The following is a 72,089-nucleotide window of genomic DNA, read 5'->3' as shown; positions in this document are numbered from 1 at the left end:
AAGAAGTCAATTTTCAGAAAGAAATAAAGCAACAAAGACAATGCTCAGAAATTACTATAATCTCTGCCCATTGATTCATCTGACCCAGCTGCATCCTGTTCTCAAAACCCACAAGTCACCACTGCAGTCACAGTGATAAATGACCTCTCCCCGCAACAACCACTTCTGCTTCCCTAAATGAGTTCTGCCACTTGCTACAAATGAACTGTGATTCAACTAATGATATTGGCATTGTGGGGCATGCATTCTCTTTACAATGTAGAAGAAGTACAGGCTAATCAAGGAAGGGAGCAGACGCAAAGGAGGTAAATCAGGAGCTCATTGGAAGGATCCAGGAAGCTGGAAATTGGGTGTTGCCTGGTTGTAGGAGTTAAGAGTGACAGGGACTGAGAGAGGCTTGAAGGCTGGGTAAGTGCCCAAAGAGTAAGAAAGAGGATATTGGAAAACATGGGAACAATAGTGAGCTTAGTGATGTGTGAGTAACTTGTATGTAAGTGCATCACACAATACTTGGGTCATAGGAAGTACCCCATAGATGCCAGTGTCCCAGATCTACTCCCACCCACCCCCTATTTTGTCTCCCCTATTTAGCGGTAAGTGCCTACGAGGGAGAATTACACATTGTTCTTCTTTGCCCTCACAGTGCCTACTCTGGTGCTAGAATACTGCAATATTCAGTGTTTGCTGAGTTTATGCAAGGTAGCTTGTTTTGTTTTGATTGCTTGCAAGAACACATCTTGTCAAACTGAACAATCAAGATACCATTGTATAGAGCCACATTTTTAGACAAAGAATTAGAAGGATGCTTCCTTGGCTGTAATCTTGTTTTATTTTTGAGTAGCCTTTAAAGGCTTGATGGGGAGAAATTAGTAACATCTAGGCCCCAAAAGAATAAATATTCTTTTCATTTATAAATACGTGTAAGTCTGAAACTGCTCTGCAACATCAATGCACACTACTCAAAGGATAAACACACATGCAAATACTGATTCCGACTCAAGAAAAGCACAAACTCATCAAAGCCAAGAATGGAGAGTTGGAAACTGCTTCTACTGTTGCATGTAAATATGTATTTTGAATATAACTATGAAGGTTAGAAGAAATTAATTCGTTCTGTACATTAATTATTTTCATTGACCATATGATATTATTATATTCAATACTCAGAACCTATAATTATATGTAATGTGTATCATATAATTATTATAAAATGCACTAGAAAATCTAATATATTTATGTGTAAAATCACATATATTAGAAAGTGCAGATGTGGTCATCACATGGGAGTTAAATATTTTTAAATTTGCCTTAACAAATTCTGTTGCTGTTAGAGGCATAATCATCAGCAACAAAATGGCCAAGCAGGTTTTATTAGTCTTAACTGAAGAAAAAATAAACCATACTTCACATATAACATCTGTGTGTATTTATTCACAGACCTTTGGCCATTAATGAAAGAGGACAAACCTAAGGAGAAACTCTGTGTGAAAACTGTAAGCCACAAGTCGTAAAAATGTGACCTCAGAGACAATAAAGTGCCTGCCAACCCCAGTGGCCCAAATCCATCCTGGGTGCATTTTTTTGGAGTTAAAGACACTGTGGTCTAGGAGAGATCTATTAAAATGCAGGCATACTGACTAGGTACTGTGGAACTGCTCAAGAGGTGAGGCCAGATCGTGGCTTTGAGGCTGGTCTAGACTACACAGCAAGGTATTTCCCCTCAAGTAAAGATGTATACATCAAGGCCAGGCATGGTGGCATGCATCTTTAATCTCAACACTTGGGAGGCAGAAACAGGAGGATCTCTGTAAGTTCTAAAGCAACCTGGTTTACTTAGTGGGTTTCAGAAAAGCCTAAATAGAGATACCAGATATCTCAAAAAAAAAAAATATATATATATATATATATACACACACACACACACACACATCACTAAAACGTGGTGAAATGTTGCTCTGCTGATATTTAGAAACAACACAGGGTATGATTGGTTGGTTTTAGTAGCTTCCAGTCAACTAGTAGAGGTCTTTTCAACCTCATTTCTTGCCATTCTCCTGCACCCTAGAGACCAGCGCTCTCCCTGCATGGCTAGTGCCGCCTTAGTATTTCAGGTTGCAGATGAATGAGCTCTTACAGAAAATCCTTCCCTCAGTCTTACCAGCCCAGGCTACCAGAGCTTTCCTCGGAACACCAGAACAAGGTCTCGTCCTCTGCTCTGTCTCATCGTCTTGTTCGTCCATGTCCTTCAGAAGAGCCCAAGTTCCTTGGTGGCAGAGCCCTGCATTTGCAGCTTCTATTATAACGTTAACTCCTACACAGTGCCAAGCACGATGCAATAATAAATGCCTGTCAGATGGGTGGATGGATGTTTAACACATCTGGTTGTTAGTTGGGCAATCTATGTCAATATATCTTGAAATAGTCACCCAGAGGGAGCAAATAACTTTAGGGATTTATCTTAAGAACATAACTAGAAATATACAGATTCATGAACATTTTTTCTACGGGGCTGTTTATAAAAAGAGTAACCAGAAATTACCTGATTGTCCAGAAATATGTAAAGTATCTAGTAAATAACATTAAAATGCTTCAAGTCATAATAAAATGGCTATGATTTAAAAATAATTAGAGTTTACCTTCCCCAACTGCTGGAGACTGAACTCGGGGTTCTGAATTTACTGAGCAAATATTCCACCACTGCACTAAACTCCCAACCTTATATTTAATGATAAGTAGAAAGGAAGGATAGTGAAAGAACTCTACAGAAAGTAATCTCAATTTTACAAAAACAAAAATGTCATAGGCCCCTGTCCTAAAATTCCCACTAACTACAAACAGGGCTAGAAACTAGGGGCCAACCTTGCCAAGCATGGACTTGGGGGGAAACATTTAAAGTTCAAACCATTAAACAACTCTTCAGAGGTTTGTAACTTACGGCAACAATAAACTTATCTCCAAACTCAGATGAACGGTAGCAGTAGAAGCCATTGGCGAGCAAGGGAGAAGTTGACAAAAGTACACAAATGAGACAAGGCAGAGTGTGGCACTGCAGAGGAAACGGGGGAAGTAAAGAGGCAAGAAGACCCTGGCATAGACTCGAGTTCCTTATCTATGCAACAAATACTCACTGAGGCCCAGTAGGACTGGTATCTTGTTATGCTCTAGAGTATCGAAGATAAATGAATCAGGTTGCAAATCATGTTGAAACCACAGTGAGGCAGGCAAACAGGAAAACCATCTCAGGGCTTCACAGTGCAATTATGTACACAATGTTCAAGGAATATAGACAAGGAATATCTAGGCCAGGATGAAGTGAGAGTGCCCAGGAAATGCTTCTAAGAGAACACAAATTTGTGTTAAATCCCAAAGGACAAAATCCGGAATTCTGGAAAGGTGAACACAACATAAGCAAGGTATAGAACCCCCAAATCACAATATCACTGGGAGGTTTTCAGCAGCATATGGTCGTTACTGAGACCGCAGGGATCATCCGGAAGGGGAAATACCACTTTCTCTAGGCTCTATTTAAACGTAGCTGACTAATAGCAAGCTTGCAAACTCTCATAAATTTTTATTACGTAAATCCAGATGCAATTAATATTTATCAGCTGAGGCACATGTCTCATAGCAACAAGTAAACTTTCTCAGTGAGTAGGAGCTCACCAGGGTTCATGCCTGCAGCTGGCAGCTGAACTGGAGCACGATAGATGGATGATCTGCAGTTTTTCATCAGCCAGTTCCGTGGTAGAATGAGGGGACTCAAAGCTGATTTAATATCTATCTTGGTGCATGGTATCTTCACTATATTATTAATTTTAGGTCTTGGTCTTCCCACTGCTGTCAATTCTTGAGGCTACACTGGGTTCTTTCCTTGTCAGAATCAACTGAGCCGTGAAGATCTTTGTTCTTATTGAGGAACAGAAATGGGCGGTAGACTTGCAAATGACCCCGACCACCTGTGGGCAATGGGAGGGAGGTTACAGATACAGGGTAAAAGGAAGTGAGGTGAAGAAGCAAGGGAAGAGGAGGAAAGATCACATGTTTCCTGGGACTAGACAGAAACCAGCTGCTCCCTCCTTCTACATGTTTCCAGGTCTTGTATTTCAAGACACAATGGCTCCCTAGGACTTCAGTGCAAAAGGAAGGAGGCAGAGTCATCCAAGTTAAGTGATCTCTCAATGACAGCATGTCTACCTGCAGAGTCGAGTAGCATCCGACCCCAAGGTTGAAGCAGCAAAGGAGTCAGAGGGATAAAATACAGAGAGATCACCACACCTCTCTCACCCTGTTCTAGTCACCCACCAGGCATCTGCAGCCAATGAAGAGCCAGCGCTTGCAACAAGGGCAGCGCCTTAAAGTCCCTGAAAAGTATCTAGGCAGCTGTTACCACCATAGCCCAGGATTTTCCCGTGTAGTTCATTTTAAAAAGATATTTAAATTCATTTTGGGGAAAGAAGTATGATATCACACCCTTGTATAATAAATACATCATGCAGACTATGTGAGGGGCTGATGCATGGGGATCAAAAGCTCAGTCCCTCCTAGGCAAAGCAATGAGACTCTGCTTCCTAAATAAATGAATGGTTCAAGCAGATAGGGCATTGTGGGCCAAGCTGTGCTGTAATGACAGCGTCTCACCCTGGTGTCCCCACACAGTAGCCCAGAGCCACCTTCACACAGAGACTACGCAGCTACTGCCTGTGCTCGTCAAAACTCCAAGGTCCCATGTAGACTGTTACAACTTATAAAATGATGGCTATAAACATGAACTGAATTAATATTTAGTAAATAAAAAAGTAATAAAATATTTATGTTGTTTGCCAAAAGAGCCTCCAGGCTTTTTTCTTTTTTGTTAACTTTACTTCCATGTCTAAGCCTTAATCTAAAATCTAAATCCTGAATGTGCTTTTAAACCTTATTTTGAATAATTCAGAAGCTTTGGAACAACTCATAATACCAGTATGCTAGTGTAATAGCTAAAGAAGCTTTCTGATAGACTAGCATATTAAAATCAATTCAATTAGATTCCAGAAGGGGTAAGCTGTCTTGCTACTTCATAATGAAGTTGTGGTTGAGGCGGACCTACTGACTACACTTCTGCCTGGCATTATTGCCCGTTCTCACTACGTTTAACGTAAAAGTAACTTTTATTCTCCTGTAGTTTGTTTTCTCCGAAGCTCACCACCTCTATCTGCTAACCTGGTCCTAGTCCCAGAAGCTTCCAGCCTCCGTACATCTTATCTAAACCTAGAAGGTTTCCAGTATCTGAGACTTAGCTGCTGACTGGTTTAGACTCAGCTTTTCTGGCTCAAACTCCTCTCCAAACTGCCTGATCCAACCAGACCCCAACTCTCTCACCCTTTCCTGAATTGTTCTGCTGTGCCTTATACTAACTTTGGAAATATGTTTTAATCTTCTGGATCCTTCTCATTCTCTGGCATTTGAAGGCTCCAGGGAACCTTGCCGTAAGGGGATCAGAAAGAACGCAAAAACTAGAGAACAGGAACAAGAGCCATGAAATGTTACCTTCTGAACAAGACACAGCCGTTGTGGTCATGAACTCATAGCGACTGTAGATGCCTGCCTTGGGCCAGTCAATAGCTAGGTAGGATTAGAAGGGAGGCTGAGAAGATGAACCCTATCCTCCACTGCTGAACTATTTGCTAAACATATATTCAGGGAGAGGAGAAGTCATGACTGTGTTCCTACTTGTGGCTTCACCAGGCTCCAATGACAGTGGTGACTTAGACAGCCTTGGTTAAAATAAGTGGGTCAAAAAATAAAAAGTGAGTCTTGGAAAGGGACTGATGGAGGCTGGGAATATGACTCAGTGGTAGAGCACTGTCTTATCATGCTGAGGATCCTGGGTTGCAATACACTTTGGGCTCTCGCACTTCCCTGAACTAATAATGTTTAGGTGATCACATCCTATGACCTTAGACTTATGGATATCTTCAAGCACTGTAAACTGGCCTATCTGCTTTCTAATTCTAAACAATCTGACGTTCAACTCCTGCTAAAGCTATATTACACATCTCTGAATCCAGAAGCAAGTACAGATACCATTCCTCACCCAGCAGAAAACCACTGAAGTATCACGGTAAAATGTACACTAAAGTGGAAACTTAAGGGTTTTTTGGAAAGTCAGTTGGATGGGGTTTAGCTAGGGCAAACATGTGAAGGAATATTTCATTAAAGTGGACACAAGTGTGAAAGGCTAAGGCAGACTCATGAAGGATCGTTTAGCTGAAGCACAGACACAGGAGAGAGGATGTTCTGCTAAAGCAAACACATGACAGGACACATGATGAAGGATTCTTTGCTAAAGACAAGCATGTATTGGTCTGCCTTACATTGCGTAGTTGAGCTCCATTTGTCAGGACTCCAAAGAAAGAAATGCACCAAAAACTTTTGGTGGTATGTTGCAGTTTCTTGCCGCTTCTGCAGACTCCAGCTGATTGGTAGAGTGAGGTCACCTGAGACAGACGCACATGCGGAAACAAGACCCATGGAGGGCTATAAATAGAACCCAACGGAGAGTGATGGAGGCTGAGCTTAGCTTGCTTGCATAGCTAAGTGCGAGTTGGTCTTCTGTCTTTGCTGATCTTCACTTCGATGAGAGAGGCACAGCTGAGAACTTCTGGCATCACTCCAGGTCCCTCCTGCTGACTTGTGCCAAGGCTGAGGCCTGGCTGTTCCTACGAGGTCATGCCAAGACTGCTGCTATTCAGACTACCAAACTGGACTGCTGGTGTATGCATCTGTGAAGTGTTTGTGAGGGGATCGAGCTTCCACTGCTGACTCCTGTGAACTCAACTGCTGATTTCCTGACAATGGAAGTTGCTCCAAAGAACCATTTCTAAACAGGTCTGCTTCCCCATCGTCTGGTGGGTGGTGGGATGAAAGGGAGGTTAAAGTGTTCATCATTAAAAGTAGACTTAGAAAAAATTAAAGTTACATACCACAAGCCAAGACAAAGGATTGTATGCCGGAAAAAAAAATTACTTCTTCTTGATCTTAACATAGAAATGCTACCAAGAGTTCCAGCTTCCTCTCATCTACCTGACACCTTCCCACATGTAACACGTGCAGTGGATAAAAACAAACAAAAAAATCTCCTATGTAGATTTATTCAAAGAGGATTATTCTATGTTTAGATACAACTTAAATGCCCAAAGATAGATATAAATATAATTACAAGTACATAAGTAAATAGATAAATTAAGGAAGGAAAAGGGGGAGGGAGGGAGGGAGGCAGACGGAGGTGGTGTTGCCACTCTAGTTGGTTTCATGAACCCGGGAAAGTGAGGTCTACAACGGAGGCAGACTCCAGATTCATGCAATAGCCAACTCTATTCAGAGCATCAGACAATGTATACTCTGGGGGTTAAGAAGAATCATGTAAGTAAAATGTTCAGTCACAAGGACAAGCCACACATACCACAAATGTGTTTTTCTGTAAAGGCATATGAATAACAACAGCTAAAGAAAAAAAAAAAAAACTCACTCCTTTCCACTATGCCCAGGAGGAACATGAAAACACATTCCAAGAACAATTGTGTTTTGAAGAAACTGAGGTCACAAGACTCTTGTTGTATTTTTTGGAGTGTTCTCACAAGCACACAGAATTCCCCTCACATTTTTGAACAGGAGGGGAGGGAAAAGAAGGGAATGAGAAGGAAGGGATCAGGAGGAGAGGGGGAGGGAATAGAGGAGGGGAGGAGGCCAGGGAAGGGAAGAGGAGGGGGGAGGGAAGGACAGACAACCAGCAAAAATTGGTCCAGCAAGGAAGCTCAGTAATAGAGCATTTTTGCATGGCATGTGCAGGGTCCTGGCTTCACTCTCCAGCGTCACCAAAAATGTGACACAATTTTATATATACTGTATTTAAATGCACATCAAATGCTGCAAAGAAAAAGCAGGATGGTAGCCTATGACTCTAATCTCAGCAACCAAATGGAAGCAAGAAGATCAAGTATTCTGGGCCAGCATCAGTTACAGAGTACACTGAAGGTCAGCCTGGTTGTTTGAGACTCTATCTCAAACAACAACAACAACAACAGCAGCAGCAGCAGCAACAACAACAGAAACAAAAACATAGAAATAATTTACTTTATAAAATTACAAAGAAAAAATAATATACTAGTAGGCATGGTGGTGTATGCCTATAATCCCAGTATTTGAGAATTAGAGGTAAGGAGGATCAAGAGTTCAAGGTTGTCCTATCTACATACAAAATTCAAGACCAAACTGCGCTACTTGACATCCTGTCTCAAAAAAAAACAAAAAAAACAAAAAAAACCAAAAACAAACAATGTGGCCTCCCTTCCCCCAGCCTGGAACCTGCTTGCTCAAGGGTGGAGCTACCGGCTCATTCGTCCTGTCACGCCTACCTACTGCTGGAACCTGCCTTTGCTGCCTGGAGGCACACACGTGTTTGTCCTGCTACTGGACCCTGAGTTACTTGGCGGGAAGTTGGGTTCCCTCCCCCTTCCTTTATAACTGGGTGTCTGAAAATAGTAAAATTGAGCCTTGATCAGAACTTGTTGTCTTGGCTCCATTGTTTCTTCCGCCCCGTCTAGATTCCTCTCTTTTCAGCCTGAACTGCCATTCTCAGTTGAACCGTTCGTGTTGTGGACTGTGGGCAGGCCGCAACAAAACAAAAACAAACAAACAAACAAAAACCCACCAAAATGCTACCAATGTATTTGGCTACTGAAATTATAATTTATTTTCCTTCTTTTCTCCAAGTTACAATTCTAATTGTTTCCTTCACCTTAATAAATTATGTAAGTCATGTTAAAGCATTAGTGTTAGTATATACCTTTCTTTAAAATAGCACTCAGATTTATTCACTTCTCTATAAAATTGTATCATCCAAATAGATTTCTCATTGTTTTGCACAGCACTAGGATCAGAATGGTACCTAGTAAATGTGTGCTGGTAGATTATTTTATTTAGTATTAAATTAGTATCACCAGTATCAAGGTTCCCCAGAAAAACAGAATTGATATGATATATAAATGGATGAATAGGTACATAGACAGGAGGGAACTGGTTTCCAGGGTTAGAGAGGCAGAGAGAATCTGCAGAGCTGGTTGCACAGTTCAAGTTTAAGGCCAACAGGCTGGGGTAGAACCATGAGAAGGTGATGTTGGTTCAAAGGCACACACTCTCTCAACCTGGGAGGGAGGGGGATGCATTCCATATGCACCTGTGAAGGTCAGAGGACACATTGGTGGAATCTGTTCTCTCCATTCACCTTTATGTGAGTTCCAGGGTTTAAACTTTCAATCAGAAGCTTTACCATCTGAGCCATCTTGCTAACCCAGTCAACTCTGTCTCAAGAAAACACTCATGTCCAGTCCACCTAGAACCTCCTGAGTTCCTGGCAGTAAGTAGATTTTCAACATTTTTCTGTTGAGAAGTATATTTTATGTTTTCCTTACAACTAAAGAATAAAAAGTGATTCAGGGACCTTTTGAACGTTGGGCTGCTGAAGACTTTGAGAGTCCCAGAGATGTTCTACGTGTATTTTTGAAAATGAGACTTTAGGAGGCATCCGTTGGATGTTATCATTCAGAGGGATGGTCTGAGTGTCAACTTGACAAGAGTGGTTAACTGTGTTGTTGTGATGGTTAATCTTGACTGTCAGCTCCATGGGATGGGAAGTTGCCATGGAAACAGACCTCTTGGCAGGACGTTGAGGGAGCTGTAGATTGAACTTGTGGAGAGAGGAAGAGTCGCCCTGAATGTGGATGGCATCATTCTGTCAAGTGGGGTCCTGAACTGAGAGAAAAAGAAAAGCAGGAGCCGGGCGTCAGTATTGCTCTCTGCGTCCTGACTATGGGTGTATTGTGACCAAATGCTTCCTGCTCCCACCACTATGACTCCCCTGTAGTGATGGTCAAACCTTTGAATTGTAAACCACAATAAACCTGTTTTGAAAAAGTTCCAAAGACATTTTCTAACTAAAAGAAGATAAAAATATAAGTAAGTTAGGCCTTGGAATAGTGGCACATGCTTTCAATTCCAGGTGATCAGATCTCTGTAAGTTCAATGCCAGCCTGGTCTACAAAGCAAGTTCCAGAACAGTCAAAACTGTTACATAGAGAAACTCTGTCTCTAAAAACATAAACAAGTAAACAAACAAACAAAAACAAAAAAAACAAGATTTCAAGTAATTATATCTTCATAAATTCATATATTGATATGGATTGTTCATACGAATTATTTAAGATTAAAGAAACTTGCAAATAGTTAGATTCCCATCACCTTTTAACATTGGTATATTTATGATATTAAGTATTAATCATCAAGTGGATATTAGCCCAGAAACTTAGAATAACCAAGATACAATTTGCAAAACACAAGAAAATCAAGAAGAAGGAAAACCAACCCGTGGATACTTCATTCCTCCTTCGAATAGGGAACAAAATACCCATGGAAGGAGTTACAGAAACAAAGTTTGGAGCTGAGACAAAATGATGGACCATCCAGAGACTGCCCCACCTGGGGATCCATCCCAGAATTAGCCACCAAACACAGACACTATGGCATATGCCAGCATGATTTTGCTGAAAGGACCCTGATATAGCTGTCTCTTGTGAGGCTAGGCCACTGCCTGGCAAATACAGAAGTGGATGCTCACAGTCATCTATAGGATGGAACACAGGGCCCCCAATGGAGAAGCTAGAGAAAGTACCCAAGGAGCTGAAGGGATCTGCAACCCTATAGGTGGAACAACAATATAAACTAACCAGTACCCAGAGCTCGTGTCTCTAACTGCATATGTAGCAGGAGATGGCCTAGCCTGCCATCATTGGGAAAAGAGGCCCCTTGGTCTTGCAAACTTTATATGCCCCAGTACAGGGGAAAGCCAGGGCCAAGAAGTGGGAGTGGATGGGTAGGGGAACAGGGTTGTCGGGGAGAGTATAGGGGACTTTCAGGATAGCATTCTAAATGTAAATGAAGAAAATATCTAATAAACAAATTGAAAAAAAAGTATTAATCATCAAATACACTTACTGTGAAGTGCAGGGAAATTGTTTTGATTGTATTCATATTAAACTACCTGCCACTGTCCCCACCTCTGAAATCTGAAGCATTTAATTCTCTCTTCACTCACCCAATTCCACAGGTTAAGTTTTTGTACTTGTTCCTTAGTCAAAGGCACAGATTAAACCAAACTATAATCAAGCCAATCAGCCATGCACCACTCTGCTACATTATTTCCACAGGATTTCACAGATGCAAGCCCTCTCCTACCAGTTTCGTGTTCAAGGCTAATGGCCAGCCTTGAATCTATACTCCACAGTCTGCACGTTTCATTGCTTGCATTTAAATCACCTGTTGTATGTATGAAATTTTTGCAAAGCTTTTCTTGTTTCTCCCTCTAGTGGTCAGTGACTTTCATTAAAATGGGAAAAGTGTGTACAGTGGTAGTAATGTGCGTGGCATGTAAGGAGAAACATTCAATTTCATTGTGAAGTGTGAACCACAGCTGAAGTTACGTCTAACAGTATGGAAAGTGATTTATTTGGGAAAATTTTTTAGATGCCATATGTACTCTCTCGATGAATCCTCTCTGTTGTTATATTAGTAATTGTTTAAGGATATGCTACATCATTAATTCCTTGCTCAGAAATGCACTGCTTTAGGGGCTGGAGAGATCGCTCAGCAGGTTTTACTCTTGCAGAGGGCCCAGGTTTCATTCCCAGCAGCCACATGTTGACTCGCAACCATCCATAACTTTAGTTCCATGAGATCTGATGTCTTCTTTTGACCTCCAAGGGCACTAAGAAAACATGTGGTACACACACTCACATTGAAGGCAAAGCATTCATACACATAAAGTAAGATACATACATGTAAAAAGGGTAACGTTGCTTTAATGCCTACATGAGACTCTAGCAAAAAGAAAATGAAAACTTTTCCTTAATTAGGTAATTCTTAATTCTCCCTCCACCTTCCACTTAATTTAATCAGTGTTGACTCTTGGCTCTTATATTATATTCCCCTTTCAACTTCTGATTTTATTGCTTGCTCAGAGTTATGAAAAATTGTTTAAATTTTTAGAAGCAACATTTAAAACTCTGTGATAGTTCATCAAATAGTGAGATGGTCAAATATGAAAAGCTACAGAGGGAGTTCTGTGTATATGAAAAATTCTGGCTGCTTATGTGGAATGGTGACCAAGTACTTCTGAACAGAAGATGGTTTTAATTTTTGTTAAACATGGTAACTAGAGGCTCATCTCAAAAGAGCACACCATGAAACTCAGGGAATAAGGAAACCTGTCATGCTTTGCCAAGATCAAAAAACAGTACTTTTGTTTAAGAAGTAGAAAGGCCATCTTGTTAGAGACAGAGTGAGTGTCCTAGCTTACTGTCTATTGCAATGATAAAACACCATGACCAAAACAACTTGGGAAGGAAAAGGTTTCTTTCATCTTACAACTCCCAAGTCACAGCCAAGGAACCTGGAGACAGGAACTGAAGCAGAAACCATATGCTCTTACTGGCTTGTTCTCCATAACTTGCTCAGCCTGCTTTCTTATATCATCAGGTTCCATGGACCCAGAGATGGCACACCCCCACACCCTGCTGAGAACTGGACCCACCCACATAAATCATTAATCAAGAAAATACCATAGATGCAATCTTATAGAAGGGTTTTCTCAATCGTTGTTCATTTCCTCAGATAATTCTAGCTTGTGTCAAGTCAACACACACACACACACAGTGGTCTTCCAACTTCTCATCCAAATTAATTAGGCCCCTTCTGAGAACAAAGAGGACACTACTCACAACATGAGCTCTCCCGGACAATTTGTAATGTGATCACTCTAATAATCTCCAATCATTAAGATAATAATTTATGTACCTCATTAAGAAATAAAGCAAATTAAGGTAGCTCCTTTATTAAGGAGGTTATGGCAAATCACATAGGCATATTTACTTATTGTAGGTTGAAGTTTGTTTAGGGACCACTGAAGTACTGAAGACCTATGTTCTTCAGATTCTTTCTGTAGGGTAACAACATTATTTCTGTTTCCCTGGAGCCTTCTAAGTTTTAAAACTGAAATTCAGATGTTTAAGGACCATCGGCCCCAGGAAAACCAAGCGCACTAGTCAGCCTTGACACGTGGGTAATGTGGAGGAAGGGGCATTCACAGTAATCCCTTGTCTTTCACCAAAACTGACCCAGCTCCTCCTGACTCTCTTCTGGCCCAGCCCATCTGTCCCAGATGGCTCAAGGCTCTGCCTTCATCCCAAGCATTGCAGTGACTATGAACTTGTTGCGACAGAACATTCTGCTTCCTATACTTCTTCTGCTCCCCATCTGTCAGTCACACCTTTTCCTCTCACAAAGAGTTCATGAAGTCCATAGCTCTCTGGCCTAGGCTTTGTGTTGGCATGGAAAGACCTCCCTTATTATCTATATCAACTTTTACAGATCTCATTTTTAGTTTGACGGTTCCTTTCTGTGGTGGTTTGAATGTGTTTGCTTGGTCCTTGGAAAGTGACACTATTAGGAGGTGTGTCCCTGTTGGAGTAAGTGCATCGTTGTGTAGGTAGGCCTTGCTTACCTATGCTCCAGCTCCACCCAGTGATGAAGAGACCCTCTCCTGGGTACCTGCAGAGGACAGTCTCCTCCTGGCTGCCTTTGGATCAAGATTTAGAACTCTCAGTTCCTCCAACAGCACCATGTCTGCCTGCACACTACCATGTTTCCCGCCATGATAATAATAGACTGAACCTCTAAAACTGTAAGCCAGCCCCAATAAAATGTTTTCTTTTATAAGAGTTGCCTTAGTCATGGTGTTTCTTCACAACAATGAAACCCTAAGATACTCTCTTACTAAATAAACATTTAGAAAGAAAAATTTTTTAAAAAGTGACTTCATCTTCCAAAGAGGGTAATGGTTCCTGGGTGATTTCTATGGGCACCTTACCATACTTAGGTCAAGTTGACTATGGAAAGTTGTTACTACAGTGTAGTGACAATTTTGGAATTTTGGTTTCTTAAAAAACACAGAAATATTATAAGAATATGTTTCATTTTAATCCCAGGGTAATGTGGAATATGGAGCTGCTTCAGATGTTCTACAGCAGCTGACTATGACTTGCCTCATGCTCTAGTAGGGGCATGATTTTGCCAGCTGCAGATAGTTTCTGCAAGTGTGTGACATTTTTAATTCTGGGGACTCTTCAAAGAGTATATAAATGATAGGGCCCTAAGAGTTGGTGTGGGTTGTTGGTTGGTTAGTTGGTTGTTGCTCGTTGCTCATTGCTAGTTGCTATTGGTTGGAGTTAAGTAGTCCTGCATAAAAAAGAAACAACAAGAAGAAATTAGATATCCTGACTATGAAGACCAAACTTGCCCTCAAGGAACTCAAAGCCCCTAATCAGCAGGAAGTGGTCAAATAATAACATCACCTCCTTTATGACCCCTGACTTTATTCAGGGGCCTCTTTCCTTTCTTCTTTACCTTTTTTTAATCTTCTATCTCGTGTGAAGTGCTTGAAAGGGTGGAAGGAAGAACCCACAGAGTATCCAACATAAGCTATACCACAAAAACACTCTGCAAATTAACAAGACGCTATTGAACCCTAGTTTAGGAAAGATTGAGTCTCTAAGGATGTCACAAGCATGTTTTCGGTTTTTGTTTTGTTTTGTTTTGTTTTGTTTTGTTTTGTTTAAAGAGCTACAGTCCTATCAAGAGCAAACCATAAAGGCCATATGCCACATAACTTGGCCCAGCTCCGAGTGTCTCACCGAGGCTGGCTTCCAGTAAAACCTCATCATCACTTGATATCTAAAAACTGCCTCAAATTCAACAACAGCAGAACCAAAACCCTCAGCTTCCCCTAAAAGCCCTCGATTCCTTTTCTTTTTGTTCTTTAAACAGAGCACAGCCAGATGCAGAAGTCAAAGCCTTAGGAGGCATCTAAGCCTCCTGAGCCCCATAAACATCCCCCGTGAAAAGCCTTCTCAAGCCTGCTGCCTTTCTCTGTCTCTGACCTTTCCTTGAGTTGTCAGTCTCCTTGTAGATTTCCTTGAGATCTCCACAGTTGCCCCCTCAATACATTCTCTGTATGGCACCCATGTCTATGTTGTTATGAGCTAAACCATGCCCCCACAGAATTCAAATAAGTTGAATTTTACCCACTGTATCTCAGAACAAGGCATCTCTAAGAGACAGGGCCATTCAGGAAGTGGCTAAGTTAAAGTGCGGCCTTTGGGGTGAGCCTTAATTTGACCAATCTGACTGGTGTCCTTATAAATAAGTAAAATATTTTAAAAGACCATTCAGGCTCACAGAGATCCAGGAGGGCTCACTTACGAAGAGCAGGCCCTGCGAAAGGACAGCAGGAGGACGAGATGCTCAGTGGATAAAGGCCTAGCCTGACAACTGGGTTCCACCCCCCAGAGCCCATGCAGTGTAAGGAGAGGACTGACTCAAGGTTGTGCCACAAGCTGTCATCTGAATGCCACGTGTATGCTGTGGCACATGCTACACAGAAAAAGAAAAAGGAAGGGAGGGAGGAAGGAAGGAGGAAACAAATTCACAAATTATCTTAAAAGGCAACCAAACGTAGGACATATGCCTACTAAATAGAGAAGCCCAGAAGGAACCCAGTCATGTGAACTTGATCTGAGCCGCCAGAACTGTAAGAATAATCAATACCGCCGGGCGTGGTGGTGCACGCCTTTAATCCCAGCACTCGGGAGGCAGAGGCAGGCGGATTTCTGAGTTCGAGGCCAGCCTGGTCTACAAAGTGAGTGCCAGGACAGCCAGGACTACACAGAGAAACCCTGTCTTGAAAAACCAAAAAAAAAAAAAAAAAAAAAAAAAAAGAATAATCAATACCTATTCTTTATGTCACTTGTGGCATTTTGATGCCACAGAGCCAGAAGGTACATGATATTTTCTTCCCTCAAGTCACCCTCAAAACCAAATGCAGTAGAATTAGGACTAAAGAGATGGCTCAGTGGTCAGGGTGCTTGCTGCATAAAGCATGAGGACCTGAGTTCAGACATCAGCAACTATATAACAAGCTGGCCACGCTTGGTCAGAGACGGAGAAAGGCAGTGGACTTGAGAAGGCTTTTCACAGGGGATGTTTAATGGGGCTCAGGAGGCTTAGATGCCTCCTAAGGCTTTGACTTCTGCATCTGGTTGTGCTCTGTTTAAAGAACAAAAAGAAAAGGAATCAAGGGCTTTTAGGGGAAGCTGAGGGTTTTGGTTCTGCTGTCCAAACTTGTAGCACAAGTACTGTAAGAGGTAGACAGGGGACAGGGAAATTACTGGGGTTGTTGTCTACAGCCCAGCTGAAAAATACAAGCTTCAGGTACTGGGAGAGACCTGCCTCAAGGGACAACGAGAGAAAACAATAGAGATGGGAACCTGGTGTTCTCCCTTGGCCCTCAAGCACAAATGTGCAAGAGTCATATATATACTGTACACACACACATAGAAAAGTGGGGTCATATACATACTGTACACTGAGAGACAGAGACAGGCAGACAGACAGACAGACAGAGACAGAGACACACAGAGAAATACACACAAATTAGAAATGCAGTTTCTAAAAATAAAATGCAATATACTTAACATAGCTCCGAAGCCCTGGATGACTTGGCCCTGTGAGCCACGCATCTGTGCGCCTCTTCCCTCTCACTAACCCTCCACCTTCCACCTATATTGAACATCTCGCCACTCTCATACCGAGAGGCCCATGGGGCCTTCTTGCGAGGTGTTTTGCTCGCTGGCAGTACCAGGACCCCATGCTCATTGACTTTCAACTCAAATGTCCCTTTGTGGGAAACCCCCGACTCCCTGTTCCTGGTCCATTTCCCTTGACAACAGTCAACACAGCTGTCATCTGCATCATCATTGATGTTTTTGCCGCGTCGATGGTAAAAACCTGGGCTCATATATTTGAATGTTGGTGGAAACTTTTGGGAAGGACTAGTAGATATGGCCCTGCTGCAGGAGGTGTGTTTTGAGGAGGTTTCAGTTTTTAAATCCCTTGCCAAGCCCAGGATGGCTCTCTCTTTCTGACTAAGGATAGGGATGTAGGCTCTCAGCTGCTGCTCCTGCACCGGTCACACTCCCCACCAGGATGGTTATGGACGAAAGAAACCTCTAAAACTGTAAGCAAGCCTCCACTTGAATGCTTTCTTCTTCAGTTGCCCTGGCCATGATGCTCCACCACAACAACAGAACAGTAACCAAGACAACCATTAATTCAGAAGCCCCAAAATGTGGGAGTTATTCCTCTTTGGTTTATATCTTTAACTACAGTGACAGCACAGTACTCAACATACACTAGGCTATCAATAACTGCCATTTAGCTATACCAGTGGCTACCTCTGTGGAGGAATTGGGGCATCAGTTGGCTCATTGAAGAAGCTTTGGGCCTGGAGCCTAAGGGGCCAAATATGCAGCCTTCTTTCCAGCGTGTGTCATGTTTGATAACACAAATAGACCTAATTTTCTTCTCCTATGCCCTCTCCAGGCAACTTGGGGGTACAGGCTGAGTCACTGAGATGTTCTGCACCACGCTCCCAACGTTCTGAGAGAACTTGTGTACAATGGTATTTAGAGAGAGGCTAAGAACTAGCCTAAGAAACATGGCGATGTTCTGAATCACAGCCACGATCATTTATAAAAGTTATACTTGGGAGGTTAGAGGAGCTATTTTAAAACACAAGTCAGTGGGAGAAACAGACATTTTCAAACAGCCAGCTAGAGTACTTTTCATGTTCTCATAATATCAATAAAGTGGGAGGTCATTAGCTAAGTTTTGTTCCAGGAGGGAGGGCACAAACACCTCCAAGGCACCAGAAATAAAAGACTTGCAGAGAAAAAAGAGGTAACTTTCTGCTGGGAACAGCTATCTTGTGGGAGGTCGCTGCGACCAAGAAGGACAGCAGAGTGCTGTTCTATGCGAGGCAAGGAGGTCATACGGTTCACGTGACTCAGTAGCTGGTACCGGTTCCAACACTGAAACTATGACCCCAGACAGTTTGCTTTGGGCAAATTTAACCCCAGCACAATTTGGAGAAAAGAGTTTCTGATGATAATTATCTCAATCCTGTCTGTACCAGAAAGCTTAAGTTATAGTTACATTGAAACTCTTTGTAAAGTACATGTGACCTCTTCCATAAAGATGGGTTCAATAGATAGACTACATGGGACATCTTAAGGGTCACAGTCATCTATTGAATTGAACACAGGGCCCCCAATGGAGGAGCTAGAGAAAGTACCCAAGGAGCTGAAGGGGTCTGCAACCCTATAGGAGGAACAACAATATGAACTAACCAGTACCCCCAGAGCTTGTGTCTCTAGCTGCATATGTAGCAGAAGATGGCCTAGTCGGCCATCATTAGGAAGAGAGGCCCTTGGTCTTGCAAAGATTATATGTCCCACCCAGTACAGGGGAATGCCAGGCCAGGAAACAGGAGTGGGTGTGTTGGGGAGCAGGGCTGAGGGGGGCTGGGGGGGGGTAATTGGATAACATTTGAAATGTAAATGAAGAAAGTATCTAATAATTTTTTTTTAAAAAAGAGAGAGAGAGAAGGGAATGGGGAAAGGAAGGACAGATTTAAAAAAAAAAAAAAGCTTCATGCAATAGCCAACTTTATTCAGAGCACCAGTTTATATTCTGAGGGTTAAGCAAGGTGATATGAGCAAAGGTCACATGAGTTTGGGCTGTATAGTCACAAAGACAATCCTTGCTTGTAAACGTCATTCTGAACACTAGTGGGTAAAATGCTGGCTCATCTAAAGCACAACCCACTCCTGTGATTACACCTGGGAGACGCATGAAAGCAGGTTCCAAGACCAGCCCATGTGATGGAGGGACAGAGGTCACAGCCTCTGTCTTGATTACTCAGGGTTTTCTCACAAGCTCTCAGAAATCTCCTCTCACAGCTTCACTTATGAGTCATTTTTTTCTACAATAAATGAGCCACATTTTGTCATAACTTTCATAAGAATATTTTAGAGGATGAGGTTTCCTGTGGTCACAAGATTATACTCTGCTTATGAATGTGATAGAGAGAAAAATGGGGGCTAGGAGAAGGGGGGTCGGTCAATAAAATGCTTGCTGTACAAGGAGGAACTGAGTTTGATGCCCAGGACTATAAAGAGCCAGTGTAGCAAGGGGTGATGACACATGCCTTCAATCCCAGTGCTGGAGAGCCAGAGACAGGCAGATCTCTGTCAGTTCAAGGCCATCCTGGTCTATAAACCAAGTCCAGGACATCCAGGGCTCTGTTATACAGAGACACCTGTCTCAAAAACAAACAAACAGAACAAAGCCAGGTGTGGTGACACTTGCCTGTAATCTCAGTGTTGGAGACGAAGAAACAAGAGAGGGTTCCTAAGGACTGCTGGCCAGTCAGTCTAAATAAATTGGTGACCTCCAGGTTCACTGAGAGGGCCTGTCTAAAAAAATAAAAAATTAAAAAATTAAAAAAAATATATATATATATACAGAATGATTGGGAAAGATGCTCTGACAGTGACTTCTGACCTGCACACACATGTGCATGCACACACGGAAGCAGAAAGGGAGGGAGGGAGGTCTCTCCCAGATACCTATGACTTCCTTCAGGCTGGAAACCGCTGGGCGAATACTTTCTCAAAGCTCCTTCCTGTGCTGCCTGACCAATGAAGACACTCACTGTTTAACTGACAAAATCCACAAATAATAGAAAATGGGAGAGTGTTTAATTTTTCTTCCCATCACTAGAAAACCTAAAATCGACATCTTCCACACTCTCTTCAAGAATTTGCTGTTTCCCTCCAGTTAATTATTAAACCAGATGGCACAAACACTGTAGAAAACACACCGGCCACTTGAAGAAATGACTTCCCTTCTGTGGCTTCGTTGGGCATGTGACTGTTCATTTGTCTTTCACTTTTAATTAAGTCAGGTGATTTCAAGTCAAGAAACTGATCCGTGTCCTTGGCTCCAACCACAGGATGAACCATATAGAAAGGAAAAGCCAAGGGCTCTCAGCCAAGAGCCCTGGCTGCCCTGCAGAGGACACGGGTCCAATTCCCAGCACCCACATAGTAGCTCACCACCATCTACAACACTGGTTCCAGGGACTCTCACACCCTCTTCTGTCCTCTTAGGTCACCAGACACACATGTGGTGCACAGGCATACACGATGGCAAAGCATCCACACATATAAAAAATATAATTTTTAAAAGGTTAAGAAATGAAGAAAGGGACGATGTTGCTGAGGAGCCTGAATGCCTATTGTGTCTAAGGCCTGGAACATCTCTCTCCAGCATCCCTCGACTACTCGGTTCAGGTAACTACAACGTCTACAACTGTAGACGTTACGGGCAACTACTTTGAATTATTTATCTTGTTTGTCTCAGTTCGCACGCTGTCTGGCAGGCTAGAGTATTCATAAATATTTCTTGAATTATGGCATTCGGATACATTTGCTCCAGCCCAGTGGACTTGTAAGTGTGCATTCTGCTGCAACTTACATAATGCCAGTACCAACTCAACTGTCATTCATTCAATGCTTGCCCTGTGCCTGCCATTGTACTGAGCCTTTTAGACGTATTTCACTTCATCCCCACAAGGGTAATCAAAACAACAACAACAACAACAACAACAACAACAACCAACTCATTCCTGTTCTTTTTTTTTTTTTATGTTAACATATGAAGAGGCTGAGACTCTGATAATGTGCAGAGAGATGCAGACAGCTCTATGATAGAGATAGAGGCACCATTGGGATTTCTACACGGGGCGTGACAGCTCCCTCTGCGCTGTATTATACAGTCACTTTCATTCCCACAAGCTGTGCATTGGAATTTTTAGTGCACATTATTTTCACCCCAGCTTCTTTATTAACCGTTAACAGAATCTAGGATGAGCTCTCAGAGCGTTTCAAGGGTCTCAACTCCTTCATCTGTGGAAAGGGGGTTTGATGAAAAACCTATCATGATTTGCTTAACCCCTCTGGGACTTAGTCTACTAATGTTCAGAACAAGCAGGTTTGGACCCGGTAATTCCCCGTTACATCTGGATCTATACATGAACCCAAAAGCCTCCAGAGGAAGTCCTTTCTAAAATGTAGTAGTAAGTTTGAAACTCATCCTTAGCCTACCAAGAAGATCTGTAGCTCGGTTGAAGGTCACAGACAGGAATGAATTAAGATCTAAGATTTAAGCCGATTTCAAGTAAGTCTGTAGTCTAGCTGTGAAAGCATGAAGTTCTGAGTCTTGCGGAGTAGACAGAGTAGATGGTGGCTCTTTCCCCACCATCCAAGCTTTCACCCAAGCTTTCACCACTGAAGATACACTGTTTCTGATGCATTTTCTACTCTGGCAGTGATGAGAGGAAGAAGAAAGGACCGTGAGGCTGGCACTGAGGTGGATCTGAAATGGGGGAGGTGGACTAGAGAGAGGAGTGAACCACAGGGTCCGCGTGGTCCCCCAACACCTGTCCAGATGCAACCATTTTGTCTACCACTCTTCCTCTTTCCAGACTGAACGACGACAATCTTTGACCTGTCACATTCATTCTGCTTAGCGTGAGAACCAGAGTTTAAGTTTTTCTCTCTAACAATTTTCTCTCCAGCAAGATCGGATAGTTAAGTTCCAGATTCTATAACACCCAGGTCTCATGCCTACCGACTTGCTGTGTACCTACCTTTGATGGCCCATAAGCCAATGAAATCTCCAAAATCAAACCTGCCTGGTGGGACGAACAGACCTGAGGATGGAATTTAAACAAGTGTTTTAACACCTAACATTATCCTATTAACCTTAACCGAAATGATTGCTCACAGAATTGTTTGACTCTCATTTTGAAATCGAGAAATGGTTTGGAGAAGTACTTCTGTCTTGGACTCCACCTCCACAGCAGTATGTTCTACAGAAAAGAAACCAGAGGAGCTGAAAGACTCTGTGAACTTGTCAAAGGCAAGACTAAAGAGCAGCATCCACCAGAAAGGGATGAGAGGAACAAAATAAAGGCAGAATCTCCAGTTGCTGCCCCTTCCCCCAGAGAGAAGGCTGTTGGCCACTGTGGCATCTCAGACTACTTGGCATGAAGACACAGCTCTGAGGTAAGATCCTTGGGCCCAGCAGGATTCTCAGCTTCCTAAAGATCAGCTAGTCTGAGGTTCCTGAGGCTTTCCTCCAGATGCAGCTCAGTGTCTCTGGAAGCTCTGGAGGCTCTAGAAGCTGCTCCAGCCAAAGTTACCAATGCATCAAGAGAAGAAGATCTGAGAGTGTAGCTAGAGAAGATAGACTCTCAGAGGTTCAGTACAGGTGCTTCCGGAAAGAGAGAAATAGAGTCTGTAGCTTTAAAGGGGTAAAATGAGGGTTTGATTGGTTTTACTCTAACAAGTTGAGCAAAATGACACGTTTAAATAACAAATATTAGGCCTGTGGTGGTGACATGCACCTTTAATCCCAGTACCTGAAAGGCAGAAGCAAGCAGATCTCTGAGTTTGAGGCCAGACTACAAAGTAAATTCCAGGACAGCCAGGGCTACACAGAGAAATGTTATCTCAAAAAAACTAAAACACAAAACAAAACAAACAAACAAAAAAAAAAACCCTAAAAACTGTCATCAGCCATTTTAGTCACTAAGTTCACTGCCCCATTCAGTCTTCATAAAAACTCTAACGGGCTAAAGAGGTCACAGAGCTAGTAGAGTAGACTCAAAATTATACTCTAGTGCTTCAAGCCATCTTAAAAGATGTTCAAGAATGAAGAATTTCTCTTAACCTCTGCATCACACAGTGGGCCTTTATCCACACATATTCATCACATACACACAATACTAATACATGGTTTTTTGGTTTTTTTAAGTTTTTCAAGACAAGGTTTTTCTGTGTATTCATGGCTATCCTGGAACTCACTCTGTTCCAGGCTGGCCTGAAACTCAGAGATCTACCTGTCTCTGTCTCCCAAGTGCTGGGGTTAAAGGCATGTGCCACCATGCCTGGTAGTAGTATAATTTTCATGCTAAAAATCATGAAGAATTTTCATAGTATATTCAATACATTAATGCTCCCAAGAACCTTATGTAAAATGCAGAGGCACCAATTCTAATTACAGAACAAAGTTTTTATTAACTTCAGACACTAGAGTTCAGCCTCACAAGTCAACAAATAAAGCATCCAGAAACTCAGCTTTCTGTATGCATATACATTGAGAGATATCAAACACACACAACACAGACACACCAACACCACACATGTACCATTTGTACATATGGACACACAAGAACAGACATACACTTAAGCAATGCATAATATACATACACATACATACACACTTCACAAATACACTACAGATGACATACACAGACTTACATGGGCACACAGAGAACTTTAGATATATAATCTATGCATAAAAATACACCCCACAGTGAAATGCTTACAATATATGCACCTGCATACACACAAATGCACCACAGATGCACAGACTACAGGTATTATACACACACTGAGACAGACAGACAGACAGACAGACAGACAGACAGAGACAGAGACCAGAGACAGAGAGAAAGAAAGACTGAGAGAGACAGAGAGAGAGAGAGAGAGAGAGAGAGAGAGAGAGAGAGAGAGAGAGAGACTGAGAAAGTCTCCAGGGATTCGTTTCTCCTATCCACTCAAGCCCCAGTATCTACATACTTCCTGCCAACCTGTTCTTTACATTTCAGTTGCCACCAGTCTTTTCTCCCCATCTCCCCTCAAATAGGAAACCCAAGCTCTTTTCCTTTGTTGCCCAGTAGAGTCACCAACCCATGCTAATTGTAGGTTAACAGGACAGAGTATTCTACACATACAGGCACAGCAAGTGGGCCGTAAATAAGTGTTAGAAAAGCCCTTGCTGACATCCTCAGAGCTCTCTGCCGCCACCCTTTCTGCTCTACTGGACATCTGCATGGCTCCTGGCTTTTCCTGTGTCTAAGATCACCCTCCCTCTTCCTACCTCTTAAGGTCCCAGAACCTTCGCACAACCTCTTCCATGAGTGTTGCTTTTACACTCACCATTGCTTATACATAACATCATTGTTCATTCTTTCTAATCCAGACCACTAAAGTATTTTTCTACAAAAGAGAACCCCATTTTCTGCTTTGCAGAACCTTACAAGTTTTATTTGTTTTGCTTTGTTTTTTGGTTTTGGTTTTGGGGGCCTTAGGGGGATTGTGTATATTTTATTTGTTTGTTTGGGGCTAGTTGGTTGGTTGGTTGGTTGGTTTTGTTGGTTTTTGGAATCTCTCTACATACCCTGGCTATCTTGGAACTTATATAGGCCACGCCAGCCTTGAACTCACAAAGATCCACCTGCCTCTGCCTCCCAGGTGCTGGAATTAAAGTCATGTACCACAGAGCCTGTCTAGAAGGCTCATTTAACTTTAAGAAACTGTAGGTTTCATTTCATTTTTCTTTTCAGTGTGTGGGTGTTCATATTTGGAGGTCAAAGGAAAACCCTCTGGTGACATCTTCAGGACGACAGTCTGCCTCCTTTGAGATGATGCCTTTCTCTGGCCTGAAGTTCATGTATTAGTCTAGACTGGCTAACCATCAAACTCCAGGGATCTGCCTCTGCCTCTGCCTCTGCCTCTGCCTCTGCCTCTGCCTCTGCCTCTGCCTCTGCCTCTGCCTCTGCCTCTGCCTCTGCCTCTGCCTCTGCCTCTGCCTCTGCCTCTGCACTGGGAATACAGTAATGTGCCACAGTAGAGTTGTGGTGGAAGATGTGGGTGGACAGAAGAAATTTAACCATTTTAAGCCCTATTTTCTCCTCTTCTTGAAGACTTGCCTCAATCCTGTTTCTTGAAGCCCATGTCAATAATTCCAACACACTAGATGTTGTATCAGGAGGCTCAGATGTTCAAGGCCATCCTTGGCTACATGACAAGTTTGAGACTAGACTGGGCTGAATCAACAAACCTGTAGCAACAACTCTGTCTCAACAAAACAGAACAAAGCAACAGAGAGAAAAAGAGAGAGAGAGAGACAGACAGACAGACAGAGACAGAGACAGAGAGAGACAGAGACAGAGAGAGACAGAGACAGAGACAGAGAGACAGAGAGACAGAGAGACAGAGAGAGGAAAAATTACCTCATAGGCTTTATAAAAATAAATCTAAGAAATTATTTTTAGGAAGACTCTTGCTTTCACAAATACTGAATAAATGTGGATTATTTTACTTCTTTCTCTCGCCTGCCTTCCCCAGGAAAGAAACTACTTCCTCTGTCCTAAAATACATGTCCTCTTTATATGTGTAATTTGGAAGGCATCTGATAATCTTGTGGTAGCCCTGGAGTCCTCTTGAAGGTCAATCCTTACTGTTATACACTATTAGAATACAAGATAATTCCATATAACTAAGTTATGAGGTAAATCTAATTATAGCATCTTAAGGTTAGACAAATGCAATTGTTGCTAGGAGGGGGATACTATTTATGTTTACTTAATGCATGTTATCTGGAGTATTTGTATTTTTAAAATAAGATTGGTCTGATCTTAATTCCTCAAATAAGAGTAGACATTAGAAAATAAGTTTTATTATAGGAATATTATGCTTGCCAGTATTCAAATATTACTTTTCAGATTACTGCTATACTAAAGTTACTATCTTAATTTATTCACTTAATCTGTGTGCTATTCTTTTTTTTTTCCTCTGTTTTCCCTCCATAGGTAATTATGGATTTGATCAACTCCTCCAGTCATGTGATCAATGTGTCTACCTCATTAACAAACAGCACTGGTGTTCCAACTCCTGCCCCCAAAACAATCATTGCTGCTTCTTTGTTCATGTCATTTATAATTGGTGTCATCAGCAACGGCCTCTATCTATGGATGCTGCAATTCAAGATGCAAAGGACTGTCAATACTCTTTTATTTTTCCATCTCATTCTCTCCTATTTTATTTCCACATTGATTCTGCCCTTCATGGCCACCTCCTTCCTTCAGGACAATCACTGGGCCTTTGGAAGTGTCTTGTGCAAAGCCTTCAACAGCACTTTGTCGGTGAGCATGTTTGCCTCTGTTTTCTTCCTCTCCGCCATCAGTGTTGCTCGTTATTACCTCATTCTTCATCCAGTGTGGTCCCAGCAGCACCAAACCCCACACTGGGCTTCCCGGATTGCCTTGCAAATCTGGATTTCTGCCACTATCCTCAGCATACCCTATTTAGTTTTCAGGACAACACATGATGACCACAAAGGAAGAATTAAATGCCAGAATAACTACATTGTGTCTACTGACTGGGAGAGCAAAGAGCATCAAACACTAGGGCAATGGATTCATGCAGCCTGTTTCGTCGGCCGCTTCTTGCTGGGTTTCCTTCTGCCTTTCCTTGTCATCATCTTTTGCTACAAACGAGTGGCCACCAAGATGAAAGAGAAGGGACTCTTTAAATCCAGCAAGCCCTTCAAAGTCATGCTGACTGCTGTCATCTCTTTCTTTGTGTGTTGGATGCCCTACCATGTACACAGTGGCTTGGTCCTCACTAAGAGTCAGCCATTACCTTTACACTTGACACTGGGACTTGCAGTGGTGACTATTTCTTTTAATACTGTGGTTTCTCCTGTTCTCTATCTATTCACTGGGGAGAATTTCAAGGTTTTCAAGAAATCTATTCTTGCTCTCTTTAACTCAACATTCCGTGAAGTCTCTTCTACAGAAAGGATACAAACCCTGAACTCAGAAACTGAAATTTAAATTCTGGATCCTTTGGGTGGGAGAGATGGCTCGGTGATTAAGAAATCCTTGCTGTTCTTCAATTGGGATTCAGTTCCCAACACTCATATCTGTCTATAACCCCCAGTCCCTAGGAATCCAGCATCTTCATCTGGCCTCCATGGGCACCCACATGCACACAAGAGACACACACCCGTGTACAGGAATAATAAAATTTATATTTTTAAAAATAAACTCTGGATCCTTAAATAAATATGGACTCTGTCATTTAAGCCATTAGAGTTAAATCCTCTGATTTTGTATTCTATTCTAGATATCCTAATTAAGCATCTACTAGTCTGTTCTAACTAGATCTGCAAAAAATTAAAACAGTTCTAATAGGCTGGCAGGGTGACCCAGTGAGTAAAGGCACTTTCTGTCAAGTCTGAAAATCTGGGTCTGATCCCTGGGAGAGAACCAATTCCTGAAAGTTTTTTCTCTGACTTACACACACACACACACACACACACACACACACACACACACACAATGTAACTTAAAGTTTTAATTGAAAAATAATAGTAATACAGCCCCCATGGAAAGAAGCAATGGGCCATGATGGAAGTATGATTTGAATTTTTTGCCTTTTTTTTTTTTTCTCAATTCTTTTTTACTTGTGGTAAGAAGACAGGCAGCATAAAACTCGGCATTTGCTCTATTTACTTCCTACTTTGTTGACATTATATTTGCAATGTTGTAAAACCATTACCACTATCCCTTGCCATAACATTTTTGTCTCTCCAAAGAGAAACTCTGTACTCATAAAGTAACCTATCTCCCTCCTACCACCCCAGCCCCAGTGCCTCCTGAGAGCGTTCTGTCTCTGTGAGTTCTCCTGCTGCGGATATACATAATCCACTAAGGAATTCATGTTTGTCCTTTTGTATCTGGCTCACTTCTCTTATGAGAATGCATAATATCATAATTTTCATCTACATAACATAGTATTTCTGAACCTCCTTCTCTTCTATGTCTGTATTACATTCCCTGGAATATAAATGCACATTTAAAATTTTTATTCTCATCTTTTGATTATTGTAAATAATGTTACTTACAAGCATTTGCCTGCAAGTGCAAGTGCAAGGTGCACCTTCTTCTTTTTCATTTGTTGCAGTACTTACCGTAATAGATAATTAGTGGCTCCAATGATATTTCCATGTATAATGTTTTTAGGAACCATTTAGGATACCATATTAATTCCCTCTTGAACTGTGTGAGATCTGTTTCCACACATCTTCATCACCACTTGGTGATTTCCTTCTACATTTACTGTCATTTGGGTTGAAGCAGGCCACGTGTGATTCTTAGCCTCTCTTTTTTTTTTTTTAAGATTTATTTATTTGCATTTTATGTATAAGTGTATGTGGTGATTTGAATATGCTTGGCCCAGCAAATGGCACTATTAGGAGGTGTGAGCTTATTAGAGTAGGTGTGGCCTTGTTGGAGAAGTATGTCACTGTAGGGATGGGCTTTGAGACCCTCCTCCAGACTGGCCTAGAAGCCAGTCTTCTGTATGCCTTTGGAAAAAGATGAAGAACTCTCAGCTCCTTCTCTAGCACCATGCCTGCCTGGATGCTGCCATGCTTCTCACCCTGATTATAATAGACTGAACCTCTGAAACTGTAAGCCAGCACCAATAAATACTGTCCTTTATAAGGCTTGCCTTGGTCATGGTGTTTCTTCACAGCAATAAAACCCTAACTAAGACAGTGTGTTTGACTGCATATTTGCATGTATACAACTTATATGCAGGTGTCTGTGGAAGCCAGGAGAAGGAGTCAGATCTCCAAGAACTGGAATTACAGATGGTTGTAAGACACCATGTAGAAAAAGAACAGATTGGCTAAAGGAGGTACTTGAAACACATTCACAGAATTTAACCTAAAAAGCCTTTAAACAGGATCACTTCAAGGAGGGAGGTGAAACGACATCACGCTGAGGAGACTGACTGAGAGGCGAGACTGCCAACACAAGTAGCAGCTCTTACACGTGGAAAATTAGGAAAAATCTCCCTCTCTCCTTCCCTTCTCACGAACACTAATTTACACATTCTGCCAATTGGAAATTAATGTGTGCTAAAGAGTTGCTATTAAAATGCAAATAGACCTTTTAAGAAGGGTGAGTTTCATTCACAGTTTGATGGGAGTTTCTTTAGTCAACTTCACACCCAGGAGAAGTGGCTCAACACAGTATTTAAAATATTAGACATTTTTATTGTGGCCTGAAAGAAAAAATAAGATACAGCTATAGTTAGAAGTCAAGCCTGAAGCAAAGTTTGTTGGCTCCAAAGGTAATAATACACCCACCATCTGTGTAGAAAGGTGCTTTGGAAGCAAGAGAGCAGCCAGTGTATAGATGAGAAACTCACCTGCCGAGTCAGAAAAATCTACCCAGAGGTGATAGGACCCTGAAAAGATATCCTGTGACAAAGTTAGGGTACTGAACGCCTTGTCTTTTCTCCCTAAATTAGGGGACAGTCCCCCAGTCTAGTTTAGCTCCAGCTTTCCATGTAAAGGCACCCCCTCAATGCCATGTCCTTCCTGCACTGAAAGGCAAAGTGCCATGGTCTGGAAAGAACTGATTTTTAGTGAGCCTCCTTCTCACGAAATTCTTAGCTCTGTAAGAAAAAGGGCAGCCTCATCCTCAAACAAACATCTCCACACCTGGTTCATCACCTGACATGAACGTTTATTCAGAAATGAATAAATACAAGAATGCAGCTGCCAACACCCGTCATTGCTTCAGGAATAAGCCATTTATCGATCTGTGTTAGGTGAGTGGTGCAAGTTCCCATCCCCATTCTGGTGCATAGTCAGTCATCTTCTAACCTCAAATTGAGTCAAATCTGCTTGGAAAATGGAGTCTTACAGGGCAAGGCATAAACTGAGAAGTATCTGTTTGCATGATCTAGAGCCACTTCAACTTTAAGCCCAATAGTCTGACTCTTGCTTCATTGACCTCTCTGACCAAACAAGCAGGGAGTCTGATAAGATTGCTCTCCATCTCCATCTCAGGCAAATGCCACTGAGATTTAGGTATGGGTGCACAATTCACGACTACAGTTTCTATTATTCAGTCAGTAAGCCATACGTTTCCTTTACTATAAGAATCAAAGATGATAAAAAGAATTGTTCATTACATGCTGGAGAGATGGTTCAGTGGTTAAGAGCACTGACAGCTCTTACAAGGACCCAAATTCAAAGCGCAGCATTGTACGGTAGCTCACAGCCTGGGTAACTCCAGTTCTAGGGCACTAAGTACTTCTGTTCTCTGCAGGTTCGTACAAGGCAGGAGGGGCACATGCACTCAGGCACACGCATATAAACATAAAGGTAAAAAGTGAATTTTTAAGTGGTCCATTACATTTTCCTACACGTCAAATCAATTTTTACATGTCAAATGTGATTCTAAGTGGTCCTCTGTGACCTAGAAGATTCCAAGAGACCCCTAGAGCGCTGGGTTCTTAGTAGACCCCACTAATGTACCTATTCAAGCCTTCATAATCTGTGGAAGTCAGCAGTCCCACCCATTCATCCCGTTGCTCACTGGGCCATATAGGAGACTTGACTCTTAGGCTCAGAGTCGGGCAGCCATTTTCCTTGAGTGCCTTGTCTTATCTCCAGTGGGTGGCAAATGAAGGAGGCAAGAAGGAAAGCCAAAGGCTGAGACTCATCTTACCACGGTAACCCAGTAAGTCAACCTTCAATTCCCTGAGCTCCCGGTGAAACCAAGGAAGTGTTAACAGCAGCTATTACCATCGTCTCAGCCGTCACCTTCCAACACAACCAAGTCAAAAATGTCCATTGCAGCCTGTAAGAGCACTCAAGTCGGTGTACCAGACACATTTCAACCACCTTCCAAACCATCACGTACCCAAGTACCCATCGTCACGTTCCCTGTCCTGACGAAGCCAAAGACATGCATCCCTTGCTCACTCTCTCCTATAGGGGTCATCTGGGATGGCTTTGCATCATGGGCAGCAAAGGTTACCTGTGGGAGTGAAGTTCTGAGTGGGTGTGTGCTGCTAGCATGGGCACAGCCATTAAATTACAATAACCTCAGACCTATAGGGAAGTAGCAAAGCCTTCCCTTCTAACACCCCCTTCCTGACCAGGGCAAGAGTCAATTTGGAAAGAATTGCATTAATTTGGAAAGAATTTCCTACTTTAAAAAAAATCTGTAAATAGACTTTCTCAGACTGGCATACATAAAGTGCATTTTGGTTGCTAATGATGCCCTGAGTGTTGAGTTTGCTGTAAGCTGCCTTTGTCCATACTTTGAGTTTGGCCTTGAGCTTTTCTGAGTACACAACAGAGTGTAGCCTGGCTTGATGCGTGGACAGGCTGTAAGCTACTCTTCTAAGAAGTAGATGGTTGGCCAGCTTGGCCAACCCTGTTCAAATAAGACAAATATGAGCTACAGCTACTTTCTGGCTGTGATGTAACCTACCCGTGGGGTGGGGCAAGACAGTCTGAAACTTTTTTTTTACCTGAATTCCTGCTTAATTCTAAAAAACACAAGACAATTAATATTTGTAAAACTATTGACAGTAAATAACCACTGGGGAACAAGAGTCATTTTCTTGACTGGTGTAATTGGTAAATTCGACCACTGGTTGCCACTGGCAAATTGTCCATGCTCCAGTAAATATCCATACACTGATTAGTAAAAGCAGCCCTAATTACACAGAAACTCAAAACTAAAAGCAGGAATGGGGGGTGGGGGCAGGGGAGAGTGGGGGGTGGGGGTAAGTTGCTGGGAAGAAGGTGCTCCACATGGAGAATGATCTATGATAGCCATGCCTTGGGTTTCAAGCATGTGTGAGTTTATTTTTTTTAAAGACTGATTGATTGATTGATTGATTGATTGATTATATGTAAGTACACTGTAGCTATTTCAGACACAGCAGAAGAGGGCATCTGACCTCATTACAGATGGTTGTGAGCCACCATGTGGTAGCTGGGATTTGAACTCAGGACCTCCAGAAGAGCAGTCAGTACTTTTAACCACTGAGCCAACTCTCCAGCCCATGTGTGAGTTTACTAGGTGTATCAAAAGCAAAGGTTGAGAAATGAAAAAAGCAGAGAAAAGCCTCACACTGGGCGCTTACAGCATCCAGCAGAAGTGACAGAATGAACAAGGAAAGGTAAAAGAACAAAAAGCAAACCTCATGGCTGTATATAGACAACATCACCAACCCACCCCCGCTAAAGGCACCTTTATAGAAAGACTTATTTTTGCTTTATATATGAACTTTTGTCTATATGTATGACTGCATACCATGTGTATGTCTGGTGCCCTCAGAGGCAAGGAGAGGGCATTGGTTCACCTGGAACTGAAGTTACGGAAAGTTGCAAGCCGCCATGTGGGTGCTGGGAAGTGAACCCAGGTCCCCTGCAAGAACAGTAAATGCTCTTAACTTCCGAGCCATCTCTCCAGCCCCTGTGGACATTTTTGTACCATGGGATAAAATATGATTACCTCTGTTGGAAATTTTTTGCCTTCTTCTGATCTTTAGGGCAATATATTTTTTTTTTTTTTTTGGTTTTTCGAGACAGGGTTTCTCTGTGTAGCCCTGGCTGTCCTGGCACTCACTTTGTAGACCAGGCTGGCCTTGAACTCAGAAATCCGCCTGCCTCTGCCTCCCAAGTGCTGGGATTAAAGGCATGTGCCACCACGCCTGGCCTAGGGCAATATTTTTAATACTCTTATTTGGTATTCCTTTTCTCCTGTTACAGAGACAGGGAGCCAGACTGACCCAGGATAGTGCAGACACTTGCAAAGAGGCCAATCTGATGGAGGCATTTTCTCACTTGAAGTTCCCTCTTCCCAAATGACCCAACCTGTGTCAAATTAGCAACAACTAGCCAGCCTGGAGAGACAGAAGGATCCCTGTAGCTCACTGTTAGGCCAGCTTATTCTAATTGGCAAGCTCCTTATTGGGAAGACATTGGATGGGTTTCTGAGGATGACACCTGAAGTAGTCCTTCAGCCTCCATGAGCATGCAAACCTCCACACACATGCCCACCCACCCACACATACACAAACATGCATTTAAAAACAAGAAGGCCCAGGGATGGAGAGAGATGGCTCAGTAGTTAAGAGCGCTTGCTGCTTTTCCAAAGGACCTGGGTTCAATTCCCAGTGCCCACATCACATGGTAGCTCACAGCTGTCTGTAACTTCAGTTCCAGGGAGTCTGACGTCCTCTTCTGGACTCCTCCAGCACCAGGCACACACATGTTATAAAACATTCATACAGGCTAAACTAATTTTTTTTAGTTTTTAAAAACATTTTATTTTAATTCATTTTTTTTTAATTAAAGGAGGTCTGATATTGCTACAGCCTAGAGGAACTTGGTAACTAACTGTAAAGTTGAACAGGAAGTTAAGCCAATACAGGATGGTTCCTTCACTTAGAGAAATCCGAATCAATTATGGAGAGCTGATTCTTTAGTTGTGTCAAACGTAGTAACTGGGGATGCTTGGTTGGGATCTGAGAAAATGGGCAAGGATGCCTGAAACCTCTCTAAACTAATTTTGCAATTGTTTTGTTGTTTGTTTTTAAAGATTGATTTATTATGTACACAGTGTTCTGTCTGCATATATGCCTACATGCCAGAAGAGGGCATCAGACCTTGTTATAGATGGTTGTGAGTCATTATGTGGTTCCTAGGAATTGAACTCAGGACCTTTGGAAGAACAGTTAGTGCTATCAACCTCTGAGCCATCTCTCCAGCTCTGCAAATTTGTTTTGTTTTGGTTTGGTTTGGTTTGGTTTGTTTTGGTTTGGTTTGGTTTGGTTTGGTTTGGTTTGGTTTTTCAAGACAGGGTTTCTCTGTGTAGCCTTGGCTGTCGTGGACCTCACTCTGTAGACCAGGCTGGCCTCGAACTCAGAAATTCGCCTGCCTCTGCCTCCCAAGTGCTGGGATTAAAGGAATGCACCACCACGCCCGGCGCAATTTTTTTTGAAAGCCGAATTTATTTCTTTAAAAAAATGAGAAATAGAATCAAGGTGTAAGTCAGGAAACGAATGCGGAAAATGAGGTAAGCAGTAGATCTAAAACCAACAGAAATAAAACAAGCAAAACAAACAAACAAAAAATAAAAGCAAACAGACAAAAAAACCTCACCAGTTAGTATCCACAGGGTAGCATTCCACTATAGACAGTTTTACATGCAGATAGGAATAATTTGAGGATAGAAATCTCTACCAAATTAGAAGCTATTCTGGTTGCAGACAAATTCTATACAACGCTACAGGTTCAAGAACTACTCAGAGCTCCAACAATCCACTGAAAGTATAGCCAGAAATCTCTTTGGCCCAGCTTGTAGTTGTTCATAATTTTACTTCTGAAAGAGTTACAGGCGCCAAGATTCTAAAACGGGCTACGCTGGCTTGGGAAAAGGCTAACAGACATATGCAAGTACTCTAAAAATCCTGGCACACTTTACTAAGTTATCACAACACTATAAACTAAAAAGCCAAAGATCAAGGTAACTTATCAGCCCACCATAGGAAAACCCTACAGACTGCCAGAGACATACATCATTGCCTTAGGGTTAAAGTCATTTGCAATATTACGCTACCTAGCAACACACCAGCAGATAAATGCAATAATAAAACAGGCGTTTAAAACAGAAGTTAAACAACATAGAAAAAGTCAGTATCAAATTCTAAACTAAAATCTATGCCCCGCCTTGTTTTACAAATCCTTTCATCTCTAAATTAGTAGCTACCATTTTTCTAGACCTCGTCTTTACGTGGGGGGCGGGGGGGGCGGGTTCGGGGGGTGTTAACTGGGACACCCCTACTCCCAGACCCTACACACACACACACACACACACACACACACCTCAGTCTTTGCCTAAAGTAAGAAGCCGCCATGCAGAAAAAAAAAAAAATTGGTTGTGATTGGATTGCTGTCCTCGGACTTTAGCTCACAAACTCTCAAGACTGCGCATCGAGCTGTGGGCGTGACTCGGTGGCGGAACGCTGTGGGCGTGGCTCAGTGGCAGAACTCTTTTACTTTGCCAGGGCCAAGTCTGGATAGGGTCCCTAGCACTGAAAATACAATAAATAAAAACCTGTTTCCTCTTCCTCAGAGTCTTCATGTGGATGTCAAATGTCTAGAGGTCAGAATTCATATGGGTACTCTTTCAGGTCCCCTGGTGGACAACTACCTTCCGATGGACCTTTAATAAAAATCTCTCAAAGTGAAATGTGCGTGGGCCGAATGGAACTATCCGAAGCATCTCTGCGATGCTGATGTGATGCACACTTGACGGAAACTTTCCATTGTCGTTTTTATAAGTATAGTCTTGTTAGCATTATCTGATTGACCTCGGTAGATAATTGTTCTGTATTCCTAAACTAAAATAATTACTCTTTATAGGTACAGGCCAAACTGTTTTTACAAAATGCCACTTTGTAATTAGAAATCTGGGTATCTAGAAGCCAGGGGTATATTTTGCAGGGGGGTGTAGAGTAAATGTTTGTCTCCTCCTGCTGTGGAAATAAACGTGCCGGAGCCCTTTCAGACCCACTCGCTCCTCGCTGCATCGTTTTCTTTTTACCAGGTCTGTCAGCTCCCACTTTCTGCCTTCTAGTTGGGTTCAGTCAAGGGAAGAAACGACAGAAAGCCAAATGGGAGGAGCAGGGAAATGCGTTTATGTGCCGGATGTTTACATTGCTGGGCCTTGAAGAAAGTTTCCCTTCCTCTGAGTTCCCCAGAATGGTGACCGCTGTCTCCTGTTGCTAGCCCTGGTCCTTCATTATCCCACACTGGTTTAACCTTTCACCTGACTGCTTACTGGTCCCATCATTCAACTCTCTTCAGCCACCTCTCTAAAGTGTGTCATCTGCTTCCTGTCAGGACAGATGCTCTGAATTTCTTCCCAAACCAAGATTTCTTCTGCCATTGCATAGGATTTGTTTTATATCGTATAGTGAACATAGAATGGTTTCTTCCAAAGTCCCTAAAGTCACTTTCATGTGTAGAAACTTCACAGTCAATCAATCAAAGTCTTGGTTTGGCCTTTCACTTTTCAAGAAAGGAAAATAACCTTGGGTGCTGGGGAAAATCGCTCAGTGATTAAAATCAGTGGTGCTCTTCCGGAGGACTTTGGTTCAAGTCCTGTGACCCATATGGTGGGTCACAACCATGTGTAACTCTAGTGCCAGAGGACCTGATGCCTTCTTCTGGGCCCTCAGGCACCAGACATGCACAAGGTGCACAGGCAGGCAAAATACTGGCACATATTTTTTTTTTTTAAAGAACAAGAAAAGAAGAAAAAGTAGCCTTGCTGTTTGCTCTTTTGATCTCTAAATAATAGCATCTCTGATCAATAATATAGAATACACTACATCTCTTGACAGAGCCTATCCCTGGAGTTATCCTGTTATGCAGTACTTCTCAAACACCCAGGTGAGAGAATTCCTTAGGACCCTGTGAAGTAAGCCAAGGTCACAGACGAATCTTTAGCAGAGTGCAAATATCTAGAGAGTATACTGGACCTGCCTTATCTCTGAGGACTTGTTTTTGTTTTTTTTTTAAGATTTTATTTATTTATTTTATGTATGTAAGTTCACTGTAGCTGTCCTCAGACACTCCAGAAGAGGGTGTCAGATCTCATTACAGATGGTTGTGAGCCACCATGTGGTTGCTGGGATTTGAACTCCTGACCTTCGGAAGAGCAGTCGGGTGCTCTTACCCACTGAGCCATCTCACCAGCCCTGAGGACTTGTTTTTATTTGGGAGTTGGATTGAGACATTCATTTTTTTTTTAATCAAGAGACAATTTAAGAAATTTCCCTAAACAATCTGATATCTCATTATCTGTAAGGACATGGTTGAGTGGATTTCTTGTTTTTCATTGTTAGTACTTAGGGTCATATTTAAGTGTTCACTGCAGAAATACAGGGTTTTTTTTTTTTTTCCTCTGTCTTTTGCTCTGATTCTTCATCCACCGAGCAGCACGCTAACGTCTGTGTCATCACACAGGGCTTTTGAGTACTTCCTACAGCAAGCTAATAGAGACGGTCGGAGTATGCTCCCGTATCCTGTGCTTGGAGGGTGAGATGTGCCAATCGTGCCCTATGTGAGATTCTCCACTCCCCGTCACGGCAGTACATCTTATTATTCACAACTAAATTAGAATTCTGATTCTACTCCAGTGCTCTATGTATTTTAGTTCATATGAACCAATTTCTCATCACCAAATCATCTTCCTAAGCCGTGATAAAGAAAACTTCTCTAGGCTTTGAAGTGGATGGGCAGAGTCTGTCTGCTTTCTGTAAAACATGGGCACCTCTTCCAGCTGCACTGCTTCTTAGCACAGCTGTCTGTAGAGCTGCAGAGAAGAGGCTCACTTTGGAGATAAATCATTGGGAAACCTCCAGTTACTAGGAAGCAGATTCTGTTTCCTGTCCACATCTTTCCTTCTTCAGGATCAGGAAGCTAGGTATCAACTGCACAACATCTTTTAGAAGTGGTTCCCCGGCCTCTCATCCTTGTGAACTACTTTTGAATGCTTGAATGTGGGATGACCAAACTGAATGAATTAAGCAACTGAAAACAAGTCTCCATCAATTATTACACCATCACAGGGGATATAGAATTCACACACAATTGACTTATTATCCATATGGCCCCTTTTAATATTGTAGCTGTTTGAAAATCATTCTTGTCCAAAAAGTAAATTCCTTTAAATAATATTTATTTTTAAAAATTATATATATGTGTGTGTGTGTACATACATACACTAAATGTGTACTGTGCGTAAGAAGGCCAAAAGAGGGCATTAGATTCCCTGGAATTGGAGTTACAGGTGGTTGTGAGACACCATGTGGGTGTTCATAAACAAATGTGGGTCCTCCCCAAGAGTAGCAAGTGCTCTGAACCACTGGCCCATCTCTCAGACATCCAAAAGTAACTTCGTACATGTTCCCAAGGCAAAGCAGACCTCCAGCCATTGTATGACAGTCTTCCTCCAAAGCTGACTGGTGCTTTGTTTTCCCTCTAGCTCTGAAGTAAATTGTCTGACCTGCTTCACCTGGAGATTAAATGGGATGCCCATGACTGTTTGACTTTTGGAAATTAAGATGAAGGACTGGGATGGAGTCGGTTTGAGTTGGTAGTTGGTCAGTTGTCCTGCTTGCACGGGCCCTGGGTTCAGTCCCCAGCACCACACAAGGCAGGAGTGGTCAAGCACACCTGTGGTCCCAACACTCAGGCGGTGGAGGCAGGAGGATCAGGAATACTATCAAGAGTTCAGGGTTATCCTCTGACACGTAGTGAGTTGAGGTCAGCCTAGACTATGAGACCATGTCTCAAAAAGCAAGGTGTCCCTATGAACTATATCAAAATTCCAGTCAAAAACTACCATCTCAACTAGTAAACGTACTCTAGTGTAACTTTCTAATGCAATTTAATTTTCTTTGCTCTTTATTGCTTTATTCAAATTTTGCTATCCTATTGCCTGCATGTCCTACTTCCATGAATTCTTTGTGAGAACAGTTTTTACAAAACACAGAAAGTGCTTTCTTTAATGTCTACTCCTTACTGCCCTCTGCAGGCAGAAGAGAAGAATAAGTGGCCAGATTTTTTTTTTTTAACTGACATTCTCAGCCTAAGAGATTCTCACCCAATGGCAAAGTTAAAAGTAACTGGTGATTTTTTTGAAACACTAACCATTAACAACCAAACACTATCTAAGCACAGAAATGGCTTCCCCGTTGCTCCTTGTTGCACAGAGACCCCGGGAAACTATGCATCCTACTGGCAACAGCTCCTCCCATCTCCGGCACTCACACACGAATAAACACCAAAGTCTTCAGTAACTCCGGATCACAGCTTGGGTCTCTATACAATGTTCCTTTCCACTTGTAAAACTGGAATATTAGTTGCAGCGTACAGACTCAATAGTTACAGTGACATACAGGTGCAGGCATGAAAACTTCAACTTATGAATACTACACAAAAGACAACCAATGTGGGAGCCCCTGTAACGCAGCCACCAGAGATAAAGTGAGATGTTTCATTTTCTTTTTACTGAAAGTGTTAGGGAGGCTGCGAGATAACTCGCCAGCAAACAGCTTCAGTTTGTATACAAAGGACTACTGATTATGCATGGGTTACTTTCTCCAGTCACACTACTTTGTATGGACAGCGGCACCATCAGTGATGTCATCTTCTAAAACAACAGACATGAATATATTGTGCCAACTGAGCCCAAATCAATGACCTGAGTAATGCAATCAGGGTAACACTATTATTTGCCCGCTAAACCCTCCGCATCTGTGAGAAAGAAATGCTAATCCTATGCACTTTCACGGAATAGATTTCGTGGGAAAGAAAACCAAGCCCTGTTTACTTTTATTTACATTCTAATAAGTTCTTAAGGAAAATGGACCACAGGATTCGATGTCATTGGGTACATCAGAAAATGTTGCAGGACTGTGTACGTATCAAATTCAGTTACTGGTGAGCGAGCACACTCTGAGATAAGAATATTCCTACCAAGGATATTTTCTAAAGAAATGCTCTCCTCCATTCAAAAGGAGGTTTCTCCTGCCTGGGACTGAGGGGTTGGTGAGTCTGTGGTTCTTGTGAGGAACACTGTCAGTCCAAGTAGCATGCCTTCTTTTAAGATATAGAGATAGAAATTAAATATAGATTCATGTATATGTATATGATGTATGTGTATATGTATAAAAACAGTTATGCTTATTGTGTATAATTTTAGGTAAGTGTAAAATAATAAAAGCACAGCATTCCAAGGAATTCCAAAACAACATAAACTATTATTGCCCTGGATACCTCTCAAAGGCTGAAGGAAAGTCTCTTGCTGAGGACACTTTACATTTAACACAGGACTCAGACCACTCGAGCTGGATCTGACCTAAAAGCCTCCTTCCTGTGTCTAGCTTCCATGCTACCAGACAACGCTATGCAAGCTGCCAAAGGAGGGAAGCAATTTCCAGCCCCGCCCAGTAATGACACCTATGAACCACAACAAGGACCAGCAAGGCCAGAGAGCCACAAAGACACAGTAAACGGCACTCCCAAGTCAGTTGTAACCAACAGCTGTCTAATTGGGTGCAAAGCCCACTGGACAAGAGGTAAATCATGCCTGTTACTAGAACCTAGCCAAATTCCCCAGGGGTAGTGAGGTCATCGGTCTTAGAAGAGAATCTACTCCATGGCATAACTGTGCTAGCGCAACATAATTTCTAATCACATTCTAAATTGTATCCTTATATCCACGGGTAAATGTAACTATCACCACTCATTATGGAAGAGTCTCTTAACAGCCAATGAGAACTGTCACAGAGAACCACAACTGGACACAATTTGGAGATCAAAGGATTGTGGGAAGCCCGGCCCCATCTACATCACGTCACATCTATATCATAGATGCTCTTGCATCTATCACTCAAGGAACATCTCAGAAGAGGAAGCAGAAAAATTGGAAGAGTTAGAATACTAGGATGTCTGCTTGCAAAACAATCTCTCATAGAAGCGGTTGCATAAAAGAAACCTGAACAAAGGCAATAGGACATCTCAATCGAGTCTACCCCTAGACAAAGAACTGCAGGCAGCTAATGACTGTACAGAAAGAGAATTAACCTCTCCTATGAATGTCACCCAATACAAAGAGATCAGCTCTGAGGCCATACACACACAAACAGACTCAACAGGTTATATTTGTATATTTGTACATGCTTAATGTAACTATAATAATTGAAGAAAAAAGTTTATTAATGCAAGTGAGGAAAAATAAAAGAAGTTGGGAGAAGAGACTTGGGAGGGGTTGGGGAAGGAAAGTGATATAACTATATTTGAATTAAAATGTGTATAAATGAAAAATTAAAAATAATAAAAAAGGAATTGGTCGCCCCCCCCCAAATGCATTCACATAGCTTATAAACACCCTTCCACAACTATGGAATGATTTGTAGCATTTCTGATATAGGAGTCAGCACTGCTTTGAGTGGATGTGATGGTTTGTATATGCTTGGCCCAGGGAGTAGCACTATTAGGAGGTGTGACCTTGTTGGAGTAGTGTGTCACTGTGAGTGTGGGCTTAAGATCCTCATCCCAGCTGCCTGGGAGTTAGTCTTCTACTAGCAGCCTTCAGATGAAGACGTAGAACTCTCAGCTCTGCCTGCACCATGCCTGCCTAGATGCTGCCATACTCCCATCTTGATGATACTGGACCAAACCTCTGAACCTGTAAGCCAGCCCCAATTAAATGTTGCCCTTATAATACTTTCCTTGGTCATGGTGTCTATTCATAACAGTAAAACTCTAAGACTGTGGGCAAGATATATTTTGAAAGATTTCTAACTTTTAATTCAGTGGTTCTCAACTTTGCTAATGCTGCAACCCTTTAATATAGTTCCTCAGGTTGTCATAACCCCCAACCATAAAATGACTTTTTTGGGGGGGAGGGGGGAGTTGGTTTTTTCGAGACAGGGTTTCTCTGAATAGCCCTGGCTGTCCTGGAACTCACTCTGTAGACCAGTCTGGCCTCGAACTCAGAAATCTGCCTGCCTCTGCCTCCCAAGTGCTGGGATTAAAGGCCTGTGCCACCACTGCCCAGCTATAAAATGATTTTCATTGCTACTTTATCACTGTAATTTTGCTACTGTTATAAATAAAATGTAAATCTCTGTGTTTCCCAATAGTCTTAGATTCTCCCTTCGATAGATGCATCTGTCCCCCACCCACAGAGATCAATTGATCTCATTCTAGTTATGTCTTTATAATAAACATAGAATGGGCTTAACTCTGACTTACATTCTTTCCAATACCTGGAAACCTAAGCTTTCTGAAATGAAAAAGATTTCTTCAAAAGCTATGAAGCAGGTAGCGGAGCAGGATGGGGTGGGGTGGGGCAGTGGGCGGGCACACGTGTAATTCCTGCAATTGGGAGAAGGAGGCAGTTCAAGGTCAGCCTCAGCTACGTGGTTATTGTGACCAACCCCGACTCTATGAGACCCTACCTCCAAAAACAAAACTAAAAACAAGGCATTCGAGGATGAGATTAAGTTAAAGAAGAAGGGAGAGAAGGAGAAACAGAGATCTCTAAACAAAAACCCTCCGAGAGACTGCAGCTTCAAAGCTCCAAAGCAGGTCAATTCCACATCCGGGACTCCGGAGAGCCAGGCGGAGGCCCCGCCCACTTGGGGGTGGGGCCACGAACAGTGGGAGAAGCCTACCCGAGCATGCGCAGTGCGGACCCGCGCCATGGCGGACAGCGGTCGTGCGGCCCAGGCTCGTGCGCTCCTGCAGCAGTGTATGCACGCTCGCCTGCAAGTGCGCCCGGCCGATGGAGACGCCGCGGCGCAGTGGGTGGAGGTAACGTCCGGCCCTATCCGCGGAACCGTGCGGGTCTTCCTGTCATCTTTCGTGAGATGAAGAGCTTGTCCCTTTCCGTCTGCCCACCCTAGTGGGCTGCCTAGCTGTCTCTTTGGACTTGCATCTGTCTGGTGGTGGCCTGTGCCCGACTGGTTCCCTCTGCAGCTCTCAGCCTGCGGATGATCTTTCTGCCTTAGTATATTAAGTGTTGAGGTAACAGCGTAAGCCTTGCTTCTCAGAATGCTCAGGGAATCTCACCGCCAGGAGATCCCTTAGATTCCATTATCCCGCAATGCGGGGCTGCTCACCACCACCTGTAACTCCAGCTCCTTCGGATCTGATGGCCTCCTCTCGGCGGGACAGACACCTGCCGTTGTACACAGACACACAAGTGCACATAGTTAAAATTTTTTTCCCAGGTAATTCAAGTATGAGAGCAGAGCTAGCTATATTTACACAGAAAACCATTAGAACCAGAAAGATATAGCTGAAGTTAATGTTGCTAACAGTTAAATTGAGTCCCAAACATGTATAAAGCTTTGGAAGTTAAGCATGAAATATAGCTGTGTGTCTTCCCATTTATTTTTATGTAGCATTTGATAAACACCTGGGTCGTATTTACTATGAGCTCAGCGCTGTTTTAAGCAGTTTGCAGTTACTAATGCATTTAATCTTTGTGGTGGCTTCTGAATCAAGTGAGCGAAGGAAATTAACATACAATCAATTCCCTTAGTGGTAGCAATGAAGTCATTTATCACTTGTTTATTTTCTTGTAGACTATCTTACAGGAACTAGTAAGCAAATATTCAAGTCATTATGTAAAATGAGAAGGTGTATAGTCCTGATAACAACCAACCTTTTCCTATAGAACTTATCATAAATGTAATTTTCAAAGCCCAATCGTTGGGTTTTCTTCAGGCATTGACCGCGGTAACAGAAAAAGCAATTGAACAGTTCCTGGAATTTGTAAAAATAAGACAAAACCCCATGTAGAAATACCACTCTCTTTAAATGACTTAGGGGAAAATAAACAGTAACATCGGAGGACACTAGTAACACTGTTGCTTATTCAACAGCCCCATGTGGGGAAAGGAGGATCATTTGACGTTGACTAAATCAGCCTGTTACTTTCTGTGGGCCTGGCAGAGTTGGGGGAGGCTGTCTGAAAACTGCTGGCTCAGTAGAAATAAATGCAGGCATGGTTTGTAATCTTCACCCCTCTTAACTGTAGTGTAATCCCTTAAATAAGCATGGTGATTAAGACTTGGCAAAGATTATTTTGTTTCTCATAATTTATTTAGAATTCAAGACTCTCCTTATTTCCTTAGCTTTTAACCCAAGTGCTTGTAGACACTGTGGAATGCTTCCCATTGAGCTGTGTCTCTGTGGTCTCCTTCCTAACCTGAGATTCCTGTGGTCATTTCTCACAGATTCGGAGAGGATTGGTGATCTATGTGTGTTTCTTCAAGGGAGCTGACACAGACCTTCTCCCCAAAATGGGTATGTGTTTCCTCCCCTCTCCCAGCCAGCGAGCGGGGCATGAGAGTGGTGTGCTGAAACTCATTATGATGTGGAACAAGTAAAGGAGCAAAGATAGAACTGCTTATGAGCAAGGGAACCAAAATATCCAAAACCACACTGCGTTGGTCTCGGTGGGATTTTGTTTTGTTTTTAAGGGCTTGGGGTTGACCTTGTACATGTTAAGCAAGTGCTCTACACTGACCTACAGCCTCAGCTAAGAAGCACAATTTATTGTTACTCTTTCCTCTTTGTTTTGCTGTAGCGCTATAGTGCTACACATTTGAAGCCAGGGCCTAGAGCATGATGGGAAAGTGCTTCACCACTGCACTGTATCCTAAGCCCTTTTTAGCAACTGGGAATTGAACCTGGGTCCCCTGGAGGAACAGCAGCAGCTCTTCAGTGCTGAAGCATGAGCCCAAACTGTGCCGCTGTGTTAATAATGCTGCTTATTGTGAATTTTAAAGAAAGTGCACATGATGGGACTCTTGTAAAACATCGCAGTATTGCAAGTGGCTTATAGACTGCTTTAGAAGATAGACACATAAGCCCTCGTGTACAGCACAGTTCTGCCCAGAGTACAGAAGGTTGTGAGAGTACAGTGGCCATGGAGATCCACTTTCTTTATCACGCTCACCGTGTGTGTGTGTGTGTGTGTGTGTGTGTGTGTGTGTGTGCATTTTATAAAATGGTAGATTTTATAGGCATTTATCATACACTTGACTTTCTTTACTTCCTATTACCCTCTCTTGTTCCTCTCACGCCACCATGGTCCCTTCCCTCTTAAGAGCACCCCTAATGGGCCATAGAGGACAATGTATTACTGCATCTGTGTCCAATCACATCTGGACCATTCATGCTTATATCACTGATAGAGGAGAATTTATAGCAACCATTTGCATAGGGTTTTGTATAAAAATATATAGTTCTCCTAATTCCTGAACTAAAATTAGTGTTAATACCCAAAATTAGGTAAAATAAACCCATAAAGCCATACATCCTCTGAGGACAGAGGAAACAGTAAATGCGCAAGGATCACAGAAGAATAACTAACCTGTGACAGCTTTCCAGGATCGTATGCAGTCCATGGCCCTGCACAGTCCTTATGGTAGATAATTCCATAGGTTCAGACATACTGAATCATCATAGTTAAAAGGTAGTATTTGATTCAAAACTTAAGCTCAGGGAAAAGAAACTAAAGTAATGGAATTATTCCTAAGCCTGGAGGTGGCCTATACGCTCCTCATTAGTAAAATATAGCACATATTGGTTAGATTAATACAAAATTTAAGCTAACCACAGTTGCATGTACCTATAGTTCCAGCTACTCATGAGGCTGAGGCAGGGAATGCCTTGATCCTAGGATTGGATCAGCCTGAACAAGAAAGCAAGGCATGCCACAGAGAAAAGCAACGCAGATGGATAGTCAGAGCTCATAGAAATTAACCTGGCCAAGAGCAGTAATGAAAGTGAAACTCGTGGGCAGAGAGCGCATTCATGACACCTTAGCCAAAAGTCAACTAACAGAGGAAATTCCATGCTTATCTTCCAAACTTTGCTGACAACTTTGTCAAAGCATGAGAACAATACTTAAGAAAGCACTGTGTGATAGGTAACCAATGGTTTGAAATTTGATTCTAGTGGATAATAAGGAGCCTTTGAAGGCTTGAGAAAATGAAATAAAGCCCCTCTGTTAGAGAGGTATTTCTGAGCTCCTGTTATTGAGGTGGTCGACATTCTGCTTGTTTTCCTAAATTAGTAACTTACCCTGATCATCTTTGCTGCCCACAGGAATGTAATAAGACTCTTCAAGTACAAAAATAAAATGTAGGTCATCTGTAGCCAGGAAGTGGTAGCTCATACCTTTAATCCCAGCACTGGAGAGGCAGAGGCAGGCGGATCTCTGAGTCAGAGGTCAGCCTGGTCTACACAGTAAGTCAGGGATACACAGAGAAACCCTGTCTCAAAAAAAAACAAAAAACAAAAACAAAGATTGACTTCGCAAAGCTGTGTTATGGTCTTAATGTCTCAATCATAGTGAGGTAAGATAAACCCATGAAACCCAATCTGCAGGTTGTTTCTTAGTGACTAAGCCTGTGTGCTTCTGTCTTTTTCTTTATGAGGTCACTCTAAATACATGTGTAAGATTGTGGTGAATTAAAACACAGGGGACTCTACCTTAAGACTGTTAATGACTAGTTTAACAAGTTTATCATTCTCAATAAAGGACTTACATGGCTAAGGGTCACATTCAGCAGAGTAAAGTACAAGCAAAATAACCGTTTATTGTGGAGAGGTTAGTTTGTACGTCCCTCTGTCCAGAAGTGAGCCAGTCTGAGGAGGTTCTCTTAAAGCCTGCCTCACACCTGCTCATGGGGTCAGACCTCTCCAGCCAAGCCTTACGTACATTAGGAGTATAATCGGTTATGTCCATGAAGTCTGAAACATCATAGCTAAAACAGAAATGTGTAGAATCTTCCTCAGTTCATCTTCATTATAATTGTACTAAGATCAAGGATCTGTCAAAGCTTGATTTCATGTCTGTGCTGTTGGAGGTATTTGATTAATAACCTGTCTTACAATTTTTAAGTTTCTGCCACATTATTGATTATTCAACTTGCTTCTATTTCTCTTTGTACAGTTTTTACTTGTACATGTCCATATGTGAGCTCTCAGTTCCAGCCAGTAGAGGGAGGTATATGAAAGTCTATGAGTATTACTGCTCATTGCCAGTAATCCAGAATTGCTAATTTAGGAGTGTGGGGCCTGGGTAGCTAAATAGTGATTCCATTGGAATGAAGTGTTCGGGAGACTTCCTGTTTCCTGAGATTAGTCGGTGGGGCTGCTGGCTGACGGTACCTGTTCACAACGGAGAATTACAAAGGTGTTTAAAGAGAAATGTTAAGTTAATAAAAAGCAATAGGGCTTTTTGTACCATAGGTTAGGAACCAACCGATTTTTGCCAGGTTAAGTGCATGACTTGTGGAGTAGGAAACCATACCAAGTGTTTACTGATGTTTACTGCAGGACATGCAGTAGCTGAAATCAACCGAACTAGAAAGCATGCCTTTAAAATTAGGAAAATAAAAAAAATCTATGTAGCCATGGCTGAGCTGGAGCTCACAGAGGTCTGTCTGCCTCAACCTGCCGTCCTGAGACTATAAGGTTTATAGAATTTCTTTGCTGCTTGTTCTGTTCTTCATAAGAAGAATTCATTTTTCCCTTTGTAGAGGGAGTGGGGACCTGAGTGTAGATATAGGCATCTCGGTTTATACCTTGAAATGGTTAATGTTGAAATAGTCTAGGTTTCTAGGTACACATAGATGTGTATGGTAATTTAGATAAATAGTCTTATTATGCTTATAAAAATATTGCCATGGGGTTTTTTGTTTTGGATTTGAGAGGAGTATTTATGTGTATGGCTGTTATGCCTGTCTGTGTACCGTGTACAAATGTTGCCCAAAGAGGCCATAAGAGGGCATCAGGTCCTCTGGTACTGGAGCCAGAGACGGTTGTTAGCGGTCATGTGAATGCTTGGAACCAATCTCCATCCTCGAGAAGAGTAGTAAGTACTTTCAATATCCACGGCTTCTCTCCAGCCTCCCATTTACATATCTATCTACCTATACTTACTCATGTACACATACATATCCATATACACAGAAGCTGACATTCTCATCTCTAATAACAGATTTCACCTTTACATTTTCCCAATAGGCCTTATTTATAAAATGTTAGTCCATGTTAATTTGCCTTAAATTGTGAAATTACAAAATCACTGGTTTATAGTGGAATTGAACCAATGGGTTTGTTTAAGAAGTGAAAAGAGCAGAGAAACAAACATCCATGCGTCCCCACAGGCAACAGTGTCTGAGGTTCCAGTGTACGGCTACTCCTTTGAATGTAGGTCTTCTGGGATGAACTTTATGTGGTTGCACCTCGCTGCCAGGTCAGATTTGAAGCACCCTGGTATTTTCTGTATAGCATTCAGAATGTTCTGTATATTTTGGTCTTAGGCAGTGTCTTAGTCAGGGTTTCTATTCCTGCACAAACATCATGACCAAGAATCAAGTTGGGGAGGAAAGGGTTTATTCGGCTTACACTTCCATACTGCTGTTCATCACCAAGGAAGTCAGGACTGGAACTCAAGCAGGGCAGGAAGCAGAAGCTGATGCAGAGGCCATGGAGGGATGTTCCTTACTGGTTTGCTTCCCCTGGCTTGCTCAGCCTGCTCTCTTATAGAACCAAGACTACCAGCCCAGAGATGGTCCCTCCCACAAGGGGCCTTTCTCCCTTGATCACTAATTGAGAAAATGCCTTACAGCTGGATCTCATGGAGGCATTTCCTCAACTGAAACTCCTTTTTATGTAATAACTCCAGCTGTGTCAAGTTTACACAAAACTAGCCAGTACAGGCAGTGTTGTTTAGTGAAGCCCTTTTTAACATCTACAGCCTGGGGTTGAAAACTAGGTTTGGAATATGAAACTTGATAACCAACTAAAAGATTGATGGTTTTCTTCATGTTTATTTATCACTTCAAAAATGCTTCACTTCTTTTCTTTACGCAGTTAATACGCTGTTAAATGTGAAGTTAAGCGAAACGGAAACCGGCAAGCACGTCTCAATCCTCGATCTGCCTGGCGATGTTCTGATCATCCCGCAAGCCACCCTCGGGGGCAGGGTGAAAGGGCGGAACATGCAGTACCACTCTAACTCTGGAAAGGAGGAGGGCTCAGAACTGTACTCCCAGTTTGTGAGTCTGTGTGAACAAGCCGTGGCCAACAACACCAAGAGTGTAGAAGCGAGGGTTGCGGTGGCCCACGGCACGTACGGGAACAGGCAAGTGTTAAAGCTGGACACCAATGGACCATACACGCACCTCATTGAGTTTTGAAGAATTCCGTTCCACACCGCTTCCTGTATAAAAAGACCTGGACTTTTAATTCCAGTGCTCAGGGGACAGACGCAAGCAGATTTCAGTGAGGTGGGGACCAGCCTGGTCTATGTATCGAGTTCTAGGACAGCCAGGACTACACAGTGAAACTCTGACTCCAAAAACAAAAAGTTAAGTATTTATGCCGGGCATAGTAGTGCACATGCCTTTAATTCCAGCACTTGAGAGGCAGAGGCTGGAGGATCTCTGTGAGTTTGAGGACAGCCTGGTCCACAGTGTGAGTTCTAGGACAGGCAGAGCTACACGTGAGCCCCTGTCTTGAAAAAACAAAACTACATAAATAAATAAATAAATAAATACTAAAACTTTAAGATACTTTTCAAAGTGAAGAATAAATGAGCAGAACTAGACGTCCGAGTAGCTGCTGGTGTCTCCTGGTGTCTCAGGATGTCTTAGTCGGTGATTGGATGCTTTAGATTCCAATTGCTCACACACCCCAAAATCCCTTATTTTTTTTATAGCTTTCCTACTGTTCTATTTTGAAACTTAAGAATCAATAACTTGAGCTCATTGTCCTTAGCTTTTGTTTTATTGATTCACAATACAGTTGTTGAAATGTAATAAACTATTCATAAGCTTAGAAACTCCATTTTTTCTTAAAGCTTCTCCAAGGACATGTATATGCCTTTCAAAAAAGACTACATTACTTCCTTTAAATCGCTTTGACTTTATGCTCAGGTGAAATGCTGACTCACAGCCCCAGATATGGCTCAAGCAATTCTCCTTACAGAAATTGCCTGAGATACTTGAGGAGAATGGCAGTGCAAGAGCGAGGAGGGTTGTTCCTTAGAAATGATGGCAGATAGGGAAGAAACAGGAAAGAGTAGGCTGGGACTAACTTCGGTTTAGCTTTCAGCTTACACACATGCTTTACCTTCAGAGCTCTAATGAGGACAGCACTGTAAGAAGCAAGACAAGTCATTTCTGCACGCCATCCTATTCAGCAGACTCATCTCTGTCCTCTAACGTGAGACCTGTTGAAATTAACCTTGATGAAAGGTCTGCTTCTCTCCTTGCCAATAATTGCTTTATCTACTAAACTAGGCACAAGCTGAATTGCCCCTAACGTGGATGCCTAGAGGCTCCCCTGGAGCTGGCGTTACAGGTGGTTGTGTCTGATGTGGGTGCCAGGAATCCAACTGAGGCCCAATTAAGTAAGCAGTGCTTGCTCCTAACCACCCAGCCATCTCTCCACCACCCAGAAGTGTCTTTTAATCTTTCAATTTCGAAACTGGGAACCACTTGTAGAAAATACTCTATGAAAGGTGGAACATGCACTTTTGATGTCTTGAACACATTCCTATAAAGTAAAATGGGGGAACTGGAGAGGTGGGTCAGTGGTTCCGTGAATGTTACTCTTAAAGGAGAGGCGTTCAGCTCTCAGCACCAACATCAGGCAATTGACAGCATCCTGTTGCTCCAGCTCCAGGTCTGTACCACACACACACACACGCATATGTGCTTGCTTTTTTTTTTTTTTTTTTTTTTTTTTTGATCTTAAAAAAATCAGCATGAATCACACCTTTATCCTCCCTCCATTGCTTCATGTTATAAAAGAAGGCATGCTGTCACAGAGGCTGCCCGTCAGGGGGAGGAGCCATACATCAGACCCTGTGTAGTATCTTCCCTAAACATAAGCAGCAGCAGCCCTGAGTTGGGGGTGGGACAATAGGATTGGCTCCCTAAATTACAGCCCTACATTCTGCATAGCACTGTCATATGTCTGCTAAACTCAGGGACCCTACTCTCTAACTAAGGTCAGAGACCTCTCCCCTCCTCTCTAAGGTCCAGAAATGTCGGAATTCCCTTTGTTCTGCTGGTCCCTGTTGGGTCTCTCAGCCCAGCCTCCCCCATTGTGAATGGCAGCTTTACTAAAGGTATTTCACCAGAAAGGAAAAAAAAAAAAAGACATACCATTTATGAATAAATCTATGCTAATGATTTTTGGCTCTATGGTGAAGGAATAAACATTATTGAATATCAATATCAAATACTACAGCACTCTATGCCACTTGTCTTGGAGAATAACAACCTCGCTGCTGTTACAAGAGGAAATGTCTGCTTTTCACTCTCAGTGACCAGCATTGCAGAGGACCTCATAGATGATTTACTTATATAACAAAAACACTTGCCAGAATTGCAGTGTATTTACAAGTCAGGCAAGCACTGGAGATGGTTTAACTTGGTAGCCCAGTTGGTTTGTTTGGGTCCTGCACGCCCACCTTCTTGTAAAGCCCGTAGCAGCCTAGTTTCTTCACCTGCACGTACTATGCTCACACCCCCCTCTCCAAACAACCCATAGAGCCACCCCAGAATGCCCTCCAACCGCCTCTTGCATCAGCCTGCCATACTCCCGGATCTGGACAATAACATTAGTTTCTTCCACCCCCAGTAAATTAAATTTAGATGGTTTCTAGCCCATGTTATCTTCAAAGGATCAGAGTAGGAAGAATAGGGTCTAACCTGAGCTAATTGTGGGTGTATATCCAGTGAGACAAAACTGCTCTGTAGTAAGCTTTTAAAGAGATTCCACTATTTACCAACTTCTGCCTATGCATAATTGGGCATACAGATGATTAAAGTCCAATGTATTATTGGAAGGGATAGGAATAGTAGGAAAAATAAATGTATGACTTGTCTGTCAAAGTAAAAACCACCCAGATTGCTCCCCCTAATAGCTAATCCCCCACTCTTGAACCCCATAAAAAGAATCCTCAAGCAAGTCCAACATATTAATTTTATTTACTTATTTATGAGATTTTTTTAAAATGTATATGGGTGTATTGCCTGTAGTATGTCTGTATACCATATGCATGCCTCAAGAAGTAGAATTATAGACAATTATTAGCTGGCTGTTAGCTACCATGTGGGTGACTTGGGAACTCAACCCAAGTCCTCTAGAAGAGAGCCAGTGAGCCCCTCTGCAGCCCTAAGACCTATAGTTGTTTAGTTTACTGAATAAGAGGAGTTTCTGAAGGGGAAGGGTTACTAGAAAGTTTACTTTTCATTCTGAACAGGGACCTTGATAGTGACTTTAAATACATGCTCATTCTGATGACTCCTACCTTCTTGGCAAGCTGTCTCCAAGGCTGTATTTCTAGAACATGTCTTTATCTAAAGTACTACAGGGTTAGAAGTTGTTGTAACCTTTTATCTTCAGGACAAAGTCTACACACTAGAGGTTGGAATCAAGGCTTTAAATACAGTCAGCCAACTGTAGTGAGTTCTGACCAAGAGTAAATTTCTAACATGAAACTATTCTCTTGTGATAACGGTATGGTTGTTATCCTCCAAGACAAGTGGCATAGAATCCTGTACTATTTGATATTGATATTTGGTAACTTATTCTTATCTGTGGAGCCAACAGATCATTAATGTGGACACTATTCATAAGTCAGAACCTTAGGAAATAATTTTCAAAGAAAGAGCAAAGTCCAAGAGGCCAAAAACTCTACAGGAAGCAGAGAAATAGAAAGACAAGAAACATTGTTGAGCAAAGGAGCTTTTCAATAAACAAGAGGCCAGCAAGATGGCTCAGGGGGTAAAGGTACCTGCTATTAAGCTTAACGATCTGAGTTCAATTCCTGGGACCCATGTTGCAGGAAAGAACAAACTGCCAGAAGTTGTCCTCTGACCTCCACACATACACACAGTGTGACAGTGTCACAAGTCAGTCAATAAATAAAATATGAAAAACAATTACAAATGCTAAAGAAAAACAGGTCAGAGGAGAATCCTGCAAACCTAAGCTATGAGTTTTCAGACAGGTTCTATCTTAATTACTTTTCTGTTGCTGTGAGGAGACACCGTGACCAAAAGAATTTATAAAATAAAGGTTTATTGGGGGCTTTTTTTTTTTTTTTAACAGATCTTCCCTCGAGTCTACTTGTAAAAACAGCATAGGACACTGGTCATCTGCAAATAGTGTGTGTGTAGGTGTATCACAGCAGTCCATCTGTCTTCACATTGGCAGGAACCTTTTCTATGGGGCCTTCACAGAGGCCTGGGCACCTTTGGGAGCCTGGGCTGGAGCTGAAGCCTGGCCTTAGCTGGAGCTTTAGCCCCTGCCTTGGTTTGAATCTTAGGCTTTGGTTGGCAAAGCCTCTGACCCTTGGCCACGTAGCTTCGAATCTGCTTCCCAAGGTTGGGGTGAGTGATGAAAGCCAGCTGAGTTTGTGGCTGGGGCCTTTTGGCATCTTGGGCTTGATGGCCTGAGGCTTCACCAGGGCCTTGATTGCCTCTGTGTGCACACTCACTGCCTTTGCATTGTTGGCCTGTACCTTCTTCAGGCCTTTCCTGCTCTGCTTCTTGGCAAAGCGCATGCTCCTCAGGAACTTGGGGTCAACCCCCTTAAGAGATTCATATCTTTGCGGCCAGGGTTTCTTGATGCCATTTCTGTGCCATTTGCAGGACTGGTTGTGTGTGGTGTGGTTCTTGGACTTGGCCATGTCTGCATGGTAACCCGTGGCTCCCGCAGCGTCTGGGACCAGAAGAGAAAGTACTGGGGGCTTTTGTTAGAGCTTCAGAGGATTATTCCATGACCATCCAGTGGGAGCACAGCAGGAGGCAGGCATGCAAGCGTAGTGCTGGAGCTGGAGCTGAGAGCTCACATACTGAGACTGTAACCATGAGAAGGAGAGAGCCAACTAGAAGGGCATGAGGTTTTAAAACCTCAGAGCCACCCTCAGTGACACACCTCCTCCAACAAGGTCCCACCTCCTAATCCTTCCCAAACAGTTGCACCCACTGGGGTTCAAGCATCTCATGTATATGAGTCTGTGGGGCCATTCCTATTCAAGCCACCACTCGGTCTTTCAACAGTCGGGATTCTCACATTTTATAGAAGGCACTATGTCAGCCTGTGCCAGACTCACCAAGGGAAGCTCTTAAAGGGCAGTTCTAAATCACGATCTCAGAAGCCTAACTCTCTCTAGTCATCAGTCCTCCTGCCGAGTGACTCTTGCATGCATCAGAATCCCAGACCCATCACTGAGAACCAAGTCCACACTTCTAAGGCTGGTATCAAGGGATTTCGTGTTGGTTTCTTACAATTATTTATAGTGGAGAGATTCACAGCACAAAGCCAGTGTGGAGGTCAGAGGACATCTTGCAGGGATTGGTTCTTTCCTTCCATCATGTAGGTACCAGGGATTGAACTCAGGCCTGGCAGCAAGGACCTTTACCCATTGAACTACTTTACCTGCCCAGGTCTTTTGTAATTCGACTCCTCGGAGCTTTGGTATGAGCCTAGCAGCATTTTTCAGGTTACACCCTTACTTCATTGCCCTCTTTTCTCTTCTAAATCCATCATCATTTTGCTCTGTAGCTTCAGGCAATCTCTTCCATCCCCACAGGAGTGTCTCTTGCTGCCATCCTTCATGTTATAAGCATACGATTCCTGAAACCTGTAATGTGCTATGAGATTGAGTACCTTTTATCTCTGAACTGTGAGCGTATGATAACACAGAGGGACAGAATAATGGTGGGCAGGCAGTAAATACTTTATCTCCTACAGCTCTGCCCCTGCTACCATGTTTAGTGGTTCCCAGTAAGCTCTATCAGAGGCAGTGGTGTACCAGTGACCAGAACACTCTTGATTTTGGTTCTGCTATACTGTTAATGCACAGTGGGTTTCTTAGTTATGAAGGAATAAAGGTTAGAGCTCCAAGGAGCAAGTTTACTGTAGCTGCACCTTGCTTTCCTGTCCTATGTGACTCCAGAAGAGTGTTTGTACCAATGAAAGTGAGGGATGTGTCTGCATTCTGAAGGCTCACTCTAGTATCTTTCTACTGTAGTATAACTATCTGTATGGAAGCTTTGTCTATAAATAGGTGTTCAAAAAGCAAATATCCTTAAAACACAGAAGTTAAAAACCATATATTTGAGTCTTTTGTAAAATAAACTATGAAACAAAAATACATAGATTGCATTTACAAATAATGAATTTGATGCAACAAACTTTATTAGCACACACCCATCTAATCTCACAATAAAGCAATTCTGGGGTCTGCAACACAAACAGCAAATGCTGACAGGAATACCATCCTTTGGTCTCAGTATGGCTCACTTCAGCTCACTCTGTAGCCCTGGCTGGCCTGGAGCTCACTCTGTAGACCAGGCAGCCTGCCTGTGAATTCACAGATCTACTCCTCCCCGCATCTCTCGTGTGAGGTGATTAATAAAGGCATACATCACCACAATAACATGGCTTTACTCTTATTGTTTATTGAGGTTTTTTATGTTTTGTTTTATTTTAAGTTTATGAAAGCATGAAGCAGTTTGTTTCACAGGGTATCCAAGAGAGAAGGAAATTAGGTCCCCAAGCCAGGTGAGCAAGTGAGGAGAAGATACCTTGAGGACGTCAGGGACCAAGTATACAGGAGCCTGGAGATGTCTAGATATGACCAAGCTGCACAACTGGAAGATGGAGAAGATACTGGCTCTTCTAGGGTGTCCTGCCAGACTCACCCCTGACACTTGCATGACAAGCCTTAGTAACTAACAATAGAGTGGAAGAGAGATGCTAGGCTCCTTTTGAGCTCCACAGAGCCTCCTGTGGCTGCCTGGTGTGAGTGTCTGAGGGGACCGGGAAGCATCAAACTTCTGCCTATCCCACCAGAATATCTGGGAACTGGACTCTCCAGGTAGTGTTCAAGCTAGCAATAAAAGCTGGTGAGTACACTAGCCAGAGTGTGTGTGTCTCAGGCTTTAGAAGGGTAGGATAGGACTGGGCAGGCAGTTGGAGGAGAGCACTAGGCATCTAAGGTCCAAGTAAAAGACTAATCCCCAAGAGAAGGGCCCCAACTAGGCCCTTGAAAGCATCACAGTCACTGATTGTCAAGGTCTTCAGATGAGTGTTGAAGCAGGAGGTTGGTCATGTCAGAAAGGAGTTTTGCTGACAGATACTAGAAGCCTAGGCTTCAAAGGGCCTGTGTAGACAGGAATTTGGTGAGAGAAGAGGGAGTCATAACAACATGGAGTCAGGAAGGGGTCAGAAAAAAAGGAGGTGACAGAAGGAAGTCAGTCTGTACCCTAAAGCCCTGGATAATACAAGAATGGACTTCAAGAGCAGGGCAAAGGTGCTGCATGCCTTTAGGCTCAGCATGTGTGAGGGAGAGGCATACAGATCTGTCTAGTTCAAGATCAGCCTGGTCTACAAAGTTCCAGGCAAGCCATGGTTACATAGTAAGACCCTAGCTCAAATACAGGTGGGACACTTTAAGTACAGGTCAAGTACATCATGAGCAGAGAAAATCCACAGAGGTGATATCACTAAAGTAACATGGCTGCTTCCCAGGAACTGAGAGGAGCAGTCTGGCTAGATGACCGCAGATGTCCAGGCCTGGATTCTCCAAATGTGTACTATAATCTTTTCTGTCTCTCCTCGAAGGTTGTGCTTGCTAACCATAGAACAGGACAGCATCGTTCTGGGTGGCATGATATGACCCATCAGTTGAGTAGGACAGATTGGGAAGGTCCAGGCCAGCTTGAACTTCTCTTTCAGCCACTGGCTTCTGTCACTGATGGGAGTACACCCCTCCTCTGTGGTACATCTCATAGTTACAGGCTGTATTCCAGGAGTGGGCTGAGGCAGCCCCCAAATGTCCCAGAAATCTGGTGTCACAGGCATGGTACTAGTGCTGTGGATTGAATCTACCCTTTACAAGATTTTTCAATATGGCTTAATTATTTATATGGTGTTAGTGAGTATTTACTCTGAAGAAGCTTAATAAAATGTGACCTATTTAGCCTTTACCCTGAAAACAAAAAGAACTTATATATTGCATCCTATGTAACAGCATTTGAGAACATGCCTGTAGTTTTAAAATTGTGAAGTTGATTTTTTGGGTTTTCTGGATTTAGGGTTTTTTTTGTTTTGTTTTTGCTGTTTGTTTGGTTTGGTTTTTTGTTGTTTTGGAGAAGTTTCTTTTTAAGGATGTGTCTGACAATACTACAAATGTTGAGGTACTATTTATTTGAGCTTTGTATGACTGAATAGACTATGGCTCACTTCCTCTTTCTGACCCTCTTTTTATCTATTTTGAAGTCCTGATATAAGCTTCTTTGTAAGAAAATAAAATCATCCTCAAAGCTTAACTTCTTCAGTGCCTAATCATAATCAGATAACTGCCGGGGCTTCTCTCCCTTTCTATCATCTGAACTACACCATGAACAGTTTCTTTTCAATCGTAGTCACAGTCTGAATCTTCCAGTCAGCAGTGGAGCTGAGGGCTGTGTGGAATGGTTTCAGACATGATCCTTAACTGTACGACTTTCTTCGGTTAGGTAGACACAAACATGCACAGGATAGTATACGGTCTGTGATGTCTCGGCGAGGCCATCTATGGAATGTAAAATAGCAGAATACTTCTCACTTTGGTGGTAAAAAGGCATGTAGTCCATCAAGATGGCAGGTAGAGGCATTTGCTACAGAAACCTGGGGACCTGAGTTTGATTTCTTCGACCCACATAAAAGTGAAAGCAAAGAAACAACTTGACATAGTTGCCCTCTGACCTCCACATGTGTATTATGGCATGAGTGCACACACAAATACAATATAATAAAAAAAATTTTAAGTCATGACAACCTGGCCAACCTTTGAAGAATGAAAAGGTCTTTCATCAGTACTAGGGATGAAAATGGAGTTTGAAGCTTTAGACTAACAGGTAGTAAGAGACCACCAGAGACTCTGAAAGCAATGACATGATTAGGAACGGTGTCAGAGGCTGGCTCTGGGAAAAGTTCTCGCTGTGCAAGTATGAAGATCTGAGTTCAGATCACCAGCACCCACATAAAGAACAGTGGGAAAAGAAAGAGAACAACAAAAAAAAAGAACAAAAAACAAAAATAAAAAATAAAAATAAAAAAGAAAGAACAGTGGCTGCAGCATGTATAACCCAGAACTAGCGGGGTGGGAACAAGTGGGCCTGTGAGGCTTGCTGGGCTGTCAGACAAGGTTCAGTGATAGATCCTGCCTTAAAAATAAGATAGAGATGTACCCAGCAGTGGTAGCAAGGCATGCCTCTAATCTCAGTACTTGGGAGGCAGAAGCAGGTAGATCTCTGAATTTGAAGTCAGCCTGGTCTATAGCAAGTTCCAGGACAGCCAAGACTATACAGGGAAACCTTGTCTTGAAAAACCAAAAAAGAAAAATAAAGTAGAGAGGCAATTGAGGATAACATCTTGATATTGCCCTCTCTAGCCTCCGTGTGTGCCTGCATGGTGAATGCTCATACACATACTTCATATGTGCCTGCATGGTGAATGCTCGTACACACAAAGACTAGATGAATAAAATTTAAAAGCTTAGAAGGATTACCAGGGTTGCAGTATATAAGACTACAGAGAAAAGATAATTCAGTGGCAGTGAGACATGCTCTTTGGAGTAGTGGGACAGGAGATTAAAGCTCACTTATAATACACTGGTGGCTTTCTGTAAGCATAGTAATTGGTATAATTAGGTAGTGCCTGATATTTCAAAAATATACTCTAGAGCAGCTGGTTTATGAGACTACATAAAAAAGGATTTTAAAATCACCCTAAAATTTAATGTATGTGTTTCTGGAAAGATGGATTCATACTTTTTAATCCACTGAGTTTTGAAGTAGCTGAAAATTTACCCACATGGAAATGTGAAGCAGTGTTAATTATGAAAGGATAGGAGAAACGAAGGTAGATTTAATTACATGGTCTTCACCGACCGCCTGCTCTGACCAGTGTAAAGATGCACTCTAAAACCAGAGACACAAGTTCAGTCTCAAGGAGGTCATCACGGTCTCAGAAGGATGCCAAAACAGTTAACAGGGAATACTGGAGAAACTAGCTGTGCCAAAAGAAAAGCTAAAAACAGCACTGTCGAGATGGAAGGAGGATTGAAAACCCTGGCAAGCAAGATAATCGTGTGCTTGGGAAGGAAAGATGGGTACCCAGCCAGTGGAGCAAATATAGCAAGATGCTAACTGTAAAATCTAAATGGTAGGGATTTGAGAACTGACTACATATAATGTCTTGACTCTTCTCAGAGGCCAGGGCTCTATGCGAGCCTGCTGCCTCTGCTGCAGTTTAACAGACCCCTCAGACACCATACAATTGCTTTGTGGGAACACCTGTCTACTCAGAGGGCCTTTCTAGCTATAAAGAACAGTCCCCAGTGGAGCCCAGTACACAGATCTGTAATCCTAGCTACCAGGAAGACTGGAGCACGAAGATGGCAGAGGCAAAGGCAAGCTGGATAACTTAATGAAAACTTGTCTTGAAAAATTACAGAGCATGGCAGAGTCTGGAAAGTCAGTTCAGCGGAGGAAGGTTTGTCTGACATATGCAGGACCCTGGGCTCCACATCTAATAAAACCAGCGTATGCCAAAAAGGTCCCAAATGATAGCCAATTGAACCAAGAGCTCCTCTAGGATCGAAGTAAGGTCAGTTTACTGTCACTGGGCATCTGACCCTGAAAATAGAGCGCAGTCTTGTTCTAAGGAAACTCGTGATTTGTACAGCTTCCCAGTGCTCTATCAGAGTATGATCTGAAGGTTACCTGAATCACAAGTTCTTCAAAACCACATTAAAGTGTCAATTTCTGCATCTCACCCCTGATCTCTGAGAGCGGGGAGGAATTCATGATTTGTTGTTTTATTGAGTGCCAGGAACTAAATCTGTGGCTTTATGCACATTAGACAAAAAGCACTCTACCACTGAGCCGTCTTCCCAGCTCCTAAAGTCTACCTTTTTATAAATAGTTCTTTCATGTACTTATTTATTTGGGAGTATGTGGGTCTGGGTACCAGAGGTTTTCCACGGAGATCTCTGTCCAGGCCTGGCACAAGGGTTCGAGTGAAGGGAATCGAGTGCAAACAAGGAGACAAAGTCTCTGCCGTGCCTTCCAGATCACTCCTTAACTCAGAGCTGCTCTGAACTGAGTCAGGTCTGGCTGGGCAGATGAGAAGCAGACACTCCAGTGAGGAGTGCGGTGGGACCTCAGGTGGCTCTTCGGGAGAGATCTCTTCCCAAGTGTTACAGCTCTTGAAACAAAAGACTCAGATGAAGGAGTAGTTCTCTCGCACCTTTAATTCACTGGATAGGATTTATATACAGTTTGGTGGGTGATTCAGGGTTTGACAGCAGGTACCCCTCATTGACTTAGACTGAGAGTTTGGGGGAAACCTTATTTGCATGTGGGAAGGCTTGGTGCTGCTCCTACATGACTGATAGCCACACATCTCCTGTGGGGGGCAGTAACTTCGACAGGAACCAGGGGTCCAGGAGACATGATCAAACACCTTATGTCCCATGTAGGTGGAAATCACCACCCACTGGGTCCCACTGGGGTTCAAGACCTATGCTCGACTGGAGACCAGGCTGTCTGTGTGCAGCCCATTGCCCCACAGGAGTAGGACATGTGTATGCTATGATGTGTGTGTGGTGGTCAGAAGATAGCTTGCAGGAGATGGTGCTCTCTCCTCACGGGTTCTAGGGATCCAACTCAAGCTGTCAGAGTTGGTGGTAAACAGCTTCACCCACTTTTATACCTTGATAGGTCAGAATCTACATTTTACCAGGTACTTCGCCCTCCCAGTGTTCCTTACACAGACTCAGATGTGAGAACTGATTGTATTTGGCCACTGTCTGAACCAAGAGAGTCAAGAGCCCTCTAACTCTGGGGTCTCAGTGTCCTGTAAATGCTACAGTACTCGGTGTCTCTAGAATTCATCATAACAAGGGGAAATTATACTTGATGAATTATATGCTCCCTTTCAGTTTAACACTTTTTGTGAACTATGAAAACTGAATCATTTCTATTAGGAGTTAGTTGAACTTTAATCCAATGAACTGGGAAAAAAAGTTAAAATGTATGTTTTTCTCTTTAATTCAGCTAGTATATAAGTTACTCATCAAAATAACTTGAAACTTGTGAATGTTTGTTTGGATTTTAAGGTGGAGCCACACACAGAAGGAGTTGCAGACATTGCTCACAGCCTTTTGATGATTCATAGATCTCTGTTTCCCTGGCAAGCAACCTCACACCAGCCAAGCTCACTACAAGTGCTAGCTACCCGGCATTCCCTGTCCACTGCTGGTGACCTCATTCTCTTCTCCTTCCTCCTCTTTAAAAACAAACAAGCACAAAACATGGCTTCTCTTCTCTGGATCTTAGCAGAAGCCATGGTGAGTTTAAAACTCTGTTTATAAGTGAAAAATGAAATATCTAGGCTGGATGTGGTGCTGCATACCCTATTCATCTGAGCACTCGGGAGGCAGAGTCAGGTGAATCTCTATGAACTGGAGAATAATCTGGTCTACAAAGTAAGTTCTAGACCAGCTAAGCTAAGACTATGTAGTAAGACTGTGTCTTCAAAAAGAAGAGAAGAAGAAGGAGAAGGAGGAAGAAGAGGAGGGAAAAAATAGAAGAGGAGGAAGAGAGGAAATAATGATGATGATGATGATGTCTGATAGTTTGAAGCAATTATTAAACTTTGTGCCCTCAGCCATGTTTTCATCAGACAGTGTTTTTCTCCATTGTAAGTCAGGGCCAATTTTACTCCACATATGATTTCAGAATATTGTTTAAATTACTACTCAGAAAGATGGGGAGATCATTCATTCTATGAGGTGCTTAAGGTGCTCCATCCCTAGAACCCACCTTTAAAAAAAAAATCTAGAGCCGGGCGTGGTGGCGCCCGCCTTTAATCCCAGCACTCGGGAGGCAGAGGCAGGTGGATTTCTGAGTTCGAGGCCAGCCTGGTCTACAAAGTGAGTTCCAGGACAGCCAGGGCTACACAGAGAAACCCTATCTCGAAAAACCAAAAGAAAAAAAAAAAATCTAGACACAGTGATGCGCTTGTAATTGGAGCTCTGGGGAGCTGGAGACAGGTTGATCTGTGGGGCTGATGACTCAGCAAGCTCCTGTCTCAAAGAAATTAGGTGGGTGTTTCCATGTGTTCTTCCAATGGCCTGCCTACCACTGTAGAAGCTTCCTAAAATCTATGCATATATGAAAGGGGTCTAAATGGAGTCACCAGATAATAGGAGAGACAATGCACCAAGTAGACATTTTATGCCACCAAGTCCATCCCGGTGCCAGGAATGGACTGCAACTTGTTAAATGGTTGTCCAGGGGGGCCCTATGGAAACAGCCACACATCGAAGGCTATTGTCAAGGCTACCGGTTACCCTTTACACCTGACAATAAAGACCCTTGTTGAAGACAACATTCCTACATGCTAGAGAACACAGAGAAGTTTAGCTGGTATCCGAGTAGAAGCATCAGGCCTGCTAATTAGTGTTCCTAGTGCTGGAAGGTTTTCTGCATGCTACTGAAGAAGAACAGCAATCATAAATATCTCCCAGCTGCAGTCCCAGGGACCACAACAGTGACCTGCCTGCAAGATATCCTGGTGCAATAGAGGTACAGATGTTATAGGAATAACCAACCGCTTTCTAATTGGATTTTTTTTAACCAACTCCATGAGATGGAATCCAAACCTGACATTGCTGAAGTGGGCAAGAACCTGAGACTGGATAAGTCAAGGGCTTCAGGGAACACCTACTACTGTTATTCTGGTAAAGGAACTTAGCAAGAAAATTACTCCTGACGACGCATTCCTATGACCATGTGTCAGTGCCTAGCTCCACCCACATCGAGAAGCTTCTTCTTGCCGCAGATGGGAACTAACAGAGACTCACAACTAGACAATGTGCAGAGAGAGAGACTTTAGAACAGTTCATCCTAAATGGAATCTCTTCCCCAAAGCCCTCCTATCAGAGCTAGAAAAAGCAAACAAGCATAATATATAAGTTGAGAGATAGTCGACAAAGTGAATATTTAAGAAAAGGCTAAATGACCGTATCAAGAGAATGACCCAAAAAATGTGAAGAAAGAGAAAAAATCCAAGAGAATGATTTCATGGCCCCAGAAAGAAGCTAAACTCTTAAGTGGTTTGAATGAAAACTATCCAGTCCACTGAAGAGTCAAGTAAGAAAGGATTGTTAAAAAATAAATACAAAAGTCCTGCTGAGGGCATGGTTCAGTGGTACATCACTTGTCTTATATGCAAGTGACTGGCTTCACTGTCCAGTTGGGGGTGGGGGGAAGGGAGGGAGGGAGACAAAGAGACGGGGGGGGGGGGGGAGACAGGATGTTTGGATTCATAGTAGGAGGTCACTATGAACATTATTTGAATGCAAGTCTTTTAAGAGTTATAGAAGACAAATATCTTCACAGTTAATGGAAATTTGCAATTTTTGTATAGGTATAGATAACTTTTTGAAGAAGGTAGAAATAAAAGAACAAAATAGAGATCGGTAGTCTTTAGGAAGGCAGTATTTTAAATTTAGACGATGTGGAGCTGGAGAGATGGCTCAGTGGTTAAGAGCACTGGCTGCTCTTCCAGAGGACCTGGTTCGGTTAATTCCTGGCACCCACATGGCGGCTCAGAACTGTCTGTAACTGGAGGTCCAAGAGATCAACAGCTTCGTTTTGCACCAAGTGTGTATGTGGCACATGGACATATAGCAGACAAAACATCCATACACGTAAAGTAGAAAAAAATTCAAAGAATATGAGCATCCTTTCAGAAGAGGAGTAATTAAGATCATACCCATAGATGGAGGGATGATCTTGGAAAACTTGGGGCATCCTCTGAGATGGTGGGAGAGGATGGCCAGTGTGGGGTGAGCAGGGAGCTCCTAATAACAGGTTCAGACATCAGACCGTCTACTTTTCCTGGGAAAACAAAAACAAAGCCTCACTTATGCGGATACTAGTGGGAGTGAGGTCCTAGTGGGAGACCAGAAGTATCTGGCGTAGCCACTGTGAGATACAGGTGAGCCAGCCAACCAGCTGAAGCTATGCTATAAATAATGCAGGGAATTTCTTGGCCGTCCAGAAGCAGACTGGAAAAAGCAGGTGGCTGTGCTGCTTCCAGCTCGGCGACTGGCAACCAGGCAGTGCGTTAAGGTCACAGCGTAGAAGAAGCAGAACATTAGTGTCTTAGTTGTGGTTTCTATTACTGGGATGAGACAGTCATGACTGAAAAGCAAGTTGGGGGTTGTGGGGGGGAGGGTTTATTAAATTACACTTCCAGATCATGGCCCATCATTGGAGGAAGTCAGGACAGGAACTCAAGTGGGGCTGGAACCTGGAAGCAAGCAAGAGCTGATGCAGAGACCATGGAGGTGTGCAGGCTTGCTTCACATGGCTTGCTCAGCCTGCTTTCTTATTGAACCCAGGACCACCAGGCCAAGGATGACACCACCAACAGTGGGCTGGGTCCTCCCCATTGATCACTAATTGAGAAAATGTCTTATAGCTGGATCTTGTGGAGGTATTTCCTCAACTGAGGCTCCTTCCCCTCTGATGACTCTAGCTTATGTTAAGTTGGCACACAACATCAGCCAGTATGACTAGGAAAACAGCATTGAACAACTCATACACCAGAGTGCACAAGGAAAGAGAAAATACCAAGGAGCTAGAGGGCTACAGAGAAAAGGAAAAAAGAAGCCTGCTGCATTTTAGAAGTCAGAAGGGGGTTGTTGGCGGGAAGAGGGGAAGCAGGAGCTTTATCTAGAGGGGAAACCAGAAACCTCAGAAAGCCAGCCTGCAACCCTCTAAAGTCTCAAGTACAGCTTGAGACTCGTCTTGCTGAGTCAGTGACTCCTCTGCCGGACAGGTGAGCAGCACAGAGGAATCCCTCAGAGGGCAGTGGCCAGTCACCATTCGGAAAGGGTCCCTATTTGTTCAAAACTGACCTGCACTGGGATCTGAGAACAGGGAACAACTATGAATCAAGGAGCATCGGTTGAAATCCCTGAGCCCCAAGGTGAGAAACAGCCTTGGGAGCCAGTGTTGCAGATCTGGCTGGCTTCCAAACTGAAAGCCAAAATGTATGTGCAGCAGGATGCTCAGCCCAGGCGATGAAGTGTGTAGGAAATGACAGCCCCATCTTGATGACTGGGAGCAGGTCTCATCCACTCAGGACTTTGATATTCCTACGCTTGAATCAACAACCTCTGGAGCCAGCTATCTCTTGTAGAGCGCTCAACCCCCAAAGTCCCAATACCCGACTTAACATTACAGCATCCTCCTCCCATCAGGTGATTAGTACTCAGGAGATCTTAAAAGTAAGAAGACAGGTCCTCTGTGCATACCACACTTGCAATGTATTTGATAGGCATCCCTACTCCATCACTAACCCCATTAGAGGTACTAGCCATATCACCCCAGTACCATCTAGGGAGTCTTGGGAGGAGAAGGGAACTTGCCCAGGCAAGACTGCAAAGCTAAACGTGATAGCATAGGCTCCTGACTCACACAGAAGGTAAGAAGATAAACATGTAAAGAGAAGACAGTTCTGGGACACATCAGACACTTGTTCAAAACAGACTCAACCAACAGCACCATAAACCATAGGAATGCAGTGAGTTCATAAGTTCAACTATCCTCCCCCAGAGCAGTTATCAGACAGTCTCCAATTTCCAAGGACTCAATGATGCAAATAAAAACAGAGCATGGCAAATGAAGTACTATACTCAAACGTCTATAAAAAGGAAAAACATGTCGGCACTATCCAAGAACCCTGGGACACTATCAATCCAAAGAGCAGAGATAAAACCAAAGGCAAAAAGAATCCACTCAATGAAATGATGACAGACAAGTTTCTAAACCTGGAAGAAGAAATGGACATTCCAATACAGGAGGCATTAAGAATCCTCAACAGAGCTGGGCGTGGTGGCGCACGCCTTTAATCCCAGCACTCGGGAGGCAGAGGCAGGCGGATTTCTGAGTTCGAGGCCAGCCTGGTCTACAAAGTGAATTCCAGGATAGCCAGGGCTACACAGAGAAACCCTATCTCGAAAAACCAAAAAAAAAAAAAAAAAAAAAAAAAAAAAAAAAAAAAAAGAATCCTCAACAGACAACACCAGAAAAACACTTCTTGGCATATGAAATACAAGACAAAGAAACAATAATAAAAAATATGAAGGGAAGATGTCAACTTACAAAAGAAGAAACACTAGATGTCTCTTCAGTAATCTACAAGGCCAGCAAAGTATATTTCAAGACACACCCCCCCCCATTGATTTATTTATTCACTTTACATTCTATTTACTGTCATCCCTGCCTCCTGGCCTCCCCATCCCCCATCCCCTTCTCCTCTGAGAGGGTGGAGGCCCCCTGGGTATCCCCCTATCCTGGCGCATCAAGGCTCTGTGGGGCTAGGCACATCCCCTCCTACTGAGGCCAGACAAGACAGCCCAGTTAGGAAAATGGGATCCACAGGCAGGCAACAGCTTTAGGGACAGCCTGTGATCCAGTTGTTGGGGGACCCACATGAAGACAGAGTTGCATATCTGCTACATATGTGCAGGGAGGCCCAGGTCTAACCCATGTATGCTCTTTGGTTGATTGTTCAGTCTCTGAGAGTTCCCAAGGGTTCAGGTTAGCTAACTCTCTTGGTCTTTCTGTGGATTTCCTATCCTCTTCGAGTTCCTCAATCTTGCTCCCAACTCTTCCATAAGATTCTCTGATCCGTTTAATGTTTGGCTGTGCATATCTGTGTCTTTTCAGTCCTTTCATAGGACAATTATGCTAGGCTCTTGTCTGCATACATAACAGAGCATCATTATTAGTGTCAGGGATTGGTGCTTGCCCATGGAATGGGTCTCAAGTTGGACCAGTTAGTGTTTGGTCATTCTCCCAGTCTCTGCTCCATCTTTGTCCCTAAATTTCTTGCAGACATGACAGGTTTTGTGGGTGGGTTGGTGTCCTTATCCTTCCACTGGAGACCCTCCCTGTCTACAGGAGGTAGTTTCTTTAGGTTCCATATGCCCACTGCTTGGATTCTCAGCTAGTCACCCCCATAGATTCCTGGGGGCCTCCCCCATCCCAGGTCTCTGGGATGTCCTAGAGATCTCCTCCCTCCATCTTCTTCTGATGTAAAGTTTGTGTCTACAAGAATTCCTAACTACATGAAGCTATCTTTCAAAATTGATGGAGAAACAAGAACACTTCAAAGCAGCCACAAGCTAACACATTTTGTGACCACCAAACCAGCACTGCAGAGCACAGTTAATACTACCTAAAGGAGGACGAAAGAGCACAGGAAAGAGTAACTTTCTGTAAATAAACTCACAAAGGAGAACAGAAAAATCCATGATGTTCAACACAGTAACCAGCCAACAAAGGAAAAAAAAAATCCCATCAGCCAACAAAATCTTAGGAATCAGCAAGCACCCCTCAAAAATGACCTTACATTTAAATGGCCTTAGCACACCAACAGAAAGAAATAGCTGATTGGATTAAGAAAACTAGATCTATTTAATTTCTCCAGAGAACCCACACTGGAGGTGGAAGGATGAAAACAATCTATCAAGTGAAGAAACACTGAAAACAAGCCAACATGGCTACTCTGAGACCTGATAAAGTACAGGTCAGGCCAGAGTTACTAAGGAGAAATAAAGAAGCTGTTTGCATTAATAAAAAAGGAATTCATTTAACGATTATAAGTACACATACACGGTTGGGGCTCTCAATGTATGTCAACACTAATAAAAACTCAGATAGGTCTTAATGCAACAAAAGGTGGTTTCAATACCCTATTCTCATCTAAATACCCAAAACAAAGAAACTTCCACTAAACTATAGTGCAAATCAAGTGGACTTAACATATAGCTATAGGAGATTTGACACATTCAACAGAAATGGGAAAGTATGGGCTCAGGACTCCCCAAGACCAAGTTCTCAGCACAAAGGAGATTAATTTGCCCCAGAGAGCCAGGGGCCACGGAATAAAGAACAAATACAGGAGATAGAGGATGAAGGGGAAGGAGAAGGGAACAGAGGAGAGGAGAAGAAGTATTTGTCCTGGAGGACAAAGGACTGCCTCTGGATAGAGAGAAGACAGGCTTGGCACATAGGAAAATGGCAGTTTATAAAGGTACAAGGGAGAACCCCAAGTTAGGATGAGTTGTTTAAGTTTAAACTTCGATATTTAGATAGCTGGACCTTGGTAGTCAGCCTCAGGAGGAAATGACCAAATAAGGGAATAGACCTTGGTGGCTAGCTTTAGGCATGTTAATCAAAGGTTTTTAGAAAGGCAGAGGAAATGGGAGGGAAGGGCAAGGCCTGCCAGAGCCATGCTCAACAACAAGGGCCAGAGTCCCTTCAGAAAACAATCCCATGGAATTTCACTCCCTCTAGAATAGATAACATTCTGGCCCACCAAGTAAGCTTTAACAAATATGAAAGAATAAAAATAATTTCTTATATCTTATTAAAGTATAGTGGAATAAACTAGAAATAAATAACAAAAGAAACTACAGGAACTCCTTGAATACTTGGAGATGGAACAATATACTTTTGAATTGAGTGGTCATTGGAGAATAGGAAAGTTACATTTTCCTGGAGTCCATGCACATGAAAGTATGGCATACTAGAACCTTTGAGATCCAAGTAAGTTTGCTCTAAGAATAAAGTGTATGCCGGGCATGGTGGGCACATGCGGCAGAGACAGGTAGATTTCTGAGTTTGAGGCCAGCCTGGTGTACAGAGTGAGTTCTAAGACAGGTTCCACTGAAGTCCACAGGCTTCTTAGTGAACATTTAAGATCATTTATTCCAAATACTAAGAAAATGAATCTTCACTCAGTGAATGGAACAATGAACTGAACAGATAGTTCTCAAAAGAAGAAACAAATGGCCGGTTAACTCTGCCAAAGGGTTTGACATTCTCAGCTATCAGGGAAATGCAAATTCAAGCTTCTTCGAGATTCTTTTTCAGCCCAGCTGGATTGCCTGCCAAGAAGAAAACAAAACACATTGGGAGGTGGGGGTGCATGCCTTGAATCCCAGCACTTGGGAGGCAGAGGCAGGTGAATCTCTGTGGGTTCCAAGACAGCCAGGGCTACACAGAGAAACCCTGTTGTCTTAGTCAGGGTTTCTATTCCTGCACAACATCATGACCAAGAAGCAAGTTGGGGAGGAAAGGGTTTATTCGGCTTACACTTCCATGCTGCTGTTCATCACCAAAGGAAGTCAGGACTGGAACTCAGACAGGTCAGGGAGCAGGAGCTGATACAGAGGCCATGGAGGGATGTTCTTTACTGGCTTGCCTTCCCTGGCTTGCTCAGCCTACTCTCTTATAGAACTCAAGACTACCAGCCCAGGGATGGTCCCACCCACAAGGGGCCTTTCCCCCTTGATCACTAATTGAGAAAATGCCTTACAGTTGGATCTCATGGAGGCATTTCCTCAACTGAAGCTCCTTTCTCTGTGATAACTCCAGCTGTGTCAAGTTGACACAAAAATAGCCAGTACAATTGACCCCTTGTCAACTTGACACACAAACACATCACTAGTAAGCCTCAACCCTTACATTCTTATTCATCCCCAAGATCTAAATAACTTTAAAAGTCCCACAGTCTTTACATATTCTTAAAATTTCAATCTCTTTAAAATATCCATCTCTTTTAAAATCCAAAGTCTTTTTACAATTAAAAGTCTCTTAACTGTGGGCTCCACTAAAACAGTTTCTTCCTTCAAGAGGGAAAATATCAGGGCACAGTCACAATCAAAGCAAAAATCAATTTCTAACCGTCCAACGTCTGGGATCCAACTCACGATCTTCTGGGCTCCTCCAAGGGCTTGGGTCACTTCTCCAGCCATGCCCTTAGTAGCACACACATCGTCCTCTGGGCTCCAGATGCCTGTACTCCACTGCTGCTGCTGCTCTTGGTGGTCATCTCATGGTACTGGCATCTCCAAAACACTGCGTGACCCCTTCAGTCCTGGGCCTTCAATTACAACTGGGGCCGCACCTTCACCAATGGCCTTCCATGGCCTCTCACAGTGCCGAGCCTGAGCTGCTGTGTGATCCCTTCATGCCTTCAAAACCAGTACCACCTGGGTGACCCTTACACATTACCAAGTCCCACTGCAGAAGGAGTACAACCTTGCCTATCTCTGGAACACAGCCTCTTTGTGCTTTCAGAAAACACTTCCCAGAAGATGTCACCTCAACGATGCTGGTCTCTTCTTAATCACCGCTAATTTCTTAGCTCCAGCTAACCAGCATCAATAGTCCCAGTAATGCAAAGTTTTTGCTTTAGTAGTTCTGGTATCTTGTTAATCACAGCTGATTCTTCAGCCCCAGCTAACCAGAACTACAAAATCTTCACAATAAAAACAGCAATGGCCCTGAAGAGAGTCTTTAATTTTCCCTCTGAAATTTCACAAACCAGGCCTCCATCTTTTGCACTGTTCTCAGCATTATCTTCCAAGCTCCTACACAACATCTGACAGAGCTCTTAACAACGAATGGGTCTTCAAGCCCAAAGTTCCAAAGTCCTTCCACAGTCCTCCCCAAAACATGGTCAGGTTGTCACAGGAATACCCCACTCCTGGTACCAATTTGTCTTAGTCAGGGTTTCTATTCCTGCACAACATCATGACCAAGAAGCAAGTTGGGGAGGAAAGGGTTTATTCGGCTTACACTTCCATGCTGCTGTTCATCACCAAAGGAAGTCAGGACTGGAACTCAGACAGGTCAGGGAGCAGGAGCTGATACAGAGGCCATGGAGGGATGTTCTTTACTGGCTTGCCTTCCCTGGCTTGCTCAGCCTACTCTCTTATAGAACTCAAGACTACCAGCCCAGGGATGGTCCCACCCACAAGGGGCCTTTCCCCCTTGATCACTAATTGAGAAAATGCCTTACAGTTGGATCTCATGGAGGCATTTCCTCAACTGAAGCTCCTTTCTCTGTGATAACTCCAGCTGTGTCAAGTTGACACAAAAATAGCCAGTACACCTGTCTTGAAAAACCAAACCAAATGAACAAACAAAACAAATAAAAGAACCAAATGCTCACAAGGATAGGGACAAGAGGAGTCGTTATTTACTTCTTGTGGGAGTGTAAACTGGCAGAAATCAATATGGAGGTTTCTGACTAAAACTGAAATATAACTACCAAGTGAGCCAACTTACACATCCACACTTACTTCTGCAATGCTTTCAACGAATCAGGAGCAGGGCTAGTCTAGATGTCCAACAACCACAATAGGAAATAAAACCATTATATCTGCAGTAAAATGGATGAAACTAGAAATGATTATAATATATAGCAAACTATCTCAGATATAGAAACACAAACATTCCATGTTTTCTTTCACATGCAGGTTTGTGTGGTATGTGTGTGGTGTATGTGTGGTGTGGTGTGTGTGTGTGTTCATGGAGCTAGAAAGAGGACAATGAAAGAAAGGAAAGAAATCTTAAGGGAGGGGAGAATACATGCAAAATGAAAGAAGGAGAGTTTTAATGAAGGAGAGAGCAGGGTAGGGAACGGGCCTGGTATAGGGAAGATAAGGAATGACTAGAACGAAGAATTCATGAAAACGCTACGATAAACCCATTACCCTGCCTGCTAACTTTTAAAACTAATAAAAAATGAAGAGAAAAACAAAGGTTCAAAACAGCTGAAAATTTTAGAGAAATGGATAAATTGCTGGGCACATAAATCTGTAGAAACTCAGGGGCTATTGACAGATTATAGCAATCCATAACAAGGAACAAAAGTGAAGCAGCTGTGTAAAAAAAAAAAACTATCTCCAAGAATAAGATCTTAGGGCTGGATGAAGTCTATCAAACATTTAAAGAAGGGCAAGGCCAGTGTTCCTCTTTAAAAACTGTCCCAGAAGACAGAAAGGGGAGGAATGTTACCAAGTTCAGTATATCGATACCAAAATTGTATAAGAATACAACAAAAAGAAGGAAAATGCAGATCAATTTCCTCATGAACATAGACATGCACATTTTCAAAAAAGTGCTTTCAAACCGAATTCAAGGATACATCAAGATCCTATTACCTAATCAAGTTGATTTCACTCTGGGAAGAAGTGACTGCGAGTTCTCAGCCCTACATGGGACTTCTATGTCAATTCTCTCCCACAAGGTTCAGGGAGCATCCCAGGAGGAAGGGGAAGATCAAAGGTAAGAGCCAGACGATGGGTGGGGAGGACTGCATATCCTGTCTTCTGTGTATGACATAAACATTGTACTTGTGTATGCACAATAATTGTGGTTACCTATCCAAGACCTTCACAAGATCAAGCCACTAGAGATTCCAGCATGGATGGGCCAGGGGGCTATGAGGCCCCTCTCCTAACTGAGGTGCTATTGGCAGTTAATTATTACTAAGGGAGGTCAAGTCAACTCCTGGTAAGTTGCTTGGGCTTCAGTGGATGGCCGCCCAACCATGTACATACATGAAGTGCTAATTGGATTTGGTGGGTTATAAAACAACAAGAAGACATGAATTTGAAAAGAAGATGTATGGAGGTCTGTGGGGAATTGGAGAAGGAAGTAGAGATCAGTACAATGAAAAAAACATTGTATACATGCAGGAAAGTCTCAAATAATAAATTAAAATATTGTATTAAGATACTATGTTCTGGCTGGGCAGTGGTGGCTCACACCTTTAATCCCAGCACTTAGAAGGCAGAGGCAGCATTC

The 72,089-nt window shown here is 42.8% G+C and overlaps 2 protein-coding genes across 2 annotated transcripts; both read left to right on the top strand.

Moving 5' to 3' along the window:
• The first annotated feature begins 25,714 nt into the window (after nucleotides 1-25,714).
• Gpr33 (G protein-coupled receptor 33) lies at nucleotides 25,715-26,734 on the top strand. Its single transcript, XM_021179748.2, has one exon. The coding sequence runs from the start codon at nucleotides 25,715-25,717 to the stop codon at nucleotides 26,732-26,734; it is 1,020 nt and encodes a 339-aa protein (XP_021035407.1).
• A 15,258-nt stretch (nucleotides 26,735-41,992) lies between these two features.
• Dtd2 (D-aminoacyl-tRNA deacylase 2) lies at nucleotides 41,993-50,518 on the top strand. The gene is made up of 3 exons (XM_021179042.3): nucleotides 41,993-42,117; nucleotides 43,548-43,617; nucleotides 48,205-50,518. The coding sequence occupies exons 1-3, from the start codon at nucleotides 42,007-42,009 to the stop codon at nucleotides 48,528-48,530; spliced, it is 507 nt and encodes a 168-aa protein (XP_021034701.1). The 5' UTR covers nucleotides 41,993-42,006; the 3' UTR covers nucleotides 48,531-50,518.
• The last annotated feature ends 21,571 nt before the right edge of the window (nucleotides 50,519-72,089 follow it).

This window comes from Mus caroli, unplaced genomic scaffold, assembly GCF_978045245.1.
Source record: "Mus caroli unplaced genomic scaffold, Mus_caroli_1 scaffold_14, whole genome shotgun sequence".
In the NCBI taxonomy this organism is placed as follows: domain Eukaryota; kingdom Metazoa; phylum Chordata; class Mammalia; order Rodentia; family Muridae; genus Mus; species Mus caroli.
The sequence above is the reverse complement of the archived record's forward strand: the minus strand, read 5'-3'. Positions and strand labels throughout refer to the sequence as shown.

Coding starts and splice junctions, on each gene's coding strand:
- Gpr33 (XM_021179748.2), top strand. CDS start 25,715: ATGGATTTGATCAACTCCTCCAGTCATGTGATCAATGTGTCTACCTCA.
- Dtd2 (XM_021179042.3), top strand. CDS start 42,007: ATGGCGGACAGCGGTCGTGCGGCCCAGGCTCGTGCGCTCCTGCAGCAG. Junction 42,118..43,547: donor CCGCGGCGCAGTGGGTGGAG/GTAACGTCCGGC, acceptor CATTTCTCACAG/ATTCGGAGAGGATTGGTGAT. Junction 43,618..48,204: donor AGACCTTCTCCCCAAAATGG/GTATGTGTTTCC, acceptor TTCTTTACGCAG/TTAATACGCTGTTAAATGTG.